Source organism: Sphaeramia orbicularis, chromosome 13, assembly GCF_902148855.1.
Source record: "Sphaeramia orbicularis chromosome 13, fSphaOr1.1, whole genome shotgun sequence".
In the NCBI taxonomy this organism is placed as follows: Eukaryota; Metazoa; Chordata; class Actinopteri; order Kurtiformes; family Apogonidae; genus Sphaeramia; species Sphaeramia orbicularis.
Window position 1 is genome coordinate 49,834,358 of NC_043969.1, and position 72,089 is coordinate 49,906,446.

Here is a 72,089-nt window from a genome sequence, read left to right on the forward strand (position 1 = left end):
TAAATTTAGGGTTAACTCTCAGTGACATTTTCAGGCCTAAACGAGTTGAAAGTTGACATGGTGGCCAAAGTGTTAATGTTGTAACCTGGCAATTTTGAGGAAAACAAGATGGATGCCCATTGGCCCCTCCCATGACCTTGGATTGGATTTAAATCCCACCGCTACTTCATGCAAACCAGTTTTAACTTGGATTGTGCTGTTTGCCCCTGTTCACTCATACATGAAAACCTGGGTCTGTAAATTTGGACAAATATCCACCAGTCCCCTACCTACTGGTGTCCAGAAAAGAAAATTCCAAAAATTATCAAATGTGGAACTTGGGGTACTTTTTCAAAATGTATAGATTTTTTGTTTTTTATACTACACCCTGTAGTTCAGTTTGCTGCACATTGATGTCTCCCCTTATTTCTCCTCACTCCCCCAATGTCTCCTTTTTTTTTTTAATTTTATTTTTTTTCTGTGTCCATCACTCGCTCTTTTTGTCCTCCTGACAGGTGGCTTGGGCTCTTCTTGCCCTACCTGGATTTAAACCCAGGAGCATGTTTGTTTTATTTATTTAAATTCTGAAGTTTCTTTATTTATTTAATTTTATTATTTTGTTAACTTATTTTAGTGTATTCATTTACTTTATTGACTTTTTTTTTTATTTTTTATGGAACTTGGTTGGAGTGGTGTGTGTGTGTGTGTGTGTGTGTGTGTGTGTGAGTGCATTTTGGGTGTTTTGGGTCTGTCTTGGCGATGCCACAGTGGTGATGATTTTTGTTGTGGGGGCTGTGGTGTGGAATTTGTCATCACATCTCGCAGGGGTGCGTAGGTGGGTGTGTTTATGCGGGTGGGTGTGGGTGATTGGAGGTGGAGGGGGTGTGGGGTTTGAGGGTGGGAGTTGAAACATCCATCACTTTCACTCATCCATGCACACACTACACTACTGATAATACAAACTACATATAAGATTTACTTAATTAGTTGGTATTAACCTGATTCAAGCACTATTAACTAATTCAGTTTTTTTTTACGACATCCTCCCGTTTGTTTTTGTCAAGGCTCTATGGGCCGGTCTTGACAAAATGGGGGCTCTGTCCCAAGTTGGTTTATTTAGTTTGAATCGTGTTTTGTTTGTCACCATTGGAAGGTCAGTGAAATACTGTTCAGACTCACATTGTCTGGGTGTTCTCCAGTCAGGTTTAGAGACCTACCCCTTTGGGTTTGTCACCTTTTTTTTTCTTTTGTTTTGTGGTGTCGTGGGGAGCGGCTAGTGTTGGTTGCCGTGGTAACCATCTCGGGGGCAGTCTGTGGAGCAGTTTGTTTTGTAAGGTGCTTCACGTCCCGCTGGTTTCCTGCTTAATCGACCCACCGCAGAACCACGTGAAGACTAGGGTTCAGTTCAGTTAGATTTTGGGTTGGGTAGTTGAGGGGGGACACTCAAGGGCTCTGTCTGCCTTAATGTGAGTCTAACAGCACTGTCTGACCTGGTTCTGGGGCGGGTTTGGTAAATATGGACAGTTTGTCGAGTTTTTATGAAATGCTCAGTACTTTATTTCTTTATTAGTCATCTTGCTTTTTTTGTTCTTCTATACGACACTGTTTTTGATCGTACAGTTGTTTTTGTCTTTTTAATCTATTGTATTAGTCAATCATTGTGTTTTTTTTATTTTATTTTGTATGACACTGTTTTTAATTGTACAACTGTTTTTGTCTTTTTAATCTATTCATGTATTTTAGTCTATCATTTTGATTTTTTCATTCTGTATGACACTGTTTTTAATTGTACAGCTGTTATCTTTTTAATCGTATTTTAGTCATTTTGCTTTTTTTCTTCTGTATGACAGTGTACAGCTGTTTTTAATGTCTTTAATCTATTGTATTTTAGTCTATCATTTTGCTTTTTTATTCTGTATGACACTGTTTTTAAATTGTACAGCTGTTTTTCTGTCTAATTTATTCTTGTATTGTATTCTTTTATATTGTTTTTTCCCTTGTAAGTTGCTTTGGAAAAAAGTGTCTGCCAAATGCATAAAAAGTAATAATTATATTAGCACCAGTTGTTAGTTTTGAACAGTTCTACAGGGTGTATAAAAAACTATACATTTTGAAAAATTACCCCAGTTACACATTTGATAACTTTTGGAATTTTATTTCATGGACGTCAGTAGGTAGGGGATTGGTGGATATTTGTCCAAATTTACAGACCTAGGTTTTCATGCATGAGTGAACAGGGACAAATTGCACAATCAGAGTTTAAACTGGTTTGTGTGACGTAGTGGTGGGATTTAAATCCAATCCAAGGTCATGGGAGGGGCCTATGGGCATCCATCTTGTTTTCCGCCAAAGTGCCAGGTTACAGCATTAACACTTTGACCACCATGTTGGTTTCATTTCTTTCCCCTTGGCAGCTGTTCCTGCCTTTCAATGTTAATTCAACTTGTTTAGGCCTGAAAATGTCACTGAGGACAGGACAGGTTAGGGTTAGGGTTAGGTTTAGGGTTAACTCTCAGTGACATTTTCAGGCCTAAATGAGTTGAATGTTATAACCTGTCAATTTTGAGGAAAACAAGATGGATGCCCATTGGCCCCTCCCATGACCTTGGATTGGATTTAAATCTCACCACTACTTCATGCAAACCAGTTTTAACTTGGATTGTGCAGTTTGCCCCTTTCCACTCATGCATGGAAACTTGGGTCTGTAAATTTGGACAAATATCCACCAATCCCCTACCTACTGATGTCCACAAAAGAAAACTCCAAAAATTTTCAAATGTTGAACTGGGGGTAATTTTTCAAAATGTATAGTTCTTTTTTTTTTTTTTTTTTTTTTTTTGAATACACCCTGTTGTTCAGTTTGCTGCGCATCGATTTCTCCCCCCTCCCCCAATGTCTCTCTCGTGCTTTTTTCCTCCTCCTGACAGGTGGCTTGGGCTCTTCCCACCCTACCTGGGTTTAAACCCAGGAGCGTGTTTATTTTTTTAAATTTAATTATTTTATTATTATTTTTTTGTAATTTGGTTATTTTATTAACTTATTTTAGTGTCAATTTATTTCACCAACTTTTTTTTTTGTATGGAACTTGGTTGTAGTGGTGTGTGCATGCACTTTGGGTGTTTTGGGTCTGTCTCGGTGCTGCCACAGTAGTGATGATGGCCGTGGTGATTTTGGATCTGTCTTGGCGGAGGTCTGCGCTCACTGTGCTTTCCTTGTTGCGATTCTTTTTGTTTACTTGGTATTTTTATTTCACTGTTTTTGGTTGTACAGCTGTTTTTGTCATTTTAATCTATTGTATTAGTCATTTTGCTTTATTATTCTGTATGACACTGTTTTTAATTGTACAGCTGTTTTTTTTTTAATCTGTATTAGTCTAATTTGTTTTTTTAGTCTTCTGTACGACACTGTTTTTAATTGTACAGCTGTTTTTGCCTTTTTAATCTATTGTATTTGTCATTTTGCTTTTTTATTCTTCTATATGACGCTTTTTTTAATTGTACAGCTGTTTTTATGTCTTTTTAATCCATTGTTTTAGTCAAGTTACTTTTTTGTTCTTCTGTACAACACTGTTTTTAATTGTACAGCTGTTTTGATGTCTTTTTAATCTATTGTATTTGTCATTTTGCTTTTTTATTCTTCTATATGACGCTGTTTTTAATTGTACAGCTGTTTTGTCTTTTTAATCCATTGTGTTTTAGTCAATTTACTTTTTTATTCTTCTGTACAACATTGTTTTTAATTGTACAGCTGTTTTGATGTCTTTTTAATCTATTGTATTTGTCATTTTGCTTTTTTTTATTCTTCTATATGATGCTGTTCTCAATTGTACAGCTGTTTTTGTCTCGTTAATCTATTGGTCTGTAAATTTGGACAAATATTCACCAATCCCCTACCTACCGACATCCATAAAAGAAAATTCCAAAAACTACCAAATGTGAAACTGGGGGTAATTTTTAAAAATGTATAGTGTCTTTTTTTTTTTTTTTTTTTTTTTTTTTTTTTTTTTTTAATACACTCTGTAGTTCATTTTGCTGTGCATCAATGTCTCTCTCTCCCTCTCTCTCTGGCTATGTTCAGACTGCAGGTCTTAAATCAATTCAGATTCTTTGGTGAAATCTTTTTTTTTTTTTTTTAATTGTCGTGTGCTCATTCATATTGCACATTAAATGTGACTTCTATCAGTTTTCAGTATGAACTGAATGCGACCCTGAAGTGACCCACATATGCAAAAGGGGTCCTGACGTAATACGTGACCATGCAGGCACACACTGTTTACAGAAAGAAATGTTTTTCCCACTTCTCCTCCTTGGACGCATCTCATCCCACTTTTCCCCAGTTATTTTCCTTTAAAGCATAAAGCTAGCAGGTTCATTTTTATATTAAACACTTAGTCCACTACCACTACCACACGATGTGTGTGTCAGGTTTTGCGCTGCTGCTTCCTGGAATGAGTCATGTCGGCTGCTCCTTAGCTCTTTTTGGTTAGCCTTTGCTTTTTGTCTGACCAGGTGGGTCCGGATGTCATGTTTTTGGCTTTTTTCTTTGTTAGGATTTAGTTGCTTGTTGTGTTCTGTAGGGGTAGCGGTATGTGGTCAGCTCCTACGACCCTGTACAGGGTTGGCCTGGCCCACATACCGTCCTTTTGTTGAGTTGGCCGGCTCACCTTGGTCCTTTTCTTTGAAACTTTAGTTGTTTCTTTGTTTTTGGGGATGGGAGGGATTTAATTAAAGTAAAACCAACAACTAAAAATGAAGAACTTGAAATCCTTTTAGTGTCCTCTGGCAAATGTTAGAATCTTGGGCCAAAACAACCATCACCACCTCTACCACCACAACCTGTACCACTATGTCTACCGTGGTGTCCACTACCTGTAACCAGTGTATCCATTACATGTACCACTATGTCTACCACTACATGTACCACTTTGTCTACCACTATGTGTATCACTTTGTCTACCACTACAGGGGTTGGACAAAATAATGGAAGCACCTTCTATGATGCCACAATGTTGGGTGTTTCCATTATTTTGTCCAACCCCTGTATGTCTACCACTACGTGTATCACTGTCTACCACTACACGTACCACTTTGTCTAGCACTTTGTCTACCACTACATGTACCACTTAGTCTACCACTATGTCTACCACTACGTGTATCACTGTCTACCACTACATGTAGCACTTTGTCTACCACTTCTTCTAGCACTATGTCTACCACTACATGTATCACTGTCTACCACTACATGTACCACTTTGTCTAGCACTGTCTACCACGACATGTACCACTTTGTCTACCACGACATGTATGACTGTCTACCACGACATGTATCACTGTCTACCACGACATGTATCACTGTCTACCACTACATGTACCACTGTCTACCACTACACGTACCACTTTGTCTAGCACTGTCTATCACTTTGTCTACCACTACATGTACCACTTTGTCTACCACTACATGTACCACTTTGTCTACCACTACATGTACCACTTTGTCTACCACTACATGTACCACTATGTCTACCACTACATGTACCACTTTGTCTAGCACTATGTCTACCACTACATGTACCACTTCTTCTAGCACTATGTCTACCACTACATGTATCACTGTCTACCACTACACGTACCACTTTGTCTATCACTGTCTACCACTACATGTACCACTTTGTCTAGCACTGTCTACCACGACATGTACCACTTTGTCTACCACGACATGTACCACTTTGTCTACCACGACATGTATGACTGTCTACCACGACATGTATCACTGTCTACCACTACATGTACCACTGTCTACCACTACACGTACCACTTCTTCTAGCACTGTCTACCACTACATGTATCACTGTCTACCACTACACGTACCACTTTGTCTATCACTGTCTACCACGACATGTACCACTTTGTCTAGCACTGTCTACCACGACATGTACCACTTTGTCTACTACGACATGTATGACTGTCTACCACGACATGTATGACTGTCTACCACGACATGTATCACTGTCTACCACGACACGTACCACTTTGTCTGGCACTTTCTCTAGCACTTTCTACCACTACATGTACCACTTTGTCTAGCACTGTCTACCACTACATGTACCACTTTGTCTAGCACTGTCTACCACTACATGTACCACTTTGTCTAGCACTACATGTACCACTTTGTCTAGCACTACATGTACCACTTTGTCTAGCACTACATGTACCACTTTGTCTAGCACTTTGTCTACCACTGTCTACCACTACATGTACCACTTTGTCTACCACTTTGTCTAACACTGTCTAGCACTACATGTACCACTTTGTCTAGCACTACATGTACCACTTTGTCTACCACTTTGTCTACCACTACATGTACCACTTTGTCTACCACTTTGTCTAGCACTGTCTACCACTACATGTACCACTTTGTCTACCACTTTGTCTAGCACGGTCTACCACTACATGTACCACTTTGTCTACCACTACATGTACCACTATGTCTACCACTACATGTACCACTATGTCTACCACTACATGTACCACTTTGTCTAGCACGATGTCTACCACTACATGTACCACTTTGTCTACCACTTTGTCTAGCACTGTCTACCACTACATGTACCACTTTGTCTACCACTACATGTACCACTTTGTCTACCACTACATGTACCACTTTGTGTATCACTGTCTACCACTACATGTACCACTTTGTCTAGCACTACATGTACCACTTTGTCTAGTACTGTCTACCACTACATGTACCACTTTGTCTAGCACTGTCTACCACTACATGTACCACTTTGTCTACCACTACATGTATGACTGTCTACCACTACGTGTATCACTGTCTACCACTACATGTAGCACTTTGTCTACCACTACATGTACCACTTTGTCTACCACTTTGTCTAGCACTGTCTACCACGACATGTACCACTTTGTCTACCACGACATGTACCACTTTGTCTACCACTTTGTCTAGCACTGTCTACCACGACATGTACCACTTTGTCTACCACGACATGTACCACTTTGTCTACCACGACATGTACCACTTTGTCTACCACGACATGTACCACTGTCTACCACTACATGTACCACTTTGTCTACCACTTTGTCTAGCACTGTCTACCACTACATGTACCACTTTGTCTACCACTTTGTCTAGCACTGTCTACCACTACATGTACCACTTTGTCTACCACTACATGTACCACTTTGTCTACCACTACATGTACCACTTTGTCTACCACTACATGTACCACTTTGTCTACCACTACATGTACCACTTTGTCTACCACTACATGTACCACTTTGTCTACCACTTTGTCTAGCACTGTCTACCACTACATGTACCACTTTGTCTACCACTACATGTATCACTGTCTACCACTACATGTACCACTTTGTCTACCACTACATCTACCACTACATGTATCACTGTCTACCACTACATGTACCACTTTGTCTAGTACTGTCTACCACTACATGTACCACTTTGTCTAGCACTACATGTACCACTTTGTCTAGCACTACATGTACCACTTTGTCTAGTACTGTCTACCACTACATGTACCACTTTGTCTAGCACTACATGTACCACTTTGTCTAGCACTACATGTACCACTTTGTCTAGTACTGTCTACCACTACATGTACCACTTTGTCTAGCACTACATGTACCACTTTGTCTAGCACTACATGTACCACTTTGTCTAGCACTACATGTACCACTTTGTCTAGCACTACATGTACCACTTTGTCTAGCACTACATGTACCACTTTGTCTACCACTTTGTCTAACACTGTCTAGCACTACATGTACCACTTTGTCTAGCACTACATGTACCACTTTGTCTAGCACTACATGTACCACTTTGTCTACCACTACATGTACCACTTTGTCTACCACTTTGTCTACCACTTTGTCTAGCACTGTCTACCACTACATGTACCACTTTGTCTAGCACTGTCTACCACTACATGTACCACTTTGTCTACCACTTTGTCTAGCACTGTCTACCACTACATGTACCACTTTGTCTACCACTACATGTATCACTGTCTACCACTACATGTACCACTTTGTCTACCACTACATGTACCACTTTGTCTACCACTACATGTACCACTTTGTGTATCACTGTCTACCACTACATGTACCACTTTGTCTAGCACTACATGTACCACTTTGTCTACCACTACATGTACCACTTTGTCTAGCACTGTCTACCACTACATGTACCACTTTGTCTACCACTACATGTACCACTTTGTCTACCACTACATGTATGACTGTCTACCACTACATGTACCACTTTGTGTACCACTCTGTCTACCACTACATGTACCACTGTCTACCACTACACGTACCACTTTGTCTACCACTTTGTCGAGCACTGTCTACCACTACATGTACCACTTTGTCCAACACTATCTACCACTACATGTACCACTTTGTCTACCACTTTGTCTAGCACTGTCTACCACTACATGTACCACTTTGTCTACCACTTTGTCTAGCACTGTCTACCACTACATGTACCACTTTGTCTACCACGACATGTACCACTTTGTCTACCACTACATGTACCACTTTGTCTACCACTTTGTCTAGCACTGTCTACCACTACATGTACCACTTTGTCTACCACTTTGTCTAGCACTGTCTACCACTACATGTACCACTTTGTCTACCACTACATGTACCACTTTGTCTACCACTACATGTACCACTTTGTCTACCACTACATGTACCACTTTGTCTACCACTACATGTACCACTTTGTCTACCACTTTGTCTAGCACTGTCTACCACTACATGTACCACTTTGTCTACCACTACATGTATCACTGTCTACCACTACATGTACCACTGTCTACCACTACATGTACCACTTTGTCTACCACTACATCTACCACTACATGTATCACTGTCTACCACTACATGTACCACTTTGTCTACCACTACATGTACCACTTTGTCTACCACTACATGTACCACTTTGTCTACCACTACATGTACCACTTTGTGTATCACTGTCTACCACTACATGTACCACTTTGTCTAGCACTGTCTACCACTACATGTACCACTTTGTCTAGCACTGTCTACCACTACATGTACCACTTTGTCTACCACTACATGTACCACTTTGTCTACCACTTTGTCTAGCACTGTCTACCACTACATGTACCACTTTGTCTACCACTACATGTATCACTGTCTACCACTACATGTACCACTTTGTCTACCACTACATGTACCACTTTGTCTACCACTACATGTACCACTTTGTGTATCACTGTCTAGCACTACATGTACCACTTTGTCTAGCACTACATGTACCACTTTGTCTACCACTACATGTACCACTTTGTCTAGCACTGTCTACCACTACATGTACCACTTTGTCTAGCACTGTCTACCACTACATGTACCACTTTGTCTACCACTACATGTACCACTTTGTCTACCACTTTGTCGAGCACTGTCTACCACTACATGTACCACTTTGTCTACCACTACATGTATCACTGTCTACCACTACATGTACCACTTTGTCTACCACTACATGTACCACTTTGTCTACCACTACATGTACCACTTTGTGTATCACTGTCTACCACTACATGTACCACTTTGTCTAGCACTACATGTACCACTTTGTCTACCACTACATGTACCACTTTGTCTAGCACTGTCTACCACTACATGTACCACTTTGTCTACCACTACATGTACCACTTTGTCTACCACTACATGTATCACTGTCTACCACTACATGTACCACTTTGTCTACCACTACATGTACCACTTTGTCTACCACTACATGTACCACTTTGTGTATCACTGTCTACCACTACATGTACCACTTTGTCTAGCACTACATGTACCACTTTGTCTACCACTACATGTACCACTTTGTCTAGCACTGTCTACCACTACATGTACCACTTTGTCTAGCACTGTCTACCACTACATGTACCACTTTGTCTACCACTACATGTACCACTTTGTCTACCACTACATGTATGACTGTCTACCACTACATGTACCACTTTGTGTACCACTCTGTCTACCACTACATGTACCACTGTCTACCACTACACGTACCACTTTGTCTACCACTTTGTCGAGCACTGTCTACCACTACATGTACCAATTTGTCTAACACTATCTACCACTACATGTACCACTTTGTCTAGCACTTTCTACCACTACATGTACCACTTTGTCTAGCACTGTCTACCACTACATGTACCACTTTGTCTAGCACTGTCTACCACTACATGTACCACTTTGTCTACCACTACATGTACCACTTTGTCTAGCACTGTCTACCACTACATGTACCACTTTGTCTGGCACTTTGTCTACCACTGTCTATCACTACATGTACCACTGTCTACCACTTTGTCTAGCGCTACATGTACCACTTTGTCTAGTGCTACATGTACCACTTTGTCTAGCGCTACATGTACCACTTTGTCTAGCACTGTCTACCACTACATGTACCACTTTGTCTAGCACTGTCTACCACTACATGTACCACTTTGTCTAGCACTTTGTCTAGCACTACATGTACCACTTTGTCTAGCACTGTCTACTACTACATGTACCACTTTGTCTAGCACTGTCTACCACTACATGTACCACTTTGTCTAGCACTTTCTACCACTACATGTACCACTTTGTCTACCACTATGTCTAGCAGTACATGTACCACTGTCTACCACTATATGTACCACTTTGTCTAGCACTATGTCTACCACTACATGTACCACTTTGTCTAGCACTTTCTACCACTACATGTACCACTTTGTCTACCACTACATGTACCACTTTGTCTACCACTTTGTCTAGCACTTTCTACCACTACATGTACCACTTTGTCTAGCACTTTCTACCACTACATGTACCACTTTGTCTAGCACTTTCTACCACTACATGTACCACTTTGTCTAGCACTTTCTACCACTACATGTACCACTTTGTCTAGCACTACATGTACCACTTTGTCTAGTACTGTCTACCACTACATGTACCACTTTGTCTAGTACTGTCTACCACTACATGTACCACTTTGTCTAGTACTGTCTACCACTACATGTACCACTTTGTCTAGCACTACATGTACCACTTTGTCTACCACTTTGTCTAACACTGTCTAGCACTACATGTACCACTTTGTCTAGCACTACATGTACCACTTTGTCTAGCACTACATGTACCACTTTGTCTAGCACTACATGTACCACTTTGTCTAGCACTACATGTACCACTTTGTCTACCACTACATGTACCACTTTGTCTACCACTTTGTCTAGCACTGTCTACCACTACATGTACCACTTTGTCTAGCACTGTCTACCACTACATGTACCACTTTGTCTACCACTACATGTATCACTGTCTACCACTACATGTACCACTTTGTCTACCACTACATGTACCACTTTGTCTACCACTACATGTACCACTTTGTGTATCACTGTCTACCACTACATGTACCACTTTGTCTAGCACTACATGTACCACTTTGTCTAGCACTGTCTACCACTACATGTACCACTTTGTCTACCACTACATGTACCACTTTGTCTACCACTACATGTACCACTTTGTCTACCACTACATGTACCACTTTGTCTACCACTTTGTCTAGCACTGTCTACCACTACATGTACCACTTTGTCTAGCACTGTCTACCACTACATGTACCACTTTGTCTACCACTACATGTACCACTTTGTCTACCACTACATGTACCACTTTGTCTACCACTTTGTCTAGCACTGTCTACCACTACATGTACCACTTTGTCTACCACTACATGTATCACTGTCTACCACTACATGTACCACTTTGTCTACCACTACATGTATCACTGTCTACCACTACATGTACCACTTTGTCTACCACTACATGTACCACTTTGTCTACCACTACATGTACCACTTTGTGTATCACTGTCTACCACTACATGTACCACTTTGTCTAGCACTACATGTACCACTTTGTCTAGCACTACATGTACCACTTTGTCTAGCACTGTCTACCACTACATGTACCACTTTGTCTACCACTACATGTACCACTTTGTCTACCACTACATGTATGACTGTCTACCACTACATGTACCACTTTGTGTACCACTCTGTCTACCACTACATGTACCTCTGTCTACCACTACATGTACCACTGTCTACCACTACACGTACCACTTTGTCTACCACTTTGTCGAGCACTGTCTACCACTACATGTACCACTTTGTCCAACACTATCTACCACTACATGTACCACTTTGTCTAGCACTTTCTACCACTACATGTACCACTTTGTCTAGCACTGTCTACCACTACATGTACCACTTTGTCTACCACTACATGTACCACTTTGTCTACCACTACATGTACCACTTTGTCTACCACTACATGTATGACTGTCTACCACTACATGTACCACTTTGTGTACCACTCTGTCTACCACTACATGTACCACTGTTTACCACTACATGTACCACTGTCTACCACTACACGTACCACTTTGTCTACCACTTTGTCGAGCACTGTCTACCACTACATGTACCACTTTGTCTAACACTATCTACCACTACATGTACCACTTTGTCTAGCACTTTCTACCACTACATGTACCACTTTGTCTAGCACTGTCTACCACTACATGTACCACTTTGTCTAGCACTGTCTACCACTACATGTACCACTTTGTCTAGCACTGTCTACCACTACATGTACCACTTTGTCTAGCACTGTCTACCACTACATGTACCACTTTGTCTAGCACTGTCTACCACTACATGTACCACTTTGTCTGGCACTTTGTCTACCACTGTCTATCACTACATGTACCACTGTCTACCACTTTGTCTAGCGCTACATGTACCACTTTGTCAAGTGCTACATGTACCACTTTGTCTACCACTACATGTACCACTTTGTGTATCACTGTCTACCACTACATGTACCACTTTGTCTAGCACTACATGTACCACTTTGTCTAGCACTGTCTACCACTACATGTACCACTTTGTCTACCACTACATGTACCACTTTGTCTACCACTACATGTACCACTTTGTCTACCACTACATGTACCACTTTGTCTACCACTTTGTCTAGCACTGTCTACCACTACATGTACCACTTTGTCTAGCACTGTCTACCACTACATGTACCACTTTGTCTACCACTACATGTACCACTTTGTCTACCACTACATGTACCACTTTGTCTACCACTTTGTCTAGCACTGTCTACCACTACATGTACCACTTTGTCTACCACTACATGTATCACTGTCTACCACTACATGTACCACTTTGTCTACCACTACATGTATCACTGTCTACCACTACATGTACCACTTTGTCTACCACTACATGTACCACTTTGTCTACCACTACATGTACCACTTTGTGTATCACTGTCTACCACTACATGTACCACTTTGTCTAGCACTACATGTACCACTTTGTCTAGCACTGTCTACCACTACATGTACCACTTTGTCTACCACTACATGTACCACTTTGTCTACCACTACATGTATCACTGTCTACCACTACATGTACCACTTTGTCTACCACTACATGTACCACTTTGTCTAGCACCGTCTACCACTACATGTACCACTTTGTCTAGCACTGTCTACCACTACATGTACCACTTTGTCTAGCACTGTCTACCACTACATGTACCACTTTGTGTAGCACTTTGTCTAGCACTACATGTACCACTTTGTCTAGCACTGTCTACTACTACATGTACCACTTTGTCTAGCACTTTCTACCACTACATGTACCACTTTGTCTACCACTATGTCTAGCACTACATGTACCACTGTCTACCACTATATGTACCACTTTGTCTAGCACTATGTCTACCACTACATGTACCACTTTGTCTACCACTACATGTACCACTTTGTCTACCACTTTGTCTAGCACTTTCTACCACTACATGTACCACTTTGTCTAGCACTTTCTACCACTACATGTACCACTTTGTCTAGCACTGTCTACCACTACATGTATCACTGTCTACCACTTTGTCTAGCACTGTCTACCACTACATGTACCACTTTGTCTAGCACTGTCTACCACTACATGTACCACTTTGTCTAGCACTTTCTACCACTACATGTACCACTTTGTCTAGCACTGTCTACCACTACATGTACCATTTTGTCTACCACTACATGTACCACTTTGTCTACCACCACATGTACCACTTTGTCTACCACCACATGTACCACTTTGTCTACCACTACATGTACCACTTTGTCTACCACTTTGTCTAGCACTGTCTACCACTACATGTACCACTTTGTCTACCACTACATGTACCACTTTGTCTAGCACTATGTCTGCCACTACATGTACCACTTTGTCTAGCACTATGTCTGCCACTACATGTACCACTTTGTTTACCACTACATGTATGACTGTCTACCACTACGTGTATCACTGTCTACCACTATGTCTACCACTACGTGTATCACTGTCTACCACTATGTCTACCACTACGTGTATCACTGTCTACCACTATGTCTACCACTACGTGTATCACTGTCTACCACTACGTGTATCACTGTCTACCACTACGTGTATCACTGTCTACCACTACATGTACCACTTTGTCTAGCACTGTCTACCACTACATGTAGCACTTTGTCTAGCTCTGTCTACCACTACATGTACCACTTTGTCTACCACTACATGTATGACTGTCTACCACTACGTGTATCACTGTCTACCACTATGTCTACCACTACGTGTATCACTGTCTACCACTATGTCTACCACTACGTGTATCACTGTCTACCACTACGTGTAGCACTTTGTCTACCACTACGTGTAGCACTTTGTCTACCACTACGTGTACCACTTAGTCTACCACTACATGTACCACTTTGTCTACCACTTTGTCTAGCACTGTCTACCACGACATGTACCACTTTGTCTACCACGACATGTACCACTTTGTCTACCACGACATGTACCACTTTGTCTACCACGACATGTACGACTGTCTACCACTACACGTACCACTTTGTCTGGCACTTTGTCTACCACGACATGTATGACTGTCTACCACGACATGTACCACTTTGTCTAGCACCGTCTACCACTACATGTACCACTTTGTCTAGCACCGTCTACCACTACATGTACCACTTTGTCTAGCACTACATGTACCACTTTGTCTAGCACTACATGTACCACTTTGTCTAGCACTACATGTACCACTTTGTCTAGCACTACATGTACCACTTTGTCTACCACTTTGTCTACCACTGTCTACCGCTACATGTACCACTTTGTCTAGCACTGTCTAGCGCTACATGTACCACTTTGTCTAGCACTACATGTACCACTTTATCTAGCACTACATGTACCACTTTGTCTAGCACTACATGTACCACTTTGTCTAGCACTACATGTACCACTTTGTCTAGCACTACATGTACCACTTTGTCTAGCACTACATGTACCACTTTGTCTAGCACTGTCTAGCACTACATGTACCACTTTGTCTACCACTACATGTACCACTTTGTCTACCACTTTGTCTAGCACTATGTCTACCACTACATGTACCACTTTGTCTACCACTACATGTACCACTTTGTCTACCACTACATGTACCACTTTGTCTACCACTACATGTACCACTTTGTCTACCACTACACGTACCACTTTGTCTTGCACTGTCTACGACTACATGTACCACTTTGTCTACCACTTTGTCTAGCACTACATGTACCACTTTGTCTACCACTTTGTCTAGCACTACATGTACCACTTTGTCTACCACTTTGTCTAGCACTGTCTACCACTACATGTACCACTTTGTCTCGCACTGTCTACCACTACATGTACCACGGTCTACCACTACATGTACCACGGTCTACCACTACATGTACCACGGTCTACCACTACATGTACCACGGTCTACCACTACGTGTACCACGGTCTACCACTACGTGTACCACTGTCTACCACGACATGTACCACTTTGTCTAGCACTACATGTACCACTTTGTCTAGCACTACATGTACCACTTTGTCTAGCACTGTCTACCACTACATGTACCACTTTGTCTACCACTACATGTATCACTTTTTCTACCACTTTGTCTTGCTCTGTCCACCACTACATGTACCACTTTGTCTAGCACTGTCTACCACTACATGTACCACTTTGTGTACCACTCTGTCTACCACTACATGTACCACTGTCTACCACTACACGTACCACTTTGTCGGGCACTTTGTCTACCACTTTGTTGAGCACTGTCTACCACTACATGTACCACTTTGTCTAACACTATCTACCACTACATGTACCACTTTGTCTAGCACTGTCTACCACTACATGTACCACTTTGTCTACCACTACATGTACCACTTTGTCTAACACTATCTACCACTACATGTACCACTTTGTCTCGCACTATCTACCACTACATGTACCACTTTGTCTAGCACTGTCTACCACTACATGTACCACTTTGTCTACCACTACATGTACCACTTTGTCTACCACTACATGTACCACTTTGTCTACCACTACATGTACCACTTTGTCTAGCACTTTGTCTAGCACTGTCTACCACTACATGTACCACTTTGTCTACCACTTTGTCTAGCACTACATGTAACACTTTGTCTAGCACTACATGTACCACTTTGTCTACCACTACATGTACCACTTTGTCTACCACTACATGTACCACTTTGTCTACCACTACATGTACCACTTTGTCTACCACTACATGTACCACTTTGTCTGGCACTTTGTCTACCACTTTGTCTAGCACTGTCTATCACTACATGTACCACTGTCTACCACTTTGTCTAGCGCTACATGTACCACTTTGTCTAGTGCTACATGTACCACTTTGTCTAGCGCTACATGTACCACTTTGTCTACCACTTTGTCTAGCACTGTCTACCACTACATGTACCACTTTGTCTAGCACTACATGTACCACTTTGTCTACCACTTTGTCTAGCACTGTCTACCACTACATGTACCACTTTGTCTACCACTTTGTCTAGCACTTTCTACCACTACATGTACCACTTTGTCTAGCACTGTCTACCACTACATGTAGCACTTTGTCTACCACTACATGTAGCACTTTGTCTACCACTACATGTAGCACTTTGTCTACCACTACATGTACCACTTTGTCTACCACTATGTCTAGCACTACATGTACCACTGTCTACCACTATATGTACCACTTTGTCTAGCACTATGTCTACCACTACATGTACCACTTTGTCTAGCACTTTCTACCACTACATGTACCACTTTGTCTACCACTACATGTACCACTTTGTCTACCACTACATGTACCACTTTGTCTACCACTATGTCTAGCACTACATGTACCACTGTCTACCACTATATGTACCACTTTGTCTAGCACTGTCTACCACTATATGTACCACTTTGTCTAGCACTGTCTACCACTATATGTAACATTGTCTAGCACTGTCGACCACTACGTGTACCACTTGGTCTACCACTACATGTACCACTGTCTACCACTACGTGTACCACTGTCTACCACTACGTGTACCACTGTCTACCACTTTGTCTACCACTTTGTCTAGCACTGTCTACCACTACATGTACCACTTTTTCTACCACTACATTTACCACTTTGTCTACCACTACATGTACCACTTTGTCTACCACTACATGTACCACTTTGTCTAGCACTGTGTCTTGCACTACATGTACCACTTTGTCTACCACTACATGTACCACTTTGTCTCGCACTGTCTAGCACTACATGTACCACTGTGTCTACCACTACATGTACCACTGTCTACGACTTTGTCTACCACTACATGTACCACCATCTAGTACTACATGTACCACTTTGTCTACCACTGTCTAGCACTACACGTACCACTTTGTCTACCACTGTCTAGCACTACATGTACCACTTTGTCTAGCACTACATGTACCACTATGTCCACTACCTGTATGTTTGTTTTATACCACCATAAATTTCCTTCAGATTGGCATTCTATAATGTTTTTCTCTTTCGCTCCATCTGTCTTCCACCTCTCATGCTCTTTCCCAGTCTCTTGTTTAGCCAGTTTCCTCCAAACTTCCACTGCTTCCCCTTTTATTGTCCCAAAATACAGTTTACAAGAATCTATATTCTCTTGTTTCGAGTTCTTCATATTTCTTCTACCGGCTCTTAGCGGCCTTATTGGACCCACCAGTTGTGTACCTCTACTCCCTAACTGTTTACTTTGTTTCATCCCCAGTATGTTTTCTGGGTTTAGGTGCAACCTCCAGAAATTATGTGCAGCCTTGATATACCTGTTCAAGGCATGAAAGTTTTTGTTTTTTGAAAGTCCATTATTTCAGACATTTCCAATGCTCCTATTCAAATAGCAGCGTAGCTTCTACTCAATGGGTTGGGTGTTTTTGTTTTTTTTTTTTTTTGTTCTGTTTTTTTTTTGAGGTTTTTTTTTTTTTTTTTTGCTTCTTTCAACAAGTTGAGTTGTGTAACCCTATGATGTCAAGGTCAGTAAAATGCAACCTGGCCATTCACACTAAAGTCACACAGCAAAATATCTGATATTTGTCAGATTTAGGACCACATATGAAAGTGGCCTGGGTCAGATTTTAAAAAATTGGATTAGTTCTGTTCAAACTGTCTTTAAAGGTCCCGTATTATGCAAATCTCACTTTGTGAAAGTTTTCTTATAGTAGTGTGTGTTGCAGTAGCCTCATTATGAAGTTCGAATTTGAAAACTGTCTGTTTCCTCCCTGCCTTGCTGCACCACATTTGGTGAAAATGCCTGCTCAAACGGCCGAGTTTGAGTTGGGTCCGCTTATGACGACATAAGCGGATTTAACTCCTCCCCCTGACTGTGCCCCCACCCTGGCAAAGCGAGCCCCGCCCTGGCAAAGTACCTCTTGGACAACAAACATGGCGAAGGCGAGACACGCAAGTTGTGGTGTTGTTGGCTGCACACACCAACACGATAGTTTATTTTTGCTCCCCACTTCCGAGCCTCTCCGTAAAAAGTGGCTGGATTCTATCTGTGATGGTCATGTACCAAACAACATTCCCAAACGCTTGTATGTGTGTGCCCGGCATTTCATGGACGAGTGTTTTTCGAACATGGGCCCATACAGCTGCGGCTTAGCACAAAGACTCCGAATCAAGAAGGATGTCGTACCAACGCTTCGTGACCCAAGTACAAGTGTGGGAGATGGAAGTTCTTCTAATTTTTTTGTATCTTTACTGCATAACCCTACATTACGGATAAGCTGGTGGTTGTTGATGTGTACGTCTAACGTTAGCATGGCAGCTAACATAGCTCGGTTACTGCTGCTAACGTTTGCGTCCCCGTTAACATGCAAGAGTTGATAATATCAAGAGACATTCAACAGAACTACTTTGAACACGGGCCTTTTGTGGTTGGCATCAGTAGAGTTAGCATCAAGCTTGTTAGTAGCTGCCTGCATTAGTGGCGGCAGGTGTCTTTCCGTGTCAGGTCCACGAACCCGACACAACACCGCCGTTTTCCGTCGGGGCTCAATCACGCCTCAAGGCAAAGAAAGCCAGTGTTTGGAAAGACGTTCTGTCTGAGACGTGTATTGTAGACGAGAGAGCCATGGCTTCACAGTCAACATTAGCGTGTAGTACCACTAGCGGAAGCTGCGTCCTCTCCCAGAGAGGGGAGGGGGAGTGGGCGTGGACAGATGCGTTCATTTGCATACCCGGAAGCAGGCCCAGAAACAGCCTGTTCTGAGGAGGGCTGGTGAGTGACTTTTTCGACCGCTGAAACTCCGAAAAAAGGATGATTTTGGGGCGAACAAACTTAAATACTATGTTTTTGGGCTTCTGAGACCTATATGACGTGACTGAAAAATAGCATAATACGGGACCTTTAATGGATCGGGTACAGGTCACATATGAACAAAATAAATCGGTCCACATTTGCCTGCATCTGAACATAGCCTCTTTCTCTTCCTTTAACCTTTTCTCTTTAACCCGAACTGGTCAAGGCAGACGACCATCCTCCAGGAGTCAGTCTATCGCCAAGTGTTTGCTCTTTTTTTTTTTTTTTTTTCCCCCATCTCCTCTTCTGTCTCAATAGTGCTGTTGTTGCTGTCCCCCTCCTTCCTGCTGTTCTCCAGTTCCCTTAAATATGCTTCCCTTGGCACCAGGTTACAGAGGACTAGGAAATAGTTTGGGTAAGTGTCAGCGCATTTCACTGTACATAATGTGACAGATGTAATGTTGTTGTAGATTGTTTAGACTGGGATTGGTGTACTTACTCGTATGGCAAACCCATCCGGTCTACCATCTTAAGAAGGTGGATGTGACAACCCCAGTGTTGGGTTTACTCCTGGTTTTCTCTTACCTGTTCTCTCTCTCCACTTCCTCCTCCTTACAGGTGACCAATCAGGTGGCTTGGGCTCTTCCTGCCCTTCCTGGTTGTGGGTGTGGCCAAAGCATTTAAAACCCAGCAGTGGCAGAAGTCAGCGCTCTCGCTCACAGCCTCACTGTACCAGCACCACCTGTTAGTTTGTTCACCTATTTCTTTAATTGCACATCCATCACTTTAACTCATCCATGCACAGACTACACTACTGACAATACTGACTACATATAAGATTTAACTTTTTTTGCATAAATTAAGTGATTGCATGTGCAGTGTTTCCTGTGAAATTGACCGCATGGGTTAGTCAGTTTCTGTTCTGCATTTGTATGGAAAAAAAAATGTAGGCAGAAGTCAACAAATTGTGTTTCTTCTTTAATTAGTGGGCCAGGCCATGGTCAGTCCAGACCCCTCACTGCTGACGGTGTTATCAGATGAGGATGCAGATGCAGCTATTTGTTTTGAGACATTCTGCTGATGAAGAGACCATCTGTTAGAAGATGAAAGCTACCTTCATTAATCATCATTCAATGGTCAAGGATGAAACGAATGCAGCAGATGTCTTCTCAGTGTTCCCATGGTTTCTGGACACACAAGGACTGGTAAGACATCTTCATTTGTTAAATCACTGAAATCCTCCATGCGGCATGCAGTGTCACTCATCACTCCTTTCTATGTACTGTTTTTGAATTACAGATAGAACAAGACTTCAGACTTCTGTTTGGTGTGGTCACTGCCAACAAATTCTTGGAGAGGTAGCCTGCCAGTTTTTAAAACAAAAGTTGTGAAGGAAAGCCACCACAGAGCTCTTGGAGTTAATGTACGATGCTGAGTCTGCAGCTGAAGTTGAGAATGGTATGACTGTTTTAATCCTCATTGTTGGTTATATTGCTAATGGTGCCAATTCAGTGTATTTATGGCATAATGTTAATCAGATGTGTTTGTCTGTAGGCTGGGACAGTGACATGTCTGCTATTTTGCTGCCACTACATTTGCTACCCCCCATCTGCACAAGGACGGAAGAGACCAGGAAAGATGTCTACATCTCAAGCTATCAATAACCTCATAAAATTCCTAAAGGTATGTTGGAAAGTTGTTTAAAATTTTCTTTCCATCACCTGCTGTTCAATGCACAGTGAAGTGATCTGATCTGTCATCATAAGATGGTCACTAAATCCTGCTGTTGAATGTGTTCTTGTAGGCTGGAGCCAGTGTGCAGCAGCATCTAGACAACATCACCCGAGGCAGGCAGCCTTACTTTCTGGATCAGGGGCCGACAAGAAGCAGCATTCAAACCTTCTTCATTGTGACTGACAAGCATGCACTTCCATGTAAGGTGACAGGTTTGGTGGGAGCTATTTGACGAACTCTTTAAGGCCCATTATGTCTTTGGTACATCGTACAGTTCCTCCCTGACCAAGTTTTTCACTTTTCTGCAAACAACCATTTACAACATTTGGTTCAGCAGAAGGGGACTTTTCACCTTGTCAGTGTTCTTGGCAACAAGTAATGGTGCTGATGTTGATGTGGTGCCTGAAAATTAAGAGGCTGATTTGGTATTATCTTCAGCAGACTGTGTAAATAGTTATGCAGCTGTAATTTCTGACCTAATGGCAGCAGGTGTAGGCCAAAGTGTAGTGAATTCAGTGGAGGAGATTGTTGAAGATATTCAGCAGCATGCTAAAGAAACTGTCATTAAGCATGTATTTAGTAATGAAAGGGAAACTGAAATGTGCAAGAAAGCTGAAGCATGATTTGTTGAGTTTGAGAATCCTTTTTACAGTTCTTAATTCAGAATACAAATTATCAAAATTTAGGCTTACATAGCTTGTTTAGACTGGAATCTTTCAGTGCAAGGTACTGCTGCAGGTTTTGTTTAGTTGAAAAAGATGACTTTCAAACAGAATTCTCCAAAGATTCTCCCAAAATAGTGATGCACACTAAAGACACCCACAGTGCTTGCTGTCAAGAAATGGCTTGTAATCTATCTCTTATGTTTTTTTGTGTGAAGAGTTCATGCTTATTAATTAACTGATATACAGGGTGTCCCAAAAAATTTGAAATTCTTTCATCACCTTATAATTTTTTTTTTACAATTTGTTTGCTCTTTTTGCTCAAAGTGTAATCATTTTTATTGTTCTGCTTTCAGGAATAGACATGCCGTTTACTGCAACAGAAAAGGCGATCTGTGCACTGAAGTATGCCCAAACTCAGTCAAAAGTGAATCTGCAGCGTGAATCCCACCACTTCCCCCATGTGTCGAGGAACTCAAGAGGAGAATCACTGAGGCTCTGGAGAATGTTATACAGGACATGCTGCAGCGAGTGTGGCAGGAACTCCACTACAGACTTGACGTGTTCTGCGTCACAAGTGGCGCACTCACTGAACATTTGTAATAACTTTGGAACATTATAAAATTACCATCCCCCAGAATTTTTTGTTTGAGATTTGTAAAATAAAACATTTTGTCCAAAATAAATCCTATTTAGTATCATTTCTCCTGACCATGTTGTCAGTCCAGTATGGACATCTCAAATGTCTTTTTTTTTTTTTTTTTTTTTGGGACATCCTATATTTTCACACAACTGATAACTTCTCAGTTGTGAGGCATGATGTTTCGGAATGGGTGGCCCAGTACGAATTGAAGCTATTGTTTGCATACTTTAAGGAACATGTTACATTGAAGGAGCTGAATTTAAGAACTCAGTTTTGATTATGGATTCATGGAGAGAAACGATGGGCCAGAGGCTGTGAATTTGGATGGAGAGTCTAATGATCTGGGACTGAATGCAATTCACTCATGGTGTTTATTGAGGAACATTCCCATAATGTTTGGAGTCTCACTCACTGTGCTGTATCCCCCCCCCCCCATTCTACAGGCGGTGGGGGGTGAAGTGAGCATGCTCAGATGTCTATGGAAAGAACAAGGTCTACTCTATCGGCTCGTTTGGAAATTTTTAACTATTGAGCAAACGGTTGAATTATGAATATTTAAAATGAATCATACATTCAGGACAGTCACCACAGACATGTCACAAGTTACAGGGTTAAATAAAATGATTAAAAAGTGACCACAGGCCAAACGAATAAGCTCAATATTTCACTGAAAATTTGGCAAAACAAATCCATGAAATACTTATAATTTGACTAAATGAATTTATGTATGTTAATTATAGAAGTAGGTAAATGACATGTTATTCATGTAACAGTTATCTGCAGTGATATAAACTTGTTGGTGTTTAATTAAAAAAAAAAAAATGCATCAAAGAATGTGATAGTAATGGAAGGTTTTATTTACAGTTTGAACATGGTTTTGCTTTAGAATCAAACTGTACTGGCATTCTGCCATAGTAACGTCCAAAAATAAAGTGGAAAACTGATTGTGTGTTTTTGTTTTTTTTTTTGTTGTGTTGTTATATTTATAATGCATGAACATGATACTGGATGTTACCGCTGCAGCTTTAGAACAATATCAGTCACTGAGCATTTAAAGCAAAATTATCAATATGGAAACTGGTTGGAATTCAGGATCTGAATTTAGTTTGACAGTGGATTCATGGGTCGACGGGGGAAGTTGATCTACTTGTATTTATATATGTATTTATCTCTCATTATATTACTGATATTTGTGCTTGAATCCGTGCTTGAATGTGCCGCAGCCTCCTCTCTGATGGGAGAAATGTGAAAAGTCCATGATGCTTTGGGCTTTTTTCCTGCACATGATGATGTAAAGGTCCTCGATGCAGGAAAGACAGCAGCCACAGACGTGCTCCACAATGATTTTTTTTTCTCCGCCACTATGCAGCTGTTGTACCACAAAGTCTACTTGTCTTTTTACCTCCGCCAAGGAGGTTATGTTTTTGCCAGGGTTTGTTTGTTTGTCTGTCCGTTAGTGTGCAACATAACTCAAAAAGTTATGGACAGATTTTGATGAAATTTTCAGGGTTTGTTGGAAATGGGATAAGGAAGAAATGATTAAATTTTTGTGATGATCAGGGTGGGGGGGCCCACGGGGGGGGCGCAGACCAGAAAATTTCATCAAAATCTGTCCATAACTTTTTGAGTTATGTTGCACACTAACGGACAGACAGACAGACAGACAAACAAACAAACCCTGGCAAAAACATAACCTGCTTGGCGTGGGGGGGCCCACGGGGGGGGCCACTGATCAGCCTTGGCGGAGGTCTGCGCTCTCTGAGTGCTTCTAGTTTTATCTGCAATTGTTTGTTGCTGCTGTTAACTGTGAAATTTCCCCACGGTGGGATAAATATGGTCTGATCTTATTTTGTCTTAAGTTTGGTGCTGATTGGATGAAAAAATGTTGAGTTGTAACAGTTTGGTTTTTCTTGCCGCTACACCCTGAACTACAGTGGCCCTGAAGGACAAACCACAACGAGAATCACAAAGCAAACAAAATAAGAAAGGTCAAAAGAGAGAAGGGGGAAAAAAAAAAAAAAACACGAAAAAAAGAAAATCACACAAACAAGAAAAAGGTCCTACTGGAAAAGTTAGGTACCTGCCATGACCAGGATCTGGATGCTGATTGGATTGTCTGACAGGTGGGAAAACCATAAGTTTATATTTAAATATGGCTATCACTGAAGAAATAATCAGGAATTAATTTGATGCAGGTCATACTAATGCAGTAGGACCTTTGTCTTGTTTGGAATTTGTGGTTTGCCCTTCAGGGCCACTGTACTGAACTCATCAAGTGACAACCTCTCACCATTTCTATTTTTTTTTTTTTTTTAAATTCTATTTGTTAGACATTTTTTCATTTTAACAACATAGATACAATAATACAGCAGAACAGATTGACTAAAACATGAAAAAATGGGTCCATCTTGACAGTTCACCAGATTCAAATTATACAGCAAACAGCTGGAAAAAGGAATGTAAACATGCATTTACTATCAACTCTGATTCAGGAACCATTTTTAGTTTTTTCCAGTATTTCTCAAATTTTTAAAAAAAGTCTCAAAGAAAGTGATATTCTCCATAATGTAGACTTCATGTATCACATCTGTCCATTTTGAAAGTGTCAGTGGTTCAGCAGGTTTTAACCTTCTACCACCTACTGATCTGAAAGAACTCTTAGTTCCATCCAATCCATCTAGAGCAGTGGTCCCCAACCCATTTTGTACTACGGACCGGTTTCATGCATGAAAATTTTGCGCGGACCGGGTAGAGGTGCGGGGGTTCCAATAACAAAAACCATTGTCAGTTCAGAGCATGTGATCTGAAACACTTTCACTGTATGTCAGGCAATTCCAATGATTCTACAGTAGAATATCAACTCGCCCTATTGCAGAATCAGTCGGAACCCTGGACTTGTTTCCCTGCAACTAGACAGTCCTATCTGGAGCTGATGGAGACACACAGTCCAAGTATATTCAGTCTTCTCTGGATTCTTGTTTTGGTAACTGTCATCACAGAAAACCCAGCCCCACAAAGATATGAGGTTGGAAACGGGAGAGGGACTTTCAGAGCTTTTGTTGTGATATCTGCATATTCTGCTTTGACTTGAATCCAGAATGCACAGAGGTTTGAAGTTGTCTCAAACATGGATTGAGGTGCTTTTGTCACCTTTTGCGATGAACCTGTAACTTAGGCAGGAATCCTGATATTACCTTCTAAATGCAGCTTTCTGTTTGCAGGCAGTCACCCTTCTGCAACCCCATCGTTTCCTTGTTTCTTCCCGAAAAAGTTCTCTAGTCAATTTTGTTTTTGGCTCATTTCTTTAGCTTGTGTTACAACTGCTTCATGAAATGGCGCACCAGAGTCAAGAGCGGTTGTGAGGTGAGGGTGGAAACTGTCGTTTTCAAAATAAAATCTCCGCAAGACTAATGGAAAAAATTGCTTTATTATTAGCCACATTTTTTTTTTTTTCTTTGCGGCCTGGTACCAAATGGGACTGGGGGTTGGGGACCCTTAATCTAGAGCACTACACTGTCAACATGCAGGTACACTGGGGGTTCCTAGGATCTCCAGAAGTAGGACAGGAGCTAGAGCCTTCAGCTATCAAGCTCCACTATTGTGGAACCACCTCCCTGCCTTGGTCTGGGAAGCAGACACCATCTCTGTGCTTAAGAGTAGGTTAAAAGTATTCCTTTTTGATGAATCCTATAGTTAGGGCAGCTCAGACTGCTCTTCATTCTGCTGCTATAGGCTTAGACTGCTGGGAGACTCATCAGGATACACTGAGCTCTTCTCTGCTCCTCCTTTTCTCTCCTATTCTTTCTCTTGTATTTACGCCCCACAGTGTAAAAAAAGATGCCCCCTATCTACTCAATAAAATTAAGGCAACACATTACAAGCAATATTATTAATTAAATTTCACTCTGTTTGGTATTGAATAAATGTTAATTAAATGAAGCCCTTAATAGTTATCCACTTAATGAGTAGATCCGAATGCTACACAAAATGGAATTTATTAAAAACTAAACAAAAATATTGATTTGATACAAAAAAGATAAACTTCTTAATGTGTAAATAGTTCCAATAAAAATTTCTTTAATTTTACATTTCAATGATGTATAATTGAGCAATAATCGTATGCACTGATCAGTGCATTAATTTGAATTCAAAGCAAGTAATTAGGTCTAAACATTCTTTTATCTTAGGAATGACTGCACTCTAAGAAATTTAATTATGCTCTACTCAGTTTAATGATAGAAATATATTTACACTTACATTTATTGAGTAAATTTGAAAGCTGTGAAATCAGTTACATTCACTGATTGAGTATATAACAATTGTAGATGAACTGTTAAGGCATTGTTAAGCCTATGGCTTTCACTCATGGTGCAACTCAACAAAAATACAAAACAATCACTGTGGGTTGATGACTGGCTAACTGACTGTTCACTATTGTTGTGTTCTGTGGTGGTGTAGGTTCACAAGATGAAAACGTGCATATGGCCACCTATCGTAGCAGGAGAGACATGATTTCAACAGACATGTATTGTGGTCCTGTGCCTGTAGACTGGGACAAAGACAAGAGTCTGAAACAGTTTAGTCAGGCTGTGGTTGGAGATCGATGAAAACCTTTAACTGGACTGTGCATATAAACGTACTGACTGAACATCTCATCCGTAGACTCTTAAGTCTATATCAGACTATAGAACAGTGACCCCCCCAATCATACCATGTACATGTGCATCCATGATGATGTAAATATAAATAATATTTAATTTTTCATTCAAATTTGTTATTTATATATATATTTACTGCTGAAACAATGTGTAAAATTTCAAGTACCCACAATGCAGTGCAGGAAATATGCCACAGTATCATTGTGTGACTCCTGTGCACACCTTTTTTTATGCTTCCGTCACTTCGGGGATAATGGGGGTCACCAGTCTCTGGCACTGTTATTTTGGGTGTCGTGTGTTTAAAAGTTTGGGAACCCCTGGACTAGAGTCCCCGCTGAGGAGGGGCAGACCAAGACAAATACTGCTGTAAATAATATGTTGTAACATGAGAAAAGGGACAAAAAAAGCTAATCACAGGTGTTTTTGTATTTTTTAAAGGTCACAGATGTTGCTCTTGTTGTTACGTTTGACTCGGCGTGTGTGTTTATTTTTTTTATGCTAGTGACGCAGGCGGGCAGTTTGTTTTCCATGCGATCTGCAGTTTTCTGTTTCTTTCCTTAACCCAGTGTTTGTCAAACTGTGGGGTGGGACCCCTAGAGGAGGCACCAAGGCCTACCAGGGGGGTCATGGAGTCACTCCTGGGTGTTTTTTTTGTTCTTCAGGTTAGAACATGTATCAGGTGGAACTAATGTTTTAGTGTTGGAGCACCCTGGACTCATTTTAGGGATGCACACCAAACCAATCTACTGCTGTGGTGATCTGTCACTAGACTGGACAAAGAGTTTAGGTTTGGACAATGGACAAGGACTGGACTGGAAAAGACACATGGACACACAGGTTTGTGTTTTGGCCCAGTTTGGACTTGAATGTTCTCAGGTGTCCAATGGAAACAGACTCATGGACCCACTGATACTGGTCACATGTTCATGTGTGGAACCAACATGTGTTTGTTGGACTAAAAAAAGCAACTTTATAGTCAGAGTTGGAGGTAATTGGACATATCCTGTTTTTATTTGGATAAATATTGTCTGAGGGAACAGTCTGGCTGAGTTATTTGCATTATTCAAACAAAAATCCAAGTCATTTTTAATTTGAACAAAAACATTTTCAAGGAAAAGCAAAAGTATTGGTACGATATTGATGTTTCTTTCAATAAAAGTTATAATTGCACCACTGTTACAATGTTGTTGGGGTTGAGGGGGGACTGGAGGTTTATGGTCCTCCTAATGGGGGGGTGGGGGGGCACAGAAACAGACTGGGAACCAGTACCTTATAGGTGTACATGAAACCCGACTGCCCGAAGCTGCTGCACTGATTATTGTTTGTGTTTCACACAGAGGAAGGAATTCCTGAGAGAATAAAGGGCCCATCTGTCATCTGCCAAAGCAGCGGTGGTCTGCGGTTCTTCCTTCCACAATGCACAGCCGGTTTGGTGACAGGTTAGTCCTGTTCCATACATACACATTATGGAATGGATTCACACACAGTAACCACAGTTAGTTCAAATAGGTGTTGTTTAAAATAAAGGCACAGATTTAAAGTGTTTCAGCCTTTCAGTAGTTTCTCGTTTTAAAGTATTCTGCTGTAATAAAGTGCAGTGAACTGTGGTAGGTGGGAACACAGAACGCCCCCATGCTTTAATGTGGGCAGCAAAAAAGGATTTCTAAGAAAGAAAAGGCCTTATTTCTAAAACATTTGTGTTATTTTCCATCCCAATAGAAAAAAACGCCAAGAAATTTTTACAAAAGAAAAATATTCTTATTTTAAAAAATATATATATCTGATCTTTTCTTAGTGGGATTTTCCAGCTAATGTCAAGCTGGATTTTACTAGTAGCAAGGTTTGGTAATGTTTTGCAAATGATCCCATCAAAGGATCCAGATGGTTTTCCTTATTTCAGACTGAAACCACTGGCACAACTTCTCAGTTTAAGAATCTGAAGAAATGACAGCAACTAACTGTTATTTTTAACCATTTATTGCTATTTACTGGCTTAAAACATGACACAAATGATATCACAGTTTAACATGACCCTCGACTATTTTGAAAAAAAAAAAAAAAAAAAGATCAAAAATGCATTTCAATGAGTTTGCACATCAGATTTTTGCAGTACTTCTGATGAGGCTTTGAACAGCCCAGTTAATTAAAAGGAAATGCTCATTCTACGCTGGTAAATAAATTCTATTTGTGTTTCTACTTTATGAATGAGATACTGTGGGTTAGTTTTTTTAATTCAATTATGGTTTATCCAGGTTCCTAAATATTTGCATGTGTTTCAATTACATCACCACTGGTGGTTGTTGTAGGTGGAGTTAGGAGTGTCTGAGGTCCTTGCTCATGTGGAATGAACACATTTGGTCTTTGTAGAATTGAGGGTTGAACTACACAACACAGTCTGCAAGTGACTGAATGCAGCCTGTAACTGAGGAAAGGCCTGGATGGTCTGATGGAGGACGGTATTGTGTCATCAGCACAGAAATGTCTAATACAGTCCAGAGTAAATACAATTTAAGTACAAACTGAATAGAAATATACCCAACATGGCGCTCTGGGGGACTCCATGTTGGGACCCTAACCCTTAAGTTAACTACACTGGTCTACAATTTTTTAAATGATCTGATTCACAGATTAAATTTGCTAAATGTTCCATATTTTAATCAGATTAATTGTTAAATAAATGACCAAAGTGTTGGTTTGCTGATGTTTGTTAGTTTTTATTGGTTTTCATTTTTATTAAATGCTTAGTTTTAGTTTTTTCATATCTTTTATCGTCTTCGTCGTCGTATTCTCATAAATCCCAGACAGGACTCTGCTGCTTTAGTCTCCATGTTTCCAGGTAGAGTGGGGACCAGAAGACGATTGGAAACCACAAGTGAACACAAGTGACGGACCATCAAGTGTTGTACGGTGTCACCAGCTGAAATTGCTCAAGTGAAATAAATCGATTTCATATAAATCCGACATTGACAAAGAAAAAAACTAAGAGAATTTTATCCATAATTTTTAGACGTTTTAATTAGTTTTGTAAGCACACAATACAGTTTCAGTTAGTTATCGTTTTTTTCTTTTAATTATAGTTTTTATTTATTTCAGTTAACAAAAATGTTTTTTTCAATTCTAGTTTTCATCATTTCGTTAGTTTTCGTTAACAATTATAACCTTGGCTGAACCATAATTTGATGCCGAACCTGAAATAAAGGAACAGGGGGAAGAGAGAAGGAGAGAGCGAAGGGGGGAGGGAAAAAAAAGACAAAAGGAGGTGGCGAAGACCCTCACAAGGTCTGGAGGCTGGAGCACACCTGGAAAGTCTTCAGGGAACAGGTGTGTAGGAGCAAGAGGTAGGAGTGATGATGAAGAAGAAGAAGAGGAAGAAGAAGAAGAAGAAGCGCACACTGTCCATTCAACTGACAAAACAGTTTGATATAGAACAACAACCAGATCTCTGCTGAAACGTTTGTCCCATATTAAAGTTTTTTTGTAAGTTGAATGAACAATATTAAAGTTTTTTTGTAAGTTGAGTGGACAGTGTGTGGGACACCTTTTTTCTTCTTCAAAGACCCTCAAAAGAAAATATCAACAATAGTACCAATAACAACCATGGTGATAATTATAATGATGACAAGAACTACAGTAGAACAAGAACTGAGTAAAACAGAGCAAAAAATAAACAAATAAATCAAAATAAATAAAAGATATTAAAGGAAAAAGAAAACATGAACAAACAGCCAACAAGTTTATGGCAACGTAACGGAAAACATAAATTCAAGACTTTTCAGACTTAATAACACCCTGTTTATACAAACTAAAACCACAAACTAAACATGTGTCTATTTCTATTTCAGACTAAGTTAGGCTCGGCCTTTTCTTCTGCTTCGCATTCTTTCTTTCACACAAAACACATTTCTACAGAGGATGCGAATGTTGGACAGTTTCAGTCCGTACATTAAAGGGTTAAATAGTGGCTGACAGGTGAGCCAGTATAGTGATAAAAATATTCTCAATATATTGGGCACATTGTTCATATTAAACCTGCTCTGGACGATTTCAAAGCAAACACCAAAAGCATAGTTTAACAGTGAAGCCAGGTGAGGTGTACAGGTACTGAATGCTTTATGTCTGGTCTGTTTAGATCCAGAAAAACACACTTTAAGGATCCTCGTGTAGGTGTAGACGATTAAAGTCAAAGGACCTAACACTGCAACAGACGTACCAACAAGTCCGTAGATGTTATTGACTGTGGTGTCAGAACAGGCCAGTTTAACTATAGAGAAATTATCACAGTAGACTTTCTGAATAATGTTTCCACACAGACGTAAAGGAGCACTTAAAGAGGTCGGGATGATGATGGCAATAAATGAGCAAAACCATGACACAGCGATAAGCACCGCAACCTTATTATATGTCAGAACAGTGTTATATTGCAGAGGAAAACAGATGGCCAGGTATCGGTCATATGACATCAAGGCCAAACTGGCAAATTCTACACACGCATAAAGAAAAAGACAGAACATTTGCAGGAAACAATGTGAAACAGAAATGGTGTGAACATCTGTGAGGATCTGAAGCAGAAGGAGTGGAAACAGCCCAGTACTCCCCAACAGTTCATTAACAAACAGACTGCACAGAAAAAGGTACATGGGTTCATGTAAGCTCCTGTTCACACAGATAAGCACAATCAGAAACACATTGGCAGTGATTACTAGCACATACAAAGTCATTATAAGAAGGAAATATAAGTACTTGAAAATCCCAGTATCAAAGTAGGCAACAAGAAAAAAATATGAAACTTGAGAATAATTTTCCATAATCAACCTTTTCAACCTGGTTTGTGAAATATTAATAATTACAAAAAGGTTCAAAGACCTGCAAAACATGACAACTGCATTTTCTTCCGTTTACAAAAAAAAAAAAAAAAAAAAAAAATCCCATTATTATTCATCCATGTGTCTCAGTTATAACAGTCTTTTAAAGCTTTGAAATCATTTAAAACACATGAACAGGTTTAGTTCAAGTAGAAGACAACAGTTTAATCAGTGGTCAGACGTTACTATGACGTGGCTGTGTCCTGCAGGTGTGTCCTGCAGGTGTGTGGACGCTGACACTGAGCTGCTGTACTTATACACCCATCCATCCCTTCCCCATGAACTGATGCCAACAGCAACAACAGTGTCACAAACAAATACACAACTGACAACTGCAGAAGAAATAAATCCACTGGGGTCACATGGTCCATTAGTCTGGAATAAGGGTGGGCCATACTGGGAATTACAGGGCTAGTATCGCCAATACGGATACTTTTTTACTTGAAATGTCACAATCATTGAATAATTTTGCGACTTTGCCCTTAGTTGATTATGATAAAACACAGGACAAAGATTTCATCCAAATGATTTTTTTTATTTACTAACTACAATATAAAATAATTTATCAGTATAAAAATAATCAAATCATTCTCCTTTAAATTTGTGATGAATGACTTTATTGCACACATCACATGTGGCAGTTTCTCTGTCAGCTGTTGTGAATCAGCTCCACACTGCACTTCTGTGTCTGTCCGCCATCACAGGCTGTTCTCAGTCAGTGCTCTGACTCTCGGGGCGTTTTCACACAGCGTACCTGAGTTCGTACCGTACCTGGATACGTTCACAGCTTTCCCGCAGACGTTGTGTTCACAGTCATGTACCGCGGCCCATGCCCAAGTACGAGTGGGTGTTACAGGGTGGAAACAGTAGGTGGCGTTGTGGAAGGAACTCTGTCACTATCCAACAAACGCAAAAGTCAGAAGACAAACCCTTATGTCATCAACCGAACAACTGTTCTGTTCATTTGTCTACAATGGCTGCAAGACAGGCACTACTTTTCTGTCTGTGATCCTGTCTGAGGCAAAGAAGAGCGACCTTCGTCGTCCCTGATAAATCACCCTGTGGTTCGGTCGATAAGGTGAACCTGTGCCGCACGGATCTGAGGCTTTTTCAGGAGACAACAGGAGCGCCGTCTATGGTCTCATGGGGATTCGGTCATGTCCGGTATGGGGCACAGATCGCATTCACACGACAGCGTACCGTACTGGAGTCCACGCAGTCCGTACCCAGGACTACCTTCTCAGCTGGACTCAGGTACGGTACTCGAGTACGGAACGTCTGCATTCACATGTATACAGTTAAGTGGACTTTGGGGTCAAACGTACTCGGATACAGACTCAAGTACGCTGTGTGAAAACATGGGGGTGGGGGGGCATGTCTCCTCATGTGTGCCCTGGTAAACCGAACAGCCTTCTGCCTTGGATACGACACCTGCTTTGGTGGATTCTGCGTCTCATCTGCCTGTGATGGTGTGGTGTTTGCCGGCCCCGCCTTCCTCCAGCTGTGTTCCCGTCCCAGCCAGAGTCCAGTTCTAGTTACCTGCCGTCTTTACTGCTCTGTTTCCTCAACCCACTCCCCATCCTGAACACTGCATCCGGACTGTTCCTGTGGTTTTGCGGCAGTGCCACGTGGAAGAGGCGAGTTTGAGTCCAGCCAATGCAGCTGCTCTTCCGAAGTGTCCCTCAGCTCAGTTACCTGTTAATGTTCCGATCCGCTCTACAGAACACGTTTCAGAACAATCGGGCCAGGAATGGACCCAGCACACACCTAATACCTTTGAGCCTCAGGCAGTTGAAGCCCCCTCCAGCGACACAGGGCCATGATGACCACGGCGGCCGATGAGGTCAGACAAGCAGCTGACAACGACTGTCAGCAGCACTAGCTCTGCAGGTGCAGCAGCTCGCTGCCACCCTCTCCCACACTGCCCTTTTCTGGGCAGTAGCTCCTGCACCTCCACCCATACCTCCACCTCCTGCTCCTGCCCCTCTCAGCGATACACCTGAACCCCAGGTGGAGACTCCGGAGTGTCCAGAGTTTGTGGCCGGTTCCAGCCCGACGTTCAGCCCGGTGGGCTCCAGCCTCAGGTCCAGTCCAGCCATCGGTCGTGGTTCTGAGTTCACCACCTGTCCAGATTCCCATCCGGCCACTGGCCCCAGCCCAGAGAGAGGACTGGCAGCCATCTGTCCAGAGTCCAGTCTGGAGTTCAGTCCCCCTGGTGCGTGTCAAGGGTCCAGCCCTGAACCCGACCCTCTGCCTGAACCCAAATCTGACTCTGGTGGACCTGGTGGGACGTCCGGTGTTTCCAAACTCCCAGAGGGGGGTTCACCTGCTGGGGTGCCACCTTTCTACATGGACTCTGCCCTTCCTGGATCCTCTTTCCATCCAGCTGAAGGAATCAAATGAATAAAATAAATCACAACACAACGCTGGTCTGTTGTTTCAAACGGAGATCAGAACGCAGACGCTGACCCCTCAGAGGTCTGACTGAACACTGAGTTTATCAAAATCAGCATCTAATTCCACTTTTGTTGTTATTTCTTTCTTTGTTTTTTGACATTTAGTGAATATGAACATTTTCCGCATTTTAACCCTTTCCCATATGTTCTGTGTTCATGGAATTTTGAAGTCAGAGAATATTTTGTAAAATACAGGTTTAAACTTTTCTACACACTATAATACATGTTCATTCATACATTTATGTTTCTGTATTTAAATAGTGGTTGAATAATGTACGGAGGACCACATTCACATACTTTACATATGAAAATGAATTTATGTCTGGAGTCTTAAGATTTGATCAAATATCTGAAATGTGAAGATTTTTTTTTTTTTTATCTGATTTGATCAGAAATACCATATAGAATAAATGGATAACTATATGAAATTACATAATACAGTTCCTTTTTTGAACTTTTTATTGATTGTAGAGAACTGATGTGTTCTTAAATTCTCAGTTGAAGAGATTTTTACATATTATACGGATCTTAGACATGTTCAGTCCGTACATTAAAGGGCTAAATAGTGGCTGACATGTGAGGAAGTATATTGACAAAAATATCCTCAACATATTGGGCACATTATCCAAATTAAACCTGCTCTGAATGACCTGAAAGAAACAACCAAAAGCAAAGTTAATGACTGAAGCCAGGTGAGGTGTACAGGTACTGACAGCTTTATGTCTGGTCTGTTTAGATCCAGAAAAACACACTTTAAGGATCCTCATGTAGGTGTAGAGGATGAAAAAAAGAGGAATTATTACAACAATAACAACTGAGATGAGTCCATAGATGTTATTGACTGTGGTGTCAGAACAGGCCAGTTTAACTATCAGATAATTATCACAGCCCACTCTGTTAAGGACGTTTCCACACAGATGTAAAGACGAACTCAGAGACGTTAAGACAATGACTGAAAGAAAAGAAACCAACCATGACAGAGAAATAAGAAGAAAAACCTTATGAGACGTCATATGTGTGTTATAATGTAAAGGATAACAGATGGCCAGGTATCGGTCATATGACATGATGGCTAAGGTTAAACATTCAACAGTTGCATAAGAATAAACACAGACAATCTGTAGGAAACAAAACGAAACAGAAACAGTGTGAATGTCTTTAAGGATCTGAAACAGAAGGAGTGGAAACAGCCCAGTACTACCATAGAGTTCATTCACAAACAGACTGCACAGAAACAGGTACATGGGTTCATGTAAGCTCCTGTTCACACAGATAAGCACAATCAGAAGAACATTAGCAGCAATGATTGAAAGATATAACGACAGAACTAGAATAAAATACATGTATTTCAAAGTCCCAGTGTCGAAGTAGGCAGTGAGGTTAAAATATGAAACCTGTGAATAGTTTTTCATGATAACGGAAAATGGATCCGAGCGTCAAACACATAAACCTTCTTCAGTTTCATGAACACCAGTAAATCTGTGCCAGTGTTTACCTGAGCCTGTTTAAAGTCAGTCAAATGCTGGTGTTCATAGATACTAAACAGTTCAGTCCCATGTGTGACTCCCACTGTCAGTCCCTGCAAACTGAGCTCAAACTCTCATTCGACTACCTTTAAAACTTCCATCTGCAGCAGTCGGACCTCAGTACTGAATGATGTCACTGACTGACCGAGTTCTGATTGGACCGCTGGACAAACACAACATGGTTCCTCCTGGTGGACTTCCTGTTGGGATGGATTGATCTAGTGGGACGCCATGAAGGACGGTGTTTTGACTGATGATCACAGAGAGAATGAGACAAATGTCCCTACATGGACAGATGAGGGACGGATCTGGGTCTGAAAGGATCTGGGTCTGGTAGAACCCCTCAGAGGTCTTAGTGAAACCACCAGTCCTGCTGCGTCTTCCTCAGGCCGAGGGTTGAATAATGGCCGTGGACGACAGTTTGGAAACAGATGCTGAAAATGTCAGATTTAGGCCTGGAGATGTTTGGGAAATGGAGGAAAAAGATGAACAGAATCATGTTACCTCTTCTTCTCTTCTCCAAACATCTCCAGGATGACCATCTGGTGAAGTAACACTCAATGTCTGAAAGAACCACAGACTGCAAAAACATGTCAGCACCAACAACGTCAGCACCATGAGGCCTTCACCGCAAACCGGTACCTGTTCTGGGTTTGCAGGGAGCTGAGGCATCAATAACATCACTGAGGCAGAGATGACCACGAGGTGGATCTGGATGTGGAGACTTGGTCCATGGGGTCGAGCAAGTGTCGCCTGGACATAAGCTGGCACAGATGTGGGGAAGGGTCCAGAAACATGTCAAAAGTATTGAAGGTCCCAGTGAGCACAGTGGCTGTAAATGGAAGAAGTTTGGACCCACTGGGACTGTTCCTGGAGTTGGAAAATCTGAGGGATCACAGCAGAAGAGCCTTAGTCAGGGAGGTGACCAGGAAGCTGATGGAGACTTTGACAGAGCTACAGCGCTGCTGTGTTGAAAGAAGAGAATGTTCCAGAAGGACAAACATTTCTGCAGCACTCCACCAATCAGACCTGTACTGAGGACTGAAGGACTGTCAGACCATGAGAAACTCAAGTGTCTGGTCTGATGGAACCCAGATGGAACTCTTTGGCCTGTGAATACTTTATATGATTTACTACAGTTTGTATTATTTTTTGTATCGTTTGTTTCTTTATGCTGCACATTTTCTCATTTTCTTGCGTTTTATCCTGTTTCTGCCTTGACCAGTGAATTCCCACATTATGTCATCATTAATGTTTAATGTAGTGTAATCTTACCTTATCTGATGTGATCTAATCTAGTCTAAACTAATCTAATTATTCCAAACTCTTCCCCTCATGACACTTGGTCACAGTTTGGTCAGTCCAGTCTTGATGATGTCACGATTACACTTTATCTGTGACACTTTGTAAAATGTTATTGTCGTTATGTACCTCGAGGAAAAGTCTGTTTCTGGCCAGGAACAGCATGTATGAACTTTTTTCATGCATGATAGTTTAATTTGAACCAAGTGTCAACTTTACTCAATTTTTGGATTCCTTTTTGACCCCAACTTTCATCAGTCTTTACCAGATATGAAAATGACTGAGACATCTGCAATGAAAATGAAAGATTCTTTAAATATAAATCACTTAAGAAACAGTAAAGGTGTGAGGATTGATCCCTTTGGCACTCCATAAGGACACTACTTAGAATGTGAATTTGGTTTGTTGCCTGATACACGTTGGTTTCTATGTGATAATTAGTATTCAGCCACTAAAACCATAAAGGGACAGTTTCTGAAATAAAATCTCATGGTTTTCAGTGTTGAAACAACAAACTCTCCAAGTCTGACTTCCTTCTTGTTATGGGTTTTAGTGACACTGCTGAAATGTTAGATGAGGGACCTGTGAAGGATGAAGGATTTTATTTATATTTATCTAAATAGTCCTTTGTAAAACATTGAAGGATAGATATTGGTCTATTATTGAACAATAAGGATGGATCATCTACTTCACAGAGGGGATGATTTCATCCTATTTTCATTCATCTGCAGATTCATGACATTCACAGAAAGGTCAAAGCAGAACGCCATGACTTAGGATGAGAACGGGCTTGTCATTTCCTTTTCTAAATCTTTGATTATTTGGAATTCTTGTTGTATGAAGTAGGGATGCAACGGTACTTGGGAAAACCATGCACCGTTGGGTCTGCCCTGTACTCACCTGTATCTGCGTACATTAGACCCACAACCCAACCTGTCATTAAACCCATTGTCTCCACAGTAACTCACTTTTAAAGCCTTTATTTTTGGCCAAAACACACACCATCAGTAAATCTCTAATATGTGCTGCTCTATGCTGTCTGTGGACAGATGTAAACAGAGGTGAAGTTCACTTCACAGTAAAACAAACTGGTTGTAGATCAACCACAGTGAAATTAGATCATCATCATTAAATGTCCTGACAATTATTTTCAATCATGAATCTTTTATTTTTTCACTTCCTTGCCCGCTACCCGCCTGTATTTCCTTTAATTCTACCCTATGTGTGCACATGCCTGTTTTATACGACTGTATACAAGTAGTCAAGGAATAAGAAAGGGTTCTATTGTTCAGTAGAGAAAATGTTTTTTTTATTCAGTACAGTGATATCATTTGTTCCGACTGGGAAATTCAGATTTTGCTGACGAGCAAAATAAAAATATAATTTGGGGAGAAAAAAACCCTGTTCTCTTTACGCACAAAATACGTCCTGAAACCAAACCGAAACCGTGGTCCAAGAACTGAGGTACAGACCGAACCATAGGGTACCTGTACCATTGCACCTCTAATATAAAGAGGCTTAGTGTATATTCATCTAAAATGGATGAAGGTATCAGATGATGGAGATATCCTGATGATCAGACCACACAATCATTTACCAGGTTTAATCAAAGCTTCAAAGTCAGAAACAAGTCGTACACAGGCATCGATCAAACAAAGCATCAATAACCAGGGTCTGACCATGAGCCCAGGTCTATCATCTAATACATGGAAAGAAACCAACACATGGAATACACAGTGAAAACTAGGACCCTTATAGAGACAGAAAAACACCAGGAGACAGGCTTCAGTCCAACCACCAACATGTCCATCCGTCTATGGCCTCCTCAGATTATAGAACATATTTTACACAATGTGAATCTCAAAGTCTAAAGATCCTACTGATGCAAAAGGTCTCAACAGTGAGGACACATGTACTGGTCAGTGCATCTGAAATGTGAGGGTTTGTTGTATTTTAACCTGATTTGACATTAAAGTAAACCATGATACAGGTGACAGTAGATGAATCAGAACCATGTGTTTACTTTTGTTTCTTTTAACTCAGTCTGAATAGAAAGAGATTTTTACATATTATACGGATCTTAGACATGTTCAGTCCGTACATTAAAGGGTTAAATAGTGGCTGACACGTGAGCCAATATAGCGACAGAAATATCCTCAACATATTGGGCACATTGTCCATATTAAACCTGCTCTGAACAACTTCAAAACAAGCCCCGAAGCAAAAGTTAATGACTGAAGCCAGGTGGGGTGTACAGGTACTGACAGCTTTATGTCTGGTCTGTTTAGATCCAGAAAAACACACTTTAAGGATCCTCATGTAGGTGTAAACAATGTAACAAAAGGGAACAAGAATTACCATAACAGTTAGGATGAGTCCATAGATGTTATTGACTGTGGTGTCAGAACAGGCCAGTTTAACTATAGAGTAATTAATACAGTAAACTTTATGAATAATGTTTCCACATCGCTGTAAAGGAGCAGACAATGACATTAAAACGATAATCACAATAAAAGGGCATAACCATGACAGAGCAACCAGGAAGAAAACCTTATGAGACGCCATATGTTGATTATATTGTAAAGGATAACAGATGGCCAGGTATCGGTCATATGACATGATCGCTAATATAGTAAATTCTACACATGCATAAGTGTGTATAATATAAATCTGTAGGAAACAAAACGAAGCAGAAATAGTGTGAATGTCTTTAAGGATCTGAAACAGAAGGAGTGGAAACAGCCCAGTACTACCATAGAGTTCATTCACAAACAGACTGCACAGAAACAGGTACATGGGTTCATGTAAGCTCCTGTTCACACAGATAAGCACAATCAGAAGAACATTAGCAGCAATGACTGAAAGATATAACGACAGAACTAGAATAAAATACATGTATTTCAAAGTCCCAGTGTCGAAGTAGGCAGTGAGGTTAAAATATGAAACCTGTGAATAGTTTTTCATGATAAAGGAAAATGGATCCGAGCGTCAAACACATAAACCTTCTTCAGTTTCATGAACACCCGTAAATCTGTGCCAGTGTTTACCTGAGCCTGTTTAAAGTCAGTCAAATGCTGGTGTTCATAGATACTAAACAGTTCAGTCCCATGTGTGACTCCCACTGTCAGTCCCTGCAAACTGAGCTCAAACTCTCATTCGACTACTTTTAAAACTTCCATCTGCAGCAGTCGGACCTCAGTACTGAATGATGTCACTTTCTGACCGAGTTCTGATTGGACCGCTGGACAAACACAACATGGTTCCTCCTGGTGGACTTTCTTTTGGGATGGGTTAGTCTAGTGGGACGCCATGAAGGACGGTGTTTTGACTGATGATCACAGAGAGAATGAGACAAATGTCCCTACATGGACAGATGAAGGACGGATCTGGGTCTGGAAGGATCCAGGTCTGAAAGGATCTGGGTCTGGTAGAACCCCTCAGAGGTCTGAGTGGAACCATCAGTCCTGCTGTGTCTTCCTCAGGCCGAGGGTTGAATAATGGCCTTGGACAACAGTTTGGAAACAGATGCTGAAAATGTCAGATTTAGGCCTGGAGACGTTTGGGAAATGGAGGAAAAAGATGAACAGAATCATGTTACCTCCTCTTCTCCAAACATCTCCAGGATGACCATCTGGTGAAGTAACACTCAATGTCTGAAAGAACCACAGACTGCAAAAACATGTCAGCACCAACAACGTCAGCACCATGAGGCCTTCACCGCAAACCGGTACCTGTTCTGGGTTTGCAGGGAGCTGAGGCATCAATAACATCACTGAGGCAGAGATGACCACGAGGTGGATCTGGATGTGGAGACTTGGTCCATGGGGTCGAGTAAGTGTCGCCTGGACATAAGCTGGCACAGATGTGGGGAAGGGTCCAGAAACATGTCAAAAGTATTTAAGGTCCCAGTGAGCACAGTGGCTGTAAATGGAAGAAGTCTGGACCCACTGGGACTTTTCCTGGAGCTGGAAAATCTGAGGGATCACAGCAGAAGAGCCTTATGCCGCGTTTCCACTATGTGGAACCGACTCAACTTGACTCGGTATTCCTGGAGACCCTTTCCCATTACAGGACTGACTTGACGGTACCTGGACGTCAAAGCAATGTGGCACGTTATTTTCGTGTCGTCTGTTCAGAGAGTTGCTGATAAACTCACTAGTTGTGTGTTGTCTCATCTAAATTTTTACGTCGGCCACCAAAGACTGACTCTCCTCGACCGACCATGGTGTAGTTTTGGGCTGTTATCATGTGGATTAATGTACTACTATACTTAGTGTAAACTTCCCCATCTGTTTTTTGTAAAATGGCGGGTCACAGAGACAACTGTCATCAGTGTTATACATCACGGTTTAGTATTGCTTGGATCCTCGGTGAAGGTGATACCAAATAACTACCGGGTACCAGATTCCAGGTCCTTTTCCGTAATGGAAACCCAAAAAGGCCGAGCCGAGTTGAGTTGAGCCGGTACCATGCAGTAGAAATGTGGCATTAGTCAGGGAGGTGACCAGGAAGCTGATGGAGACTTTGACAGAGCTACAGCGCTGCTGTGTCGAAAGAAGAGAATCTTCCAGAAGGACAAACATTTCTGCAGCACTCCACCAATCAGACCTGTACTGAGGACTGAAGGACTGTCAGACCATGAGAAACTCAAGTGTCTGGTCTGATGGAACCCAGATGGAACTCTTTGGCCTGTGAATACTTATATGATTTACTACAGTTTGTATTATTTTTTGTATCGTTTGTTTCTTTATGCTGCACATTTTCTCATTTTCTTGCACTTTCTCCTTGTAGTCTTTTACTATGTTATTGTTTGACCCCTGCTGCTTAGACTTGGCACTGGTCTTTGTGTTTGTAATGGTGTATTTTAGTTGCAGGTTTACACAGTTTAGCTACAGTCTCTTAGCGAGCTGGTTTTCATGCAGACATAGCATGACTAGGTATTTTCCACTGACCATTAAATATTGTTCTTTTTTTTTTGTGTTTTCTTTCCATGATTTAATTTGTGTGAGAACACTAAGTAGGTCAACCAAACCTTATTGCTGGTAGAATAAATAATTATCACAGATCAAGCTCACTGTCAGGTTCCCTGTCCTCCTATCAGAGCACATAGTGGGTGGGATCTAGCAGAGGAGGAGGGGTAACGTGCGCGGACCCACACGGACGGAAACAGGATTCGAGAGACGGAGAAGGACTTGGTACAAGAGATCAATAAGGAGTGAGTTGTTTCAAATCGTGCATGCTCACCATTTCCCCATTTTAAGAGATAGGAAGTGGATCGATGCTATAACTCAGTAAATATAAATGATATCCAGTGTAACTTTCTAAAGTACAGCCCTGATGGGGAGATGACCAAAACATAATGGCCACATCCTGATCAGGATCTTCTTCTGGATCCGGGAACTTACGGAAAATTTAACATGGGCTCTTATGGGGAAAACATTTCAATCGTCTTCTTCTCCGAAACTCCAGTTCTGACTGACTTCAAACTTGGTATACAGCTTCTGTATGATGATGTCAACACAAGGTATTGAAATTATTTCCATCCAGATCTGATTCTGAATTTGGTGTGACTTTGAAAAATTTTCCCATTATAAGAGATAGGAAGTGGATTGATCCGATAAATCAGTATCAATGATATCAAGTTGGAATTTGAATTTTTTACAGATCTGATTGGAATATGACCAAAACATGGGCTATTTCTGTAATAGAATAAATACACAGAACTGGGTGAGAATAAATGGCATCTGAATACACCTCCCAAAGCTTTTAATTTGGCCGGTAAGCTACAGGGCCATTGGTCCTATTTTTTTTTTTTTTGGCACCAAGTCTTCGTTTTTGGTAATTTTGTCTTGTTCGTTGCTCATTTTTCAATGTTGTTACCAGTGACTCACTCCATGTGCGGGGGCGTGGTCTGCTTCGGCAAACTGATTAAGAACGATTGTGATTGGTGGATCGCTGTGTGCAGTGTGTGTCAGGTACCTGGGTTGAAATCAGATGAGAACACGTTGAGTTCATTTGCCTCCTATATTGCAGGACCTGCGATGTGACGATTGCGCACACGTACATTGCAATGACAATAGACCATGGTATTCTCATTTCTCACCTTGAGTGCTGGGTGGGTATTAACAGTGCAGTTCCGGGCTGGTTTCATTCCTACCTGTTAGACAGTATTGGTTTTGATGCCCCTCTCCCCCGAGGGGTGCCACAGGGTTCACATCTCAGGCCCTTGCTCTTTTCTGTCTACCTGCTCTCTTTGGGTTCTATTGAGGACTTGCAGCTGACGTCACTGGTCATGTGATTGTTGTTTACACCACCATATTGGTAGACATGCTATCTGGATCCAGAAAGTCAGAACTGTTGCTTTATATCATGTTTTTCTTTGGACTCGTGTTTGTGTGTTTTGTTATTTGCGAGTATGTCTGCTTGTGATAAAGGCACCATAGATGAGTTTCAGTGTTTACTAACAACAGTGATGCGCGCGCAACTCGGAGGCAAAAACGCGTGTACCAGCTCCAGCCGGCTCACATCAGCCGCGTACACCTCCAGGCTCTGCCCTGGAACTCGTGAACGAGCCCATATGTTAGCTCTGAAATGGTCCATTAACTGTCTCTGTCCAAAAGCCGATCCCATCTTCTCTTTCACGGCTGCATAATTTGACTTGACTGCATCGGGAAGGCTGTCCCATAGTAGGAAACAGACTTGAACAGACAGGTGGGGAGTATTGTCACCAGCTCCCTGCTGAACTCACCGGTGTCGCCCGCTGTAGCTCCGACTGCCACTTGCAGCTACCTCAGCCAGCTGAGGAAACTCTGGCTGCCATCGCCGACAAAGGGAGCAGGTAGATCCACAACCACTCTGTCTCTTTAGGGTGATAGTCCAGGGGGAGCCCTCCTGGTAGGTTTAAAGGGGTCTTCATCACTGTACCATATGATGACAATTCTTTTTTTTTCCACACCGCTAAGTGCAGCAGGCACGCAGGCTACCTATACTGAGGAGCTACGCTAACCGTGGTAATAACTATAAACAGCGGTCAGCAGAACAGAACCATCGCTACCACCAATGGAACCGAGCGGTCTGTATGCCGAACTTATACTTGGTGAATGCTAAGTATTAAACGGCACAAAGGAGTTCTGCAGGTCCATTGTTTAACACGCTACGAGCTCAGTGTGACTTCCGCTTCCAAGACTGAATGTATACATACGTCACATGAAACTCAACTATTGCAACCAACCACAACACATGTGATGATGCTCACACTGCTTAAAGCTTTATGTTATTGTAGATCTACACAGGAGAAAGATAAATATCACCAACAATGGGCAATTGTACGATCCAAGGAAAGCTTGCCCACCAATATGGCGTCGTAAACAGAAAACCACGTGATCATGTGACGTATGTGAAAAACCTGAATACTGAGGAAACATGGCATTTCATTCTACTCTTATGCAAATAATTATCAGCTTTATCTACCGTTAACAAACTATGAGGCATAATCTGTCCAACTATTACTTGAATCTTGAAATTACATTAAAGTGTGAATGGTGTTAAAATTCTCAAGTTCATCTTGGTTCCTCCATAACTTCTCTTAAATCCAGTATTGCCAACTTGGGGGTGAAAATGGACAGTGACTGTTTGTGTGAAGTTTGGTGGTGGTGGTGGGGCGTTATGGTGTGGGGGCGTTCTTCAGGGGTTGGGCTTGGGCCCTTAGATCCAGTCAAGGGAACTCTTGAGTGCATCATTAGGACGAGACATTTTGGACAATTTCATGGTCCTTCTTTGTGGGAACAGTTTTACGGATGGCCCCTTCCTGTTCCAACATGACTCATACCTGAGAAAAAAACAACGCCCACCAAGACGTGGATGAGTGGGTTTGTTGTGGAGGAACTGGACTGGCCTGACCTCAGCCTGGTAGAACCCCTCTGGATAGATTAGAGTGGAGACTATGATCCAGAACGTCTCATCCAGTACCAGTACCAGAACTCATAAATGCACTTGTAGGTCAGGGGGGTCAAACTCATTCTAGTTCAGGGGCCACGTTCACCCCAGTATGACCTGAAGTGGACTGGACCAGTAAAATAATAACAGTGAAAAAAGTCCAATTAAATTATGATCATGTTTACATCTCGTAAGTTTCGTTAAAAATCTCAATAACCTGAACAACTTCAAATGTCTTAAGAAAAACAAGTGCAATTTATCAGTTTATGATTTACACATGTACATTACAAGTTACAGAGGACAGTGAATCTACACATACACTAAACATTTATTAACAGGCAGAATATTGATAAAACTGCATTTACTTCTCTTAAGACAACTCAGGTTGTTCATATTTGTTCAGGTTATTCATGTTTTTTGTAAAAGGATAGTTTGCAGTAACACGTGGACACATTTGGTGTTCAACAGTTTCTGTCACGTCAGCAGAGTAACTTATATGCATGTATTAGACGTATTTGAGTAGGTATTTATAAGCACTTAACATTATGTAGAACAAAATTTGGAGAGATTAAATTTTTAGTTGAAGAATGTCAAATTGCTGCTCGGAAACACGTCGACTTGAAACAGACATCAACTTTTTCAGCTTGATGCAAACATTCAAAACATGCGGTTCTCGACAAATTGATATCAAGTAGAACAAAACCTTTTAGATATTATGCTCAACTATGCTGAAGATAAATTTTGGAGTAAAATATTGAAAAGTCTGTGTTTTATTGACTTGAGAATGTGGTCAGACATGGACAGGCTGCCATAGTCACATGTGGACGACTCTTGACCATCGTATGCATCACTCAAAATGCATCAAAAGATCATTACTTTCTGAAAGTTTCACTCAAATATCTGAATTATAAGGAACTTTAAAATTAAGAAGCAACTCAAAAATGTTCAAACTCATAAATATAAATAATCTTCACAAAATAATGAAAATCTAATACTTATCATCTATATAATCAACAGATTGAGTACATTTTCAAATTTTTTAGATATAATTCTTAGCGTCAAATTTGAGCTATGGCTATGGTGTAAAAAGTACAATCGATAAAATCGATTGTAACTGTTTTCTGCAAGTGATATTTTCAAAAGAACAGTTTCATAAAATAGAGATCTTTAGCTAAAACATGAGCCCACTGGATAAATGATGTGTGCAAATGTACTTTTTCATGTTGATGTTGACATTCGCTTGACCCTAATGTAAACAGTTCGATGTAATTTTACTTTTTTGCACCAAAACAAAGAAAAAATTTGCATTTGTCATTATTTATAGGTTATTATGATAATATTTTACTTCTCTGACGCACTAGAGATTAGAGCTCGACTGATTAATCAGCCGGCTGATTAATCAGGCCGATTATAGTGTATCACCAATTGATCAATATCGGCCAATATGTAGCTGATGTAGCCAATATATTAACTTTTTTTGCTGCGCGGAGATTCTATCGCTCGCTGCTCCTGTGTGTGTGTGTGTGTGTTGCCCAGAGAATAAGAGGAACTTTAAAGCGTGTTAGTTTCACTTTCACTGCTGCTCAGACAATGATGCCATCACCCCCCCACACACAATCACATAATCATAGAGCTACATCCCCCCCACTCGCGCGCTCTGACAAGAATGGACTGCTTATCCCCCCCTGCTCCGACCCCCCACCCCGGCGAAAATCACGGACCACTACTGCGCACTCTGACGAGGATGGACCACTAACACCCCCCCCCACACACACACACCCCCCCACTCCAAAAATCATGAACCCCCACCTCGTCTTATGAAGTATTCACCCCCCGCCCCCGCACACACACACCCATGTCCGTGCACTTCTGTCTACCTCACAGTTTCATTCTGCAGACACAACCCACAATTCAACCCACAGGCCAGGTTGGACCCTTCGGTGTGCCGGATTTGGCCCCCAGGCCGCATGTTTGACCCCTGTGTTCTAAAGGAAGGGTCAAACATTCACAGAAACCTGGTGGAAAACCTTTAAAAAAGAGTTGAAGCTGTTATCGCTGCATAGGGTGGAACCACTCCATATGAACCCCTCCAGATTCAGCCTAAATCATCAGGTTTCAAAGCAGGTGGTGTTTGATGAAGCCACTGATCATTTTGCTCCAAATAAATCCAGACGTGTCAGATGTGAAACATATTGACCAGATGTTGCAGTTCTACATGTTCTTCTTCTATGTGTTCCTTTGTGTCAACTGTATAGTCTGCACATAAATATAATGGGGAAAATATCCTCTTATTTGTTTGTTTGAAAAATGATCAAAATTGTTATTACTATTCTTTATTTCTTTTAATAAATACATCTATGACTTTATTTGTATTATTGTGATTGTTAGAACTGCTGTGTCCAGGAGGAGGTGCCAAAACCCTAATCTTAGCTCAGGCACCAACATGACCAGAGTTGTGTTGATATGAATACTACACCCTAACCTCACATCAGAATCAAACTCCATTAAATGTACATTTCAATGTATTTGTAAGTGAGCATTTATCACCCACTGACAGGCATCATTACCATGAAATAATCAGTGATTTTACAAGTTTGCATTTAATTCCTTCAATGATTTAAGGTTCATTTTTAAGACAAAATGAAAACAATCATGCAGCTTCAGGAAAGATAAGTTGCTCAAACTGTACTACTTTAAGAAAAACCTGACACATTTACATTGGAATCCAACTTTATTAAAGCAATTTACACAAACACATGCACATTAAAAAGATTATACAGATGTTATTCTTGTGAACATTACAGATGCCATATTTTTCTTTTCACTGAACCTTAGCACGTCTGTTGAGTTCATGATGTTTACCAGAACGCAGATTATTACATGTGTTGCGTATTTTGGACATTTTTAATCCATAAACCAGAGGGTTAAATATTGGTTGACAAATTAAAAAGTGCACTGATAGAAATATTCTCAGCGTATGTGGCACATGGTTCATGTCCAACCCGCTGCTTATTATATCAAAAACACATCCGAAAACAAAGTTTATCAGTGAAGCCAGGTGAGGTGTACAGGTACTGACAGCTTTATGTCTGGTCTGTTTAGATCCAGAAAAACACACTTTAAGGATCCTCATGTAGGTGTAAACGATTAACATGACAGGAACACACATGGAAATGAAACCAATAATGAGTTCATAGATGTTAATGACTTTGGTGTCAGAACAGGACAGTTTAACAATAAAATAATTATTACAGTAGACTTTGTTGATGATGTTTCCACACAGATGTAAAGGTGAACTTAGAACAACAACAGCGACCACAAGAAAAGGGAAACACCACATTAGAGTAATAAGTACAGACATTTTAGTCGAAGTCATAAGTGTGTGATACTGCAGAGGATGACAGATGGCCAGGTATCGGTCATAGGACATGAATGAATGAATGAATGTTTGTTTCAGTTAAATACAAAATACAAAACATATACATATTAAAAAAACAACAACAACAAAACACATACATATTAAAAAACAAGCAAACATAAAATTAACACATTTTGTATCTGAAAAGGCAGAAGCTGAAGCTGGAGGCTTATTTCTGCTTCTCCTATTCACATCTTTAATTCACGTCTACACCCGTAGTTGCAGCAGGTAAATACTTAAACACAAATTATACTACATTCAGTGTTATAAATCATTTTGTAATCATATTACTTTCATAGCCCTTCAGAATTTGACAAATTAAAGTCTTTTTGAAACTCAACAGTGAGCTACACAATTTCACTTCATCCTTCAATTCGTTCCATAGCTTGACACCAATAACTGAAACACTGTGATATTTAACGTTTGTTCTTACTTTACCTTTTTCAAACACAAACATCCCTCTTAAATTATAATGTCCTTCTCTTAACTTAAACATTTTCTGAATACAAAAAGGAAGGTTTTTACTTTTAACGCGAAACATAAATTCCATTGTTTTTAAATATACAGTATCAAAAAATTTTAGAAAACTAGATTCTACAAAAAGTGGATTACTTGATTGGAGATAACCAGCTTTGTTTATGACTCTAATAGCTTTTTTTTGGAGTTTAATTATCGGGTCTAAATTAGTTTTATACACATTGCCCCATATTTCCACACAGTATGACATATATGGCATTACAAGTGAACAGTACAACATATGCGAACATTTTTTGCTTAACAAGTCCCGAGTTTTATAAAGAATTGCAACAGCCTTGGACATTTTGCGTTTGATATATTCTATTTGTGGTTTCCAACAGAGTTTATGGTCAATAATCACTCCCAAAAATGTTGTTTCATACACCCTTTCAATTTCAATTTCATTAATTTTCAGTTTTATATCATAATTTCCCCTAGCACCACCAAAAACCATAAATTTTGTTTTATCTTCATTAAGTGATAACTTATTTACATCAAACCATTTTTTTAACTTGATCAGTTCCTTTTCCACAGTTTCTAATATTTGTTTCATATTTGCTCCCGAATCAAGCAAATTAGTATCATCTGCAAATATTGTAAATTTTAACTCACTAGATGCCATAAAAATATCATTTAAATAAAGTATAAATAACTTGGGTCCCAGAACTGAACCTTGTGGGACCCCACATGTTACTTTTCTAAGTTGTGAATTTGTATTTCCAATTGATACATACTGAGACCTATTTTGTAAATAACTTTTTAACCAGTTTTGTACCACACCTCTCATACCATACATTTCACATTTCCGGAATAATATTGAGTGATCAATTGTGTCAAATGCTTTCCTTAAATCAATAAAAACACCCATAGTATGTTGTTTCTGATCCACCGCTGTGGCTATAGTTTCTGCAAATTCCATTACTGCTAGAGATGTTGATCGTTTTTTCCTAAATCCATACTGATGATCATTTAATATCCTATATTTATCTATGTAGTCATCTAACCTCTTTACAAACAGTTTCTCAAGAATTTTAGAAAATTATGGTAACAGTGACACCGGTCTATAATTTGACACCATGTGCTTATCACCATTTTTATAAATTGGAATCACTTTAGCTATTTTCATGTTTTCTGGAAAAGTGCGTGTTTGAAATGATTTGTTGCATACATAAGTGAATGGTTGAAGTATACTGTTTATCACTTGTTTTATGAGTGACATATCAATGGAATTTCTATCAGTAGATTTTTTATTGTTAAACTTCCTGACCACTTCCAACACTTCACTTTCACAAACTCCACGAAGAAACATTGAATTATTGTTTTCAATAGCAAAATCAAAGTTTTTATCATCCTTTTCCCACTGGGTAATATCTTTTGCCAAATTTGGACCGACATTAACAAAAAAGTCATTAAATATGTTCACGATGTCCTCTATATTTTCCACCACAGTGTCACCAGTTTTAACAACATATGTAGAAAAATCCTTTTTATTACTTTTTTAAATCATATCTTTTAACACTGACGGCTAAAGTATTAAATTCTATACATCCATAAGAATAAACAGAATATTTGTAGGAAACACAGTGAAACCAAAACAGTATGAAGGTCTTTGAAGATCTGAAACCGAAGGAATGGAAACAGCCCAGTACTACCAAACAGTTCATTCACAAACAGACTGCACAGAAACAGGTACATGGGTTCATGTAAGCTCCTGTTCACACAGATAAGCACAATCAGAAACACATTAGACAGGATTATTAAAACATACAAACACAACAGGATCAGGAAATAGAAGTACTTTACCATCCCTGTGTCAAAGTATGCACTGAGTATAAAATATGAAACCTGTGTCGAGTTAGTTATCATCTGTGAGTAGATTATTCAAACAGTTGTTAATATTAGTGAGAGTTCAAGGAAAGAGTGAAAACATGACAACTGAGATATTGACTGTGGTGTCAGAACAGGACAGTTTAACGATAGAATAATTATCACAGTAGACTTTGTTGATGATGTTTCCACACAGATGTAAAGGTGAACTTAGAGAAAAAGCAACAGTGATCACAAGAAAAGGGAAACACCACATTAGAGTAATAAGTACAGATACTTTAGTCGAAGTCATAAGTGTGTGATACTGCAGAGGATGACAGATGGCCAGGTATCGGTCATAGGACATGACGGCTAAAGTAGTAAACTCTATACATCCATAAGAATAAACACAGAATATTTGTAGGAAACACAGTGAAACCAAAACAGTGTGAAGGTGTTTGAGGATCTGAAACAGAAGGAGGGGAAACAGCCCAGTACTACCAAACAGTTCATTCACAAACAGACTGCACAGAAACAGGTACATGGGTTCATGTAAGCTCCTGTTCACACAGATAAGCACAATCAGAAACACATTAGACAGGATTATTAAAACATACAAACACAACAGGATCAGGAAATAGAAGTACTTTAACATCCCAGTGTCAAAGTAGGCAGTGAGGTTCAAATATGAAACCTGTGAATAATTCACCATCACCACTTTGAATACTGTTAATGGATCAATGAATACGTGACAATATGACAATTTATAAATACATGTACAAGGATAAGTGACACTGAAACACATTAAATGGAAGAAGCAAAGGATCGCTGACCAACTATTTACTGACCTAATCCTGATGAGTTTCCCATGAAGCCAGTATAAGTGACGTACTTGTGTGTGGACGTGTTCACCTGTTCTGTGGTAGTGGTTCTGGTCCACTGAACCTGGTCCTTTAAACCAGTTCCACTCAAACAATGAACCACTGACGTCACATCACAGCATCACAACAGCCTCCCCTTGTACCACAGATGACACCTCATACAGCACACAAAAATAATTCCCATGTCCCTGTACGTCATCAGTCGCTTTTCCATTGGACATCTGCACCAAACTTTACTGATATTTAATAAATGTTGAAAAAACAGAAGTGCATAATTAGGAATGGGAATTGATAAGAATTTAACAATTCCGATTCCTTATTGAAACTGAACCTGAAGACCTTTTACTAATTCCTCCATGTCTTCTGCTGTTGTGCTCCTCATTTTCGTTTCCCCCACTTTCATAAACTTTTATTTGAGGGGGCAGGACATTTGTTACCCCCCCCAGAACCAGGCCTGGATGATGCCCCGGTGTTCACTCTGCTGCTAGATTCACAAGTGTCGCTAAGTAACGAATCAAATACATGACATTCCTGCAAATGAATGTCATGCTGTGGACAAATGTTTTCACATACTGGAGGGATTTCCCCCTTTGAACAAATGGAAGCTTTGACAGTGTTCCCAGTGTTCCCAGTGTTCCCAGTGGCCCTGGTGTCATCTGTACACCTGAAATATAACCAGATTTGGAGCATTTCTGCCTCAACGCCATGGTGGCTCCGTTCTGAACCAAAACAATGCAGCGTGTGTGCGATGTCATCACAGTGGATGTCAAATACACAAAACACTGAGTAACAGGCAGAACACTGTTAGAATTTAAAGTGTGAATATTTCATGTCTTCCTATTAGTCATTAACTTCAAGAATTTTCTTCATGTCTAGCATTAGAGAAGCTGACTGATAGTCTTCAACCTAAGCTTGGTGAATTTGATCACATTTGGGGCCTTTTCTTAAATTTTCTCAAAAACACTGATCTGAAACACACCCTTGACCCTGTAACTGCCTCCGAACACATCCTGTAAGGGCACGCAACGTTCATTTGATTAACCAGCACTTTTTGTGCTCTAAATGTATCTGTCATTGGGTGTATGACAATAATCCTTGGATGCCATGCTCTACACTGAGTCTACAATCTCTTGAGTAGTGTCGATCTGCTGTCTGCATACGTTTGAATGCTATTGCACTATGCATTTCATTTTGTACCTTTATGTATATTTATGTTCACTTTAATTTATTTATGTATTTACTTTTTCCTCTTTGTAAACCTTGATAGATGAGATGTGGGGCTGGGGGGGTTGGCATTGGGGTTACTATAGCTCATATTGTATGTCTATGTTCACTTTGCAGCTACGTACTGTGATTCTAACATTCAAAATTCAAAAAAATATATGTAAAAAAAAAAAAAAAGAATTTCAATTTGGAATTTGGAGCTGTCATTATTTATAGGTTCTTTTGCTATTATTTTACTGGTCCAACCCACCTGAGATCCAATGGGGCTAAAATGACTTTGCCCCCCTTGACCATAAATGTCTTCATTCTTATTTTTGTATTTTCAGGGCTCTAGATTGCGACTGAAATGGCCGCATATGCGCCAATAATTTCGGTCGTGTGACTTAATATGAAATCACACTAGTGCGACTAGGGGTGTAATGATAACCGGTATAATGATAAACCGTGGTAAAATTTCCGACGATTAGTATTACTGTTTAAATTGTAATTATTATGATAACCATGTTCGATTACCACACCTAGAAAACTCACGGTACTGTTCATTTCCTGAAGAAGCAGAGGCACTCCAGGTGTGTGTGTGCAGTTTGTAATGTTTGGCCTCTGAAAACATGGCTGAAGGCACCTGCAGGACAGAGCTCCAGAGATTCGGGGATAGGGACTCCCGCATGGACCCGGTCCGTCGGAGCGCGCACACAGACTCGGTCCGTCCGACTGCGGGTCAGTCCGAACAAGCACGTGCACGGACTCAGTCCGTTCTAGCAAGGGAGCGGACAGACCCGGTCCACGCTAGTGTTAACCCCTCCCGGCCCCCACTGATTCAGATCCTCAGCCAACACTGAAGCCGTCTGAATACAGATACTGAGGACAAACTCCTGTCAGTTCAAATGAGTGAGCTTCAACTGTACAAAGACACATGATGTGTGGAAAACCCAAAGGAGAGGAGGCTTTATGAACTGAAGGACATTCAGCAGGAAATCCACTGACTGACCTCCAGAGGAACTGGACCATATTGGAACTGAACCAATCCCACACTTTTGGAATTGGTCTGTCACTGACCAGGACTGAGCCACTGACCAGTCTGGATCAGATCAGCCTAACATGTTTTAAAATCCTCATTCTTTCAAGGTCAAGGTCAGGTTACTTTATTTGTACCCGTAAGTAGATTTGTTTTGCAGTCTAGGTGATTGCTTTGGTATTACAAGACATACACTGAACATGTCAGACAGGTACTTGATCAAGGTTACAGACAAAACAAAAAGTGCTCAGTGTTCCACCATTCATCAGTATAGCAGCATGGATAAGTAAAAGAATAAAATAAATAAATAAGATCAAATAAATAAAAACAAGATGGAATAGAACACATTATTATCAGTAACAAACTATTTATTTACTATTATACTATTTTTACTAAATGCTGCTGACAGTTGGGAACCTGAGTACAATATTTCGTTTCTGTGTATTTTTATATGCTGAAATGACAAATAAACTTGAATCTGAAGTTGAATCTGAATCTGAATAAAAACCAGAAAAGATTTAAACAATCCGGGATAAAAACCAGGGTAAGGACATAAAATTTAAAAATTTGAAGTCACAATAATAATACATAGAGCAAAGAAATGGAATAAATAACTAAATAAGTTAGTAAAGTGCAATGTCACTATTTCTTCTTGAGCTCAGTGACGGCGACAGGAACAAAGCTGTTTTTCTAATGCTGTGTCCTGCACCTGGGACTAAGAACCTCCGTCCAGAGGAAAGGAGCTGAAATTCACCTCGTAAAGGATGGGAGTCATTATTAAGGATTGATGAAGCCATCCTCTGGACCTGTTTAGTGTACAGGGAGGCGGGACAAGACTGGGACTCACCAATCAGGCGACTGGACCATCTGACTATTTGATTCAGTGAGTTTTTCTGCAACTGAGGTCTGACCGAACCACGCCACCAGGCAAAAAGATAAAACAGACTCAATAAAGGAACGATAAAACAAAGTTAAAATGGTTGGGTCCGTGTGGAAGTGTGCCAGTTTCCTAAGGCAGTGGAGGCGCTGATGGTCCTGTTTACACACACATCTACAGTTTTCATTAAAACTCAGTTTTTCATCGATTATCGCCCCAAGATATTTGTATGATTGCACTTGCTCTATAGTCTGACCTTTAATTAAAGTGACTCCGTGCCTGTCCTGTTGTTTTCTAAAATCAATGATCATATCTTTTGTTTTAGATCTGTTCAGGTGAAGGTAGGACTCCTCACACACTGGACACAGTCATCAACGACAGGACTGGACTGGTCTGCCCCTCTTCGAGCAGGCTGACAATGACTGAGTCATCAGCATACTTAATGATGGTCCTGTTTTCATATTCACTCTGACACATATTTGTGTCGAGAATGTATAATAATGGAGACAGGACACAGCCTTGAGGAGAACACTGGGTTGGACAGAACCGCATTCATCCTCACTCTTTGGGACCTGTCTGTTAAAAAGTCTAAAATCCAGCCCATCAGATTTTTACTGATCTTAAATTGTTCTAAAAGCCTTTTAATTAAAATGTGGAGCTGGTCTGTATTAAAAGCGGAGGAGAAGTCTATAAATAAAAGCCTTGCAGATGCCCCTTTACCCTCCACAGGTTTAAAAATCATGTTTAAAAGAGTCAGTGGCGTCTTCCACTCCTCTGTTGGGCCTGTATGTGAACTGCACTGGATCCAGCTCATGTTCAGTCTCCTTTAGAATCACAGAATATTTACATTTGTTCATGAAACAGTTCAGGAAAATATGTGTTTCACTTTCTGTTTGTGTGTACAGTAGTGGATATGTGCAACACTGTGATTGATTTGATCTGGAAAATGTTCAAACTCCACTCTAACCTGTCCAACTACCTTTTTTCACACTCAAAAACACCTCAGTAATCAATAGGAGAATTGATAAGGAATTGGATTGATAAGCAGAGCTAATAATGGCATTGATATTAATCAAATCCTATCAGTTCCACCCCTGGTGCAGATCTCTCTTATGTCCATAAGATGCCAACTTAAATCACATTTGTAAGTTTGTTGTTTTCATGTTATTACTTGAATGTTTCTGCAACAGAAAGTACATTGTGCATGTGCTTTATTAGTTTTTTTCAAAATACAACTTGGTTATATTATTTCAGTGTGTGTATCAGTACTTTTTGAACATTTTGAACACATTTCAACAATACTGCGATAACAATGATAACTGTGATAATTTTGGCCACAATAACTGTGATATGAAATTTTCATATCGTTACATCCCTAGCTGACATCATCAGTGATGACTGAAAATCTGTGGAATAAAGCAGTTGGCTGTGACAAAATGTGTGATTTGTCCTCCATCCCTAAGAACCACCTAGAATACCACAAAGTTCTTTTCTACCAATCAGTATAGGTCTTTAATGCAGCAGAATTATGTTCTTAGCTTACCGGCCATCAGGCCGTAAGCTATTGTCGTCTGTCGTCTGTCATCAGTTACAAAAATTTCAATCGTCTTCTTCTCCGAAACTATAATTTCAATTGACTTCAAACTTGGTATCCAGCTTCTTTATGATGATGTCAAAAGAAGTTAGTGAAATTATTTGGATCTGGATCTGGGGTACGTTTCTGGGTTCAATAGTGAACGCAGCTGTTTGCGCGCCCTTCAGCGCAAATAGTGAGCGAACGATGGGTTGGCGAACGCAGAGGCTTAACGAACCCAAAATCCGTTTCTGTGCTCATTTCGTTCACTAAGCCATCGCTCACTCACTATTTGCGTTGAAGGGTGCGCTAAACAGGTGCGTTCACTATTTAACCCAGAATAAACGCCTCCGCTCCTGTCGTTTCCACTCATCTGATCTGACAGCACTATGGTTAGAAGGAAGAAGTATTAGAGGATATCTGTGACCTCCTCCCTTACCCTCACCTGTCTGGATGGACCTCCTCACCCTCATCTGACTAGAGATGGACCCCCTCAGCTGTCTGCATGCTGCCCCCCCCCCCCACACACACACACACACGCACACTCTGAACTGAACTGAATTATTTACACAAATATATTGTGCGTCAGGCTGGACGTCTAAGGATGAGCCCAGTTCTTCTGCACTGGTGACTTTATGAACAGAACTGTAAACGGTCACTGTTGGCCTTAACCACGGCAACAACAGGACAGACAGATTATATAGAAAAACTCTGTTCCGTTCCTCTCATCCACGCGCTCATATCTCAGTAGGCGCACGGACAGACACCCCCCCCGCCCCCCCGCTGGTGTGTGTGTCACCAGTTCACTGGCTCTGGTCTCATACGGTTCTCATTCATTCATTCATTCATTCATCTCTCAAAGCCACACACTTTGTCCTGAACTAATCTATACTGAACAAAAATATAAACGCACCACTTTTGTTTTTGCTCCCATTTTTCATGAGCTGAACTCAAAGATCTAAAACTTTTTCTGTGTACACACAAGGTTTATTTCTCTCAAATATTGTTCACAAATCTGTCTAAATTTGTGTTAGTGAACACTTCTTCTTTGCTGAGATAATCCATCCACCTCACAGGTGTGGCATATCAAGATGCTGATTAGACAGCAGGATTTTTGCACAGGTGTGCCTTAGGCTGGCCACAATAAAAGGCCACTCCAAAATGTGCAGTTTTATCACACAGCACAATACCACAGATGTCACAAGTTTTGAGGGAATATGCAATTGGCATGCTGACTTCAGGAATCTCCACCAGAGCTTTTGCCTGTGAATTGAATGTTCATACCATACCATACCATAAGCCATCTCCAAAGCTGTTTCAGAGAATTCATGAAGAAGACTGCGCGAGGAAAATGGTGGTCACACTAAATACTGACTGGTTTTCTGACCCCCCTGGACCACCCAATACAGTAAAACTGCACATTTTAGAGTGGCCTTTTATTGTGGCCAGCCTAAGTCACACCTGTGCAATAATCATGCTGTCTAATCAGCATCTTGATATGCCACACCTGTGAGGTGGATGGATTATCTCAGCAAAGGACAAAGGAGAAATGCTCACTAACACAGATTTAGACAAATTTATGAACAATATTTGAGAGAAATAGGCCTTTTGTGTACGTAGAAAAAGTTTTAGATCTTTGAGTTCAGCTCATGAAAAATGGGAGCAAAAACAAAAGTGGTGCGTTTATATTTTTGTTCAGTGTATATTTACCTCCGCCAAGGAGGCTATGTTTTTCCCAGCGTTTGTTTGTCTATTTTGGTGGTGATCGGGGGGGGGGGCACTGATCTGCCTTGGCGGAGGTCTGCACTCTCCGAGTGCTTTTCTATTTATCCATAAATCCATAGAAAATAAAATTCAGTGAGTGGATCAGTCCTCACTCGGTAAATTTGTTTTTATCGGTGCAAAATGTCCATGGGAAAAATCTGATATCATTAAAGATATTGTCAGACTTGTGTTAAAATCTTCTTCTACAAATGTAAATAATATTTCAAAGGAAATACATGACAGAAACGAAGTGAAATGAATCTACAAGAATACATCCTCCTTCTAATGCAGACCTCTGAGGTCCACGTTAAAATCAGCCCTTTAACGAGGAACTGGGCGAGCGCACACTTTTAATGAACTAGCCCAGAAACGGGATAGTGCATTTTGCGTTGCGTTAGGGTTAACGAACTAACGAACGAACGCATTTTGCGTTGTGCTAGTTGTTAACGAACATAGAGCGAACCCAGAAACGGGATTGCGCAAAATGCGTTAAATAGACACAATTTGCGTTGCGCTGGGCTTAACGATTTAACGAACTAGTGCAGAAATGAGCCCCTAATTCTGGATTTGGTGCGACTTTGAAAAATTTTCCCATTATAACAGATAGGAAGTGGCTTGATCCAATAAATCAGTATCAATGATATCAAGTTGAAATTTGAATTTTTTACAGATCTGATTAGACTATGACCAAAACATGGGCTATTTCTGTAATAGAATAAATACACAGAACTGGGTGAGAATAAATGACATCTGGATACATTTCCCAAAGCTTTTAATCTGGCTGGTAAGCTACAGGGCCATTGGTCCTATTTTTTTCTTTTGTAATCTATTCAAACACCTTATTCCAGGTTGTTAACATTGATTAGTAAGGGTACTACTTGATATATCCACAAGAGTTTCGCTTTGGCCCCAACTTTATAGTGGTGCTCATAGATTTTTGCTGGTGCGACAAACTTTTTGGAGTTGGGAGCATCAGTGCTCCTCAGTCAAAAAGTTAGTCCAGAGCCCTGATTTTACAAATTTGTCCCGCTGGACGGACTGGAACCTTTGGTGGGCCAGTTTTGGCCTGTGGGCGTATGTTTGACACCCCTGCCCTGTACTGAACACAGGACATTCCAAGCAGCGGAAAAGTCCATTCCTTGTATCTGTGATGTTGTCCATGTTCTCACCACCCTTCACCTCCACCTTAACAGGCCAATCTAATCAGAAATGTTAAAGTCTGAAAATATCATCAACACAGGTATTAAAGAACACAGTGAAACGACACAGAACACTTATTTACCATGAACGTTTAATTGTAAGCAGATGAAATCTTCATAAAAACACTGAAGCGCTGATAATGTCAAAAGAAGAATAAAAAATAGTGAAGTTGAATAATGAAAGTCCTAATGATGAAGCATAAAGTGTCATGAATGATACAAATAATGAAGACAGGATCAAAACAAACCCTCATAAACCTTCAGAATTTTATGAATCTGTTATTTATCACAGCTGAAGGTAGAGAACGAATATTTATCTGAACTAATTATTTATGCTTTTTGTTTGCGCTGAATTAACTTTCAATGACTGAGTGATTTTTTTTTTTTTTTTTTACCATATTTCTACATGTGATGTGTAATTTGGACATTTTCAGTCTATAAACCACCAAGTTAAACAGCGGTTGACAGGTCAGAACATATGAGGATAAAACTATTCTCAGTATTTTGGGCAAACGGTTCATATTAAACCTGCTCTGTACGATTTCAAAACAACAACCAAAGGCAAAGTTTAATATTGAAGCCAGGTGAGGTGTACAGGTACTGACAGCTTTATGTCTGGTCTGTTTAGATCCAGAAAAACACACTTTAAGGATCCTCATGTAGGTGTAGAGGGTTAACATGACAGAAACACATATGGAAATGAACAGACAGAGTCCATAGATGTTATTGACTGTGGAGTCAGAACAGGACAGTTTAACTGTAGTCATTATCACAGTAGACTTTATGAATAATGTTTCCACACAGATGTAAAAATAAAAAGAGAAAAATAAATTTGGTATTCATATAAATATAGAATTCAAATTCAAAATTATTGACATATTAACATTAAGTGTCGTAGAGTTGGTACTGTAGAATGCCGTGCATCGTGTTTCAGGAATGATGCAGGTCGACAGATGAAGTGGTTCATACAGTCTTTGAACAGTCATTCTGCTTCTTTGATGAATGTGCGGATGTACTGTCTGTTTCAGCTTCAGTTTTTTAACACATGGATGAAACACAACGTGAAATCCAACTGTTTATACCAGACTCAGAAGTTTCACTGGAAAATATATCTGAATCTTAACCAGGTGTATTATTCTCATTTCTAGTCCAAATATCTCATCACACTTAAAATGAGATATAATCACCTAAAGAGTAACTTTTCAGTGAGATATAAGAACTGATTTTTAGACAATAGGTCTAGAAAATCTTATTTCAAGAAATCTTACCAAGTTAATTTTCACTTGTTCCATTTGCAGATTTTTTGCTTGAATTAAGCTTAAAAAAAAAAAAATCAGTTCTTATTTCTCACTGAAAAGTTACTCTTTAGGTGATAATGTCTTAAATTTTAAGTGTGATGAGATATTTGGACCAGAAATGAGAAAAATACACTTGGTTAAGATTTGGATTTTTTCCAGTGTTCATGGTGGATGTTACAGAGTCTGAGCAGAAAGAAGACTTTTACATAAGATGCGTATTTTGGATAAATTAAGGCCATATAATAAAGGGTTAAAGAGCGGCTGACAGGTGAGCCAGTATAATGACAGGAGGATTCTCACAACATTGGGCACACTTTTCATATTAAACCTGCTCTGTAACAGCTCGAAACAGCCTCCAAATAAGAAGTTTATCAGTGAAGCCAAGTGAGGTGTACAGGTACTGACAGCTTTATGCCTGGTCTGTTTAGATCCAGAAAAACACACTTTAAGAATCCACACGTACGAGTAAAGAATCAGAATTACAGGGCCAAAGACTGAAAAAGAAACAATAATGAGTCCATAGATGTTATTAATGGTGGTGTCAGAACAGGCCAGTTTAACGACAGAGTAATTATCACAGTAGACCTTATGGACAATATCACCACACAGGAGTAAAGACCTGGTTAAACAAACCATGATAACGCAGAGAAACAAAGGGCACAACCATGTGAGAGCGATGAGCATGGACATCCTGTTGGGGGTCATCAGTGTGTGATACTGTAAAGGATGGCAGATGGCCAGGTAGCGGTCATACGACATGATGGCCAGGCTTAAATACTCAACACCTCCGTATGAAAACAGAAAGAAGTTCTGCAGGAAACACAGTGAAGTAGAAACAGTGTGAACATCTCTGAGGATCTGAAGCAGAAGGAAAGGAAACAGCCCTGTACTACCAGACAGTTCATTCACAAACAGACTGCACAGAAACAGGTACATGGGTTCATGTAAGCTCCTGTTCACACAGATAAGCACAATCAGCAGAACATTGGAGATGATGATCCACACATATAAGCTCATTAGAATCAAGAAGAATAAGTATTTCAACAACCCAGTGTCAAAGTAGGCGCCAAGTGTCAAATGTGTGACTATGGTAGAGTTGAACATGGTCCGTTTGCTTCATAAGTCATAAAAGCGTCACATGTCGTATCAAAAACCCAACTGACAAACTGTTCAATCTGTGGAAACGAAACGTCAAATAGCTGAGACGTGTCCTCTCCATTTAAAACCTATGAAACACTGAAGTCAGAGCACAAGGAATACTGTTCATGTTAGTGTTCAGAGTCCCATCTGCCGAGTAAACGTAGCTGAATGTATTTTTGAGGACACGCCCACAGCTCTGAAACTCCAGGAACATCACTCTGACCAATGACAGCACCACATGTGAGGCCTGCACCAAAAACTACCCAAACACAACACAACCACCCTCCAGAACAAACACCATCACTGCTTTTGGGATCAACAGCTTTTTATCACCTGCAGATTCTGTCACATTCAGAATATTAGCTTCTGCACGTGAAACTTTAACAAAAACATAACCTTTTTATTGACGTCACAGGTAAAAGATGCTTCTAAACTCCTCTTGTCCTGCTGACGGCGTCTCCAGAGGTTCAGTAGTACATATGTTTTTCCAAAGTACAGCGGATTGCTTTCCTTTTCCACTGGTTGTGTCCACTGTGTTTTTGTTCCTTCATTGGACTTCAGATGTTGATGATGATCAGGCTCCGGTCAAACCTTGATGCGAACTCTGAGATCGTCACCTAAAAAATACAGAGACCCACTCAGTCCATTTCTAATGTTCCTGTTTGTAAATAAAGTAACTCATTTATTGATTGGTGATTCTGGCCGATCACTATGTGGATGAGTATGAGTGTCTGGTTGTGTTTCATAACCTTTAACCTCTGACCACGTTGATGATGTTTTCATTTCCTCTCAAAACAATCGGTCTCGACCTCTTCATGATTTTCAAATGTGCCAAAGTTTGACAAAAACTGGGGTCATAAATGAATCCAAGTTGACGCCTGGTTAAAAGCAAATTATCCTTCATGACGAAAAGTCCATACATGATGTTCATGAGCACAAACAAACAATACAAAACCACTGTTCAACTTCGGCCCAATCCCAATTCACCCCTTGGCCCCTCCCCCTTACCCCTTTTCCTCCATTTTGCGCATTCATGTGAAGGGATAGGGGTGTCCGGATTCTCGATGAGTCGAAGGGAGGGGGGCTGTTTGACCTTTGAAACTGAGATTTTTCAGGACCACACTACAAATAGAGGGATATGAGAAATCTCCCATAATTCTGTTCAAATTATCAGCAAGATGGAGGTAAACACAGCAAAAAAGTGCAGCGGTGTGATGAAAGAAACACACAAATGTACACATTTTCTTTGTAAACAATTTAATCATTTGATTGTTTGTTTAATGTCATTTTAATGAGTTATAAATCACATTTCTGCGGTTTGCGGTTGATAGCCACAAAAAGATGACCAAAGCCCATGGAACAGACACGGTTACAGCTGCTGACGGCATGGGGAGTTCTGTCGCAAACAAAGTTGTAACATCTGTTCATAGTGGCATCGATGACTGCTGATGACGTAACAGGTTTTAAAGGGTTGTCCCATTTCACAGGGGAATGTTTCAACCCCTACCCTTTGAAACTAGTGCCAAGTGTAAGAGCCAAGTGGTGAAATGGGATTGGGCCTTCATGTCGTCCAAGGCCATGATTCAACTCTCAGCCTGAGGAAGAGTCAGAAGGACTGGTGGTTCCACTCAGACCTCTGAGGGGTTCTACCAGACCCAGATCCATTCTGACCCAGATCCATCCTGACCTAGATCCTTACAGACCCAGAGCCGTCCTTCCTCTTCCCATGCAGGGACATTTGTCTCGTTCTCTCTGTGATCATCAGTCAAAACACCATCCTTCATGACATCCCACTGCCTTGCTAAGCTAGCCTACTTTGCTACAATAACAACAGGCTAATCCATGCTCAGTTACAAAATGCAGAGGAACCTATAGCTACTCCTCTCTGGAGCAAAACAAGAATGTTTCAGATCAGTGTTTTTGAGAAAAATTAAGAAAAGGCCCCAAATGTGATCAAATTCACTAAGCTTATGTTGAAGACTATAAGTCAGCTTCTCTAATGCTAGACATGAAGAAAATTCTTTAAGCCAATGACTAATAGGAGGACATGATATACAGGTACATCTAAAAAAATTTGAATATCATGAAAAGTTCAAGATTTTTTGTCTCTCATTTCAAAAATTTAAACCCATATATTGTATAGACTCATTAGACATAGAGTGAAATATTTTAGACCTTATTTCTTGAAATTTTGATGTTTATGTCTTACAGATAATGAAAACCCAAAATTCAATGTCTCAGAAAATTACAATATTGCATAAAATCAATTAAAACAAGGATATTTTAAACAAATGTCAGGTTTCCGAAAAAGTCTGTTCATTTGTATGAACTCAGTCCTTGGTTGGTTCTCCTTTTACATGTATTACTGCATCAGTGTGCGGTGTCATGGAGGTGATCAGCCTGTGGACCTGCTCAGGTGGAATGGAAGCCCAGGTTGGTTTGATGGTGCCCTTCAGCTCATCTGCATTGGTGGATCTGGTGTCTCTCATCTTCCTTTGGACAATACTCCATGGGTTCTTTATGGGGTTCAAGTCAAGTGAGTTTTCTGGTCCATCAGTCACAGTGACACCATGGTCACTGAACCAGCTTTTGGTTCCTTTGGCAGTGTGGGCAGGTGCCAAGTCCTGCTGGAAAATGAAATCAGCATCTTCATAAAGCTTGTTTGATCAGTCCATAACACCTTCTTCCAGTCTTCAGTAGTCCACTGGCGGTGTTTCATGGCCCAGCCAAGCCTCTTTTTCTTATTCTGAAGTCTCAGCCATGGCTTTCTTGCTGCAACTTGACCCATCAAACCTGTAACTGGAAGTCTTCTGTTCACAGTTGAAACTGAGACTTGCTTACTACAACCACTATTGAGCTGTGTTTGAAGCTGTTGTCCTGAGAGTCACCTATCACACAAGCTGTTGACTCTCAGAAACTTGTCTTCTGATTCTGTTGTGTCTTTGGCTCTTCCAGAACTCTTCCTGTCAGCATTTCCCAGTCCAGTTTCTGAGTGCCTTTGGATGGTGAAAGAAACTGGACTGACTGACACCTGGACTTTCTTGACAATTTCTCTGTAGGACAGACCTACATTTTTAAGTGTTATGATGGTCTGTCTCTCTTCTATCGTTAATTGGCTTTTCCTCGCCATTTTTATAGTAACACACTACTTTCTGCAGTACAATAGTGTTCAAATAATGCTCCCAACAGTATGGTACCAAAGTGTGTTCATCGCTACTTTTATGCACACACAGGGGGTTGAAGGAATTCACAAATGTTGGGACACCTGGAGGAATTGGTCGCACCAACTTTCCAGGCTTGATCAACCTCCATTGCTGCAGAACTGCTTTAAGCTGTTAACCCATTTCTTGTTCACCTTTTTGTATAATTCTGAAATGTACATTATTTTTCAGTTTTGTTTAACCTTACCTTTTTTTTTTTTTTTTTTTTTTTTTTTTACCTCTGGCAGTTCACTGCTTACCTTTGTACCATTTCAAGCTGTTCATTGGACTAGAACTGCTGGAATTTCAATCCAAATTGGAAAAATTGGAATGTTCTAAAACTTTTGACCAGTAGTGTGTGTGTGTATATATATATATATATATATATATATATATATATATATATATATATATATATATATATATATATACGGCTCTGTTGTCTGTGACAGAAGCCTTGAAAGAGGCTAGAGCAGCAGCCAAGTCTTCAGTACTCATTCTACTGGACTTATCAGCAGCATTTGACACTGTCAATCATGATATCCTGTTATCCATACTCTGGAACATGGGCATCACAGGCCACGCACACTCCTGGTTTCAATCTTACCTTACTGGTCGGTCCTTCAGTGTGTCCTGGCTAGGGCACACATCAGCAGTTCACCGCCTCACCACGGGGGTCCCCCAAGGCTCTGTGTTGGGCCCCCTCCTTTTTGCCATATACACCACCTCACTCGGTCAGATCATCCACTCACACGGCTTCTCATATCATTGCTATGCTGATGATACCCAGCTCTATCTGTCATTCCCACCTGATGACTCCACAGTCTCAGTGCGGATCTCAGATTGTCTCTCTGACATATCTGCATGGATGAAAGCCCATCACCTTCAGCTGAACCTGTCCAAAACTGAACTGCTGGTCTTCCCAGCTAAGCCAACCATACAGCAGGACATCTCCATCACTATTGACTCCATACCTCTGGCTCCTACCAGTGTAGTACGTAACTTGGGAGTCATGATTGATAATCAGTTGACCTTCACGGATCACGTTGCCTCTGTCACCCGATCATGCCGTTTCACTCTGTTCAACCTAAGAAAGATCAGGCCATACCTAACCGAACAGGCCACCCAGCTCCTGGTGCAGACTATGGTTATCTCCCGTCTTGACTACTGCAATGCTCTTCTAACGGGCCTCCCAGCTTGTGTTGTCAAACCACTACAGATGGTCCAGAATGCAGCAGCGCGTCTGGTCTTCAATCAGCCTAAAGGGCACATGTCACCCCCTTACTCATTGAGTTACACTGGCTACCCATAGCTGCCCGCATCAAATTCAAATCTTTAATCCTAGCCTACAAAATTCTCCGTGGGTCTGCTCCTGTCTACTTAGGTGCACTAATAAAAGCTTATGTCGCCCCACGACCACTCCGCTCGTCTGGGGAACGTAGTCTGGTGGTCCCCAGACCTTGTACAAGACAATCCAGGCTCTTTTCATGGGTCGTTCCACGTTGGTGGAACGCTCTACCAAGTGCTACAAGAACAGAGTCATCCCTGCCTATCTTCAAGAAGCTCCTGAAGACCCAGCTCTTCCGAGAGCACCTCCTGTCCTAGCACTTTCAAACATTCCATTTTAAATATTCTAATAAGGTTTTTCCCAGGAGAACCACAGATTCTTTCACGATTATCTCTGGACCTGCTGCGGTGGTCCTGCCTCTTCCCTGCCCTCATCATCACCACTCACTTATCCTCAACCGCCTCCATGTGTCTCCCCCTACTCTCCCCTTCTCCCCCTCTCCCCCAGTCCCTATCTCTATCGCTCTCTCTTTTTCCCCTTCTCTACTCTCTCTCTTTAACCCCAACTGGTCAAGGCAGACGGCCATCCTCCAGGAGTCTGGGTCTGCTCGAGGTTTCTGCCTGTTAAAGGGAAGTTTTTCCTCGCCACTGTCACCAGTCACAAGTGTTTGCTCCAGGAGGATTCTGTTGGGTTTCTGTAGAATTGACTTAGAGTCTGGTTTTGACCAACTCTATATATAAAATGTCAAGAGATAACTTTTTTGTGATCTGGCGCTATATAAATAAAATTTGATTGATTGAGTGATTTAATTGGTTTTCCCCTGTAAGTCGCTTTGGAAAAAGCGTCTGCCAAATGCGTAAACATAAACATATATATATATATATATATATATATATATATATATATATATATATATATATATATATACATATATATATATATATTTTTTTAAACAGAGTAGGATAGACCTTGTGAAATGATGGCAGAAGTGGTGCACAGCGCCTCTTACTGACCAGGGTTAGTATCTGCAGGCTGCGTTTAAACACACAGAGCTGTGAGGAATGAACTGTGGTGAGTCATGTTTTCATACATGGTCCGGGATAATTAAGGATTTTGTGTAAATATTCTGTTTGTATTTTGTATTTTACCAAGTAAAGTATTCGTAACAACTTTGGCTCACTGTTATGAGCCCAGACTGTAAACTATATTGAATCTAAAGTGACGTCTTACCGATAAAAATGCACCTTTTCAGTGATAAACTCACTCGGAATTGTTCATTTTATCCCAAGACCAAAGCTGACTTTCCACCGTTATTCCACTGTCATACTGTGTTGCAGGTAATCTTTTACGCCCCTTTGTGTCAGTTTCTTTATGTTTTATTCATTTCCAAACTGTTGTTTTTCTCCTGTTTGCTAATGTCGCTAACGCTAGCTTAGCTTAGCCACATTATGGCTATGTGAGATGCGTTTATGGTCGCCTCGTTAAAATAATTGTGGATATTCTCTTCAGTTTTCTTATGCTAAAAAATGGATTGATAACAGGGATTCTGATTTTTATTAATGTCAGTATGCACTGTTATGAGTTATATGGATAAAAATGCTAAAGTAAAATGATTTAAAACATTGTACTGTATCAGAACACTTTTACTAACAACATACAGTATACGATCACACTCAGTTGTAATGATTTATACTATTTTTAAAACATGACTGCTATTTTGTACAGAAATCACAGAGCTGTGACAGAATAAATGCACTAAATGAGGCCATTGTAAACCTTCTGATAAAAACACTGAAAGCAAAAAGGTTCATCAACACACAAACCCTTCATATTTGCCGATTTAGGTTAAATAAAATAAAATAAAATAAATAAATAAATAAATAAATAAATAAGTAAATAAAAAAGGCTGTAAATGATATTAAATTAAGAAACATTTGGGAGCTGAAAGGTCTTTCATCAGATCCTTCAGACTCTCCAACACCTCAGTCTGATGATTCATACACTGATGATTGGTGGTTGTTCTTTTCTTTTTTTTCTTTCTTTTTCCTGATCTGATCAATAAAGTTCATCCTCATCTGCATCTGTATCTTTAATGTAGTTAAAGCAAAGCAAAGAAAATCTGATTCCACTGGGACCTCAGCTCTTTTTTGCAGGATGTGAACATTTAACATGGACTACTGTTCCACACTTTAGTGTCAACGGCAGAGAAAAAAATAAAACACAACCATTTTAATTATTCAGTTAATGCTTAGTTTTAATGATAATGACACAGTTTGACATTTTTACAGCACTGGGAACGTATCAAATTACACAATAAACACGTCTGAATCTACACATGACACCATAAAATGTTCACATGCACATGTTGAATTAACTTTCAGAGTCTAAATGACGTTTACCACAGAGCAGATGATTACATTTGACACGGATTTTGGACATTTTCAGTCCATAAACCATAGGGTTAAACACTGGTTGAAGGGTTATAAAGTACACTGATAAAAATATCCTCAACATATTGGGAACATGGTTCATATTAAACCTGCTCTGTACGATTTCAAAACAACAACCAAGAGTAAAGTTTATCAGTGAAGCCAGGTGAGGTGTACAGGTACTGACAGCTTTATGTCTGGTCTGTTTAGATCCAGAAAAACACACTTTAAGGATCTTCATGTACGAGTACAGGATTAACATGGCAGGAACACATATGGAAATGAACACATCTATGAGTCCATTGATGTTATTGACTGTGGTGTCAGAACAGGACAGTTTAACTATAGAATAATTATTACAGTAGATTTTATCAATGATATTCCCACACAACTGTAAAGACACAGCTGTATAACGAGCAACAGCAACTTTAAAAAGAGGGTAAACCCACACAACAGCAATAAGCACAGCAATCTTATTATGTGTCATACGAGTGTGATACTGCAGAGGAAAACAGATGGACAGGTATCGGTCATATGACATAACAGTTAAGTTGATAATTTCCACTTGTACATAAGAATAAAGACAGTAAATCTGTAGAACACACAGTGAAAATGAAACAGTGTGAACGTCTTTGAGGATCTGAAGGAGAATAAATGGAAACAGCCCAGTACTACCATAGAGTTGATTAACAAACAGACTGCACAGAAACAGGTACATGGGTTCATGTAAGCTCCTGTTCACACAGATAAGCACAATCAGAAACACATTAGACAGGATTATTAAAACATACAAACACAATATGATAGTGAAGTATAAGTACTTTAACATCCCAGTGTCAAAGTATGCACTGAGTATAAAATATGAAACCTGTGTCGAGTTAATGATCATCTGTGTGTAGATTATTCAAACAGTTGTTAATATTAGTGAGAGTTCAAGGAAAGAGTGAAAACATGACAACTGAGATTAAAAAACCCACAGAGCATCATCATGAACTGAAGGATCTGTGAAAACGAAAGCAACAAGAAAGAAACCAGAGGATGTACTATAACATAGTGTGACATTGTGTGGATGTGTTCACCTGTCCTGTCATAGTGGGTCTGAGTCCTGATCTGATCCACTGAACCTGGTCCTTTAAACCAGTTCAACTCACACAACTAATGAACCAGTGACGTCAAAGCACAGACTCATCAGCAAGGGACCGCAAACACAGCTCCACCTGTACACAAACCACTGAGCCATGGTCAGACCTTTATGCTCACATGGAGAAGACATGGAGGGAGGAGAGGTGCATGATGGGAGTCCAACACAGCCTTGGATTATGGGTCTGAAACTCAGGGATGGTCCAGCTGGTAACTCCTAAAACAGCCTGGAGACTGGAGTTGTAGCTCAGACACAAATATATGGAGGCTGAAATTTGGACTGGACCGTCCTCACATTTAACTGTTTTCATGTTCTGATTAATTTAGGAAGAGAACATCATGAAGTCCAGAATCAGAACACTTCATTCATTCCAGGGTCAGGGTCTTCACTGCACCATGGAGATGAGGTGCCCAAGCGACGGGCGCGCGCACTGTGAACGCATGGCCTCCGTCAATTTTCCGTGGACATTTGAGGTTTCATAGTCCATACATTTATCATCCTACATAATCCTACACTGTGTGACACCATGTACATGAACCTGTATGAGTCCCACGGTCATAAGAGCTGAGCTTTGTGCAGACCTGTCTGTTTAGTCCAGTCCACCAGACTTCCAGACTTTTATCTCCATCCTTCATTCATCAGACTCCTGTTTGTTCCCCTTAAATGTTGTTTCTGTTAATAAATCCATTTTTTCCCTTCCACATATGCACTTGAGTTTAATCCATACACATCCTAGTCAGTAGACTGTGGTCAGTGACGGGAGAAGCAGCGCCAGTGAAGAGTCAGATTCAGGGGTACACATATCAGATGTGGGGACAGTGATAATGGATCGGATGCTGGATGGCAGTAATGGATGATTGACAGGAGGCTCAGCCAGGTTCGGCCAATTATTTCATTCGGACCGACTAAAATGATTGGTCAGACTTTTATCAGAAATATACGAGAATTAAACATTTTTGAGTTTCAGTACCTGGTGGATTTCTTTCACATTCTAGTTTGACACACACTTATTAGGAGCATTTTAAGATGACAAAAGAAAAGTGTAAAAATGCCACATCATACGGTAAAGCTTTAAGTCGGACAGGCTCCAGCACCCTCATGACCTTCTTGAGGATAAAGGATAATTCAGAAGATGAATGAATGAATGAGTGAAAAAAAACAGTACTCAAAGATTAAGCTGTGCCCAGTTTTTGTTTGTTTTATTTGTGCCTATGGGGAGTAAAAAGCTTAACGTGGACAGCATCCAGAATTCTGGGGTCTTTGTGTAGATTTTTGGAGGTCAAAGTGGACATGATTAGCGATGTCCACGCATAATTTGCTGATGATCAACCGTTGTTTTCAGACGTTAAGCTACTTTTCAGCTTTTTCTCTATAATGTTCACCTAATTTTAGTTTCAAGCTATACCTTCTGATCTGACATGTCTCACAGCACTTAGTAAAAATTTCAACATGAACAACCCGCCTCCCTCCAAAGCCCTGCCCACTTCCCCTTGCCTAAGCTCTGATGCTCTCCTCCTCTCACCTGATGCGCGCTGTGGAAGCGGAGGTGGAAGCGGAGGTGGAGGCAGAGGTCCGGTCCACCTCGGTGTGTCCGTGGACACCTTCCTCAGTTCAGACACATCATCCACCTGTGGCGGCTCCTGTTCCATCAGTAGACCCTGTATTTAAGGGTGTGGTCTGGTCTGTGCAGCGCTGGGTCAGTGTCTTCACTGTACGATGAGGT

The 72,089-nt window shown here is 40.6% G+C and overlaps 6 protein-coding genes and 1 long non-coding RNA gene across 7 annotated transcripts; 1 reads left to right on the plus strand and 6 right to left on the minus strand.

Moving 5' to 3' along the window:
- The first annotated feature begins 20,437 nt into the window (after positions 1-20,437).
- On the plus strand, positions 20,438-21,251 carry LOC115431789 (uncharacterized). The gene is made up of 3 exons (XR_003937139.1): positions 20,438-20,563; positions 20,814-21,024; positions 21,119-21,251. It is a non-coding gene; the product is annotated as an uncharacterized LOC115431789 (long non-coding RNA).
- Positions 21,252-31,364: 10,113 nt separating this feature from the next.
- LOC115431186 (olfactory receptor 11A1-like) lies at positions 31,365-32,321 on the minus strand. The gene has a single exon (XM_030151418.1). The coding sequence runs from the start codon at positions 32,319-32,321 to the stop codon at positions 31,365-31,367; it is 957 nt and encodes a 318-aa protein (XP_030007278.1).
- Positions 32,322-35,328: 3,007 nt separating this feature from the next.
- LOC115431771 (olfactory receptor 11A1-like) lies at positions 35,329-36,246 on the minus strand. Its single transcript, XM_030152416.1, has one exon. It carries the CDS (start codon positions 36,244-36,246, stop codon positions 35,329-35,331), a length of 918 nt encoding a protein of 305 aa, XP_030008276.1.
- A 3,450-nt stretch (positions 36,247-39,696) lies between these two features.
- Positions 39,697-40,626, minus strand: LOC115431187 (olfactory receptor 11A1-like). Its single transcript, XM_030151419.1, has one exon. The coding sequence runs from the start codon at positions 40,624-40,626 to the stop codon at positions 39,697-39,699; it is 930 nt and encodes a 309-aa protein (XP_030007279.1).
- A 625-nt stretch (positions 40,627-41,251) lies between these two features.
- Positions 41,252-52,049, minus strand: LOC115431188 (olfactory receptor 2A12-like). Its single transcript, XM_030151420.1, has 4 exons — positions 51,480-52,049; positions 48,460-49,021; positions 41,394-41,515; positions 41,252-41,293 (listed from the first exon to the last, which is right to left on the minus strand). Exons 1-4 carry the CDS (start codon positions 52,047-52,049, stop codon positions 41,252-41,254), a joined length of 1,296 nt encoding a protein of 431 aa, XP_030007280.1.
- A 9,293-nt stretch (positions 52,050-61,342) lies between these two features.
- On the minus strand, positions 61,343-62,272 carry LOC115431189 (olfactory receptor 11A1-like). Its single transcript, XM_030151421.1, has one exon. The coding sequence runs from the start codon at positions 62,270-62,272 to the stop codon at positions 61,343-61,345; it is 930 nt and encodes a 309-aa protein (XP_030007281.1).
- Positions 62,273-69,166: 6,894 nt separating this feature from the next.
- On the minus strand, positions 69,167-70,367 carry LOC115431190 (olfactory receptor 5F1-like). Its single transcript, XM_030151423.1, has one exon. The coding sequence runs from the start codon at positions 70,112-70,114 to the stop codon at positions 69,167-69,169; it is 948 nt and encodes a 315-aa protein (XP_030007283.1). The 5' UTR covers positions 70,115-70,367.
- Positions 70,368-72,089: the final 1,722 nt, after the last annotated feature.

Bases quoted from the DNA above. Each gene is read 5' to 3' on its own strand.
- LOC115431187 (XM_030151419.1), bottom strand. From the start codon at position 40,626: ATGAAAAACTATTCACAGGTTTCATATTTTAACCTCACTGCCTACTTC.
- LOC115431190 (XM_030151423.1), bottom strand. From the start codon at position 70,114: ATGATCATTAACTCGACACAGGTTTCATATTTTATACTCAGTGCATAC.
- LOC115431188 (XM_030151420.1), bottom strand. From the start codon at position 52,049: ATGGTGAATTATTCACAGGTTTCATATTTGAACCTCACTGCCTACTTT. The intron at 49,022-51,479 runs GTCAATATCTCA...TCATTCATGTCC, and splicing joins TGTCCTGTTCTGACACCACA to TATGACCGATACCTGGCCAT. The intron at 41,516-48,459 runs GTAAACATCATG...CATCTGTGCCAG, and splicing joins ATGTAATAATCTGCGTTCTG to CTTATGTCCAGGCGACACTT.
- LOC115431771 (XM_030152416.1), bottom strand. From the start codon at position 36,246: ATGAAAAACTATTCACAGGTTTCATATTTTAACCTCACTGCCTACTTC.
- LOC115431189 (XM_030151421.1), bottom strand. From the start codon at position 62,272: ATGTTCAACTCTACCATAGTCACACATTTGACACTTGGCGCCTACTTT.
- LOC115431186 (XM_030151418.1), bottom strand. From the start codon at position 32,321: ATGGAAAATTATTCTCAAGTTTCATATTTTTTTCTTGTTGCCTACTTT.